The following is a 72089-nucleotide window of genomic DNA, read 5'->3' on the forward strand; positions in this document are numbered from 1 at the left end:
TAGGCGACTAAACCCTAGACTACTAGTACAAGCAGGAATGGGCTTGGGCCTATTACATTGGGCTAATATGTCTAATATATATCTCTAACACCCTCCCTCAAACTCAAGGCGGAAGCTCGATGAAGGTTTGAGGTTGGATAAGCATGAGAAGATCACTTGGAGATGCCTTGAAGAATGCCTTTGAAGAAACCACAATGAAGAATGTGCCAATTGACTAATTTCGGAGTCTCAAATGCAGAAATGGAGCCCAAAATCGGAATCTACGCGAAAAACTGAGCAAGATAGGCCTTTTTAGAAATTTTGACTTTTGGTCAAAGGTCAACGCAAAAAGTCAAAGTCAAATGGTCAGAGTCAAAGTCAACAGTCAAAGTGCTCACGGGTCAGATCCGGGTGGTCCGGGTCGGGTCGGTCCGGATCAACGACGTGGTGCTGACGAGACAACACTGCTGACGTGGCTGATGACGTGGACCAGGGCGTGCGTGGCATGCTGACGTGGATAGGTGACGTCATCCGGTGACGTCACACGTCATTAGCAGCAGCTCTTCGGCGCGTGTTCTATTCCACCGGCGCGTGTCTGGAACTTCCGAAGGCGCGTGGAGGCGCGTGCAAGGGAGATTGATGCTCGGACTTCGGTGGTTTGGCAAATCGGCGAGCTACGAGGCCGTCATGGCGGCGCGTGTAACCATAGGAGAATCTGACCCTGTGAAATCGGCGGCGGCACGTGGAGAAGTCACTAGAAACTGCGCTAGCGCGTGGTGGCGCGTGCAGCGTCGTATGACCACCAGATTCTCAGGCCAAGTAGATCGGTGGACGAGAAGGCCGTCTTGGCGGCGCGTGTGACTGAGATCTAGCCTGGGAGTCGAGAATCTGCGGCGGCGCTCGTGAGAGTTTCAGGAGCCATTGTCGCGCGTGCGGCTGCCGTTGGAGGTCGGGTTTCTGGGTTTTGGTCGCGATATGCCGTGGAGCACGTATGTCTTGTTGGTTTCATCAGGCGAAGGCTTGATGTGCACAGATCTGATAGGGAGAGACACTGATAGCTTGGGTTTAAGATCTGGACACAGCAGTGAGAGCCATAGCGGCTGCGAGATGCCGTGGAGTCTAGATCCAACTGACAAGCATATGATTTTTGATGGTGGTGTGCACGTGAGAATCTTCTTTGCTTGTTAGAGATGTTTGTTTGATGCCAAGAACGGAGTTTTGCTCTGATACCATGTTAAATATTAGCAACGTGATGTGTTATATCATGTTGTGTATGCTAGAGTAGATGCGGAAGAGGAAGCATAGAGGAGGAACACTGAGAACACGAGGGTTACGTGGTTCAGCCTTACGGCCTACATCCACGGAGGAATCCCTTAAGGGCTACATCTTTATTGTATGAGAGTGTAGTACAATAACCTGTATTACAATGAACCCTAACATGAGTATATATAGGCGACTAAACCCTAGACTACTAGTACAAGCAGGAATGGGCTTGGGCCTATTACATTGGGCTAATATGTCTAATATATATCTCTAACAGTTGCAACCAAATATCTGTGGGCAGACTTTCATGGCTTCACGCACATAATTTTTTTCTATTATGCGATAGATTTTTAAAGCCAAATTATCAAACTACAAAAGCACTCTGTGACAACATATTGATTCATATTTGTTTGTGCATTTAGGGTAAAAGCCACAAGTAGTGTCAAGATAAATTAGCAATTATTTTTGGTAGGACATAATAGAAAAATGTAGTAGTAGTAGTAGTAGCACGATGGGCTTGCTTGAGCCTATATAAAACCTTATGCAACTGACAGACATGGTAAGGAGGCATAGGGTCAATAAATCCCCTTGACTGTTTCATATATACTTCTTCAAGGAGAGAGCCATGCAAGAAGGCATTTGAGTCTTGAGAAATCTAATTGGCAAATGAACCAATCAAATTGCACGACCAGTGCTAGCGTCAACAACGTATTTTGTCCACCTGTGAATTACAAGCAAAATCCCAAAAATTCCAAAAATGCATATCTTACCTTTGAGACAATGGGAATATAAAAATAACTTAATTTTCCCATTGGGATGTCGGTTCACTCAATTTTCTGGTCCAAGAGGCAGAATTACTAAAATGCCCGTAGTGGCCTAAGCTTCAATCAAGTTGACTGGTGGTCAAATGAGCTCAAAGATGCACTTTCATCAAAAATTGACCAAACTTGACCATGATTAACCCAGGCTCGACCAAAAATTGACAAAGATCCCACCGTGCGATCGGAAGAAATTTGAGCTCATATAAAAGAAAACTAAACTCCCTTAAAATGACTGCTCATGGACTTAAATCGGAGTTAAAACGAGTAAGATATTGCGAAAACATCAAGAATGTACAACACTAGTAATTTTTACTAAATGTTTAATGTGGATTTTACATTGTCTAAGTGTGCATTTGGAAAGCGTTCCGTGTTTGCGTTTGTACATTTTGCTAAACAATGTGGGTTCCACGGCACTGTTCACGGACCCACAAAAGTCATCCAAACATAAATTTCAATATAAATTTGAGTCCCACAGCACTATTTACACATTTAAAAATTATTTTACTACAGTGTTTTCAGTAATAAATTTTCAATTTTCAGCAAATAAGCAATATCCAAATACACTCTAAATTGTTGTATTTCCATGGCTGCGTTTTTTTGAGATAGGAGTGTTCAACATAAAATATGGTACTTTCTTGAAGTAAATACCATAGGCTTTCCAACAGTACCTCATTTGAGGAAATTTGAGGTCGATGGACCAAGATCCAAGCTCGGGAAGTTGCTGGGAAAATATGACAAAATCCCTCTTTATGTATGAAATCAGTCAAGAGTGCCTACTTTACGGGCAAATGGGCTACGCATTGTGAAAATTGGATCCAAAAAGCCCAAACTTTCTTGAAGCAGAAAAATTTCTCTACATCCCAGAACAAACAGAACATCCAAAGCATCCCCAGATTAACGGGAATCAATCTAACAAAATAAGAAAAAAATCATATTTAAGTGCAGAAATTTTAGACTAGCCAACTTTCAATGCAAGTAACTTTGTCATTTGGGGTCCAAATTATGCAAAGCTGGAAGCTTTGGAAAATAGAATCCAAGATATTTCCAACGGCTTTGAAATCAACGAATTTGGAGGTTCAGAAGTCCTCCAAACAAATGCTTAAAGATCTAGATTGACAAGTGGCAAAACTGTAAATAAGTAAAACTTGAAGTGTCAAGCTCAGCTAGGCTATGTGCCCGGTGCTAGGGAGATAACACCTTGGGAGCTTTCAACCAAATAGTTAATATAACATATAATGATATCACTTAACCTAAAAGACTTAAGCCTATGGGTTCTAGGTTAAGTAATTTTTCTATGTGTTATATTAACTACTCATTTGAAGGCTCTCAAAGGTATTATCTCTCTAACAAATGGTATCAGAGCTTAGGTAGTGTGCAACAAAAGTGGCGAGGTGTTCAGAGTCCCTACCCAACAGTGATAGAGCAAGCCTAAAGGGCCCACACAAAAGATTTGGAGAAAGTCCCAACAAAAGAGCATTTGACAATGATGTTAGATCACAGTAAAGCACGCAGCTCCAATGGTTAGGAATTTGCAGGTCGGTTCCCATATATGAGTGTTCGAGGTTGACACTTGGTTCCCACGAATGGCACATGAAGGGCTCATGAATTACGTGTTAGTGATGGAAAAGCCTATAGGGAAGGAGAAGCTAGTAGGATTTGGTCAAAGTCCACAAAAAGGCAGAAACTCAGACGTGAAGGGGAGATTATTAGATATACATGTGTGAGTGAAGTCTCACATTAAATAAGAATAACAAGAGTGAGTAGTTAATATATCACAGTCAAACCCAAGCTCATAAGCTGAAGTTTTTCAGGTTAAATGGTGTCCTTATATGAACTACTCCATTGAAGGGTTCCTTAGGTGTTATCTCCCCAACACCCAAGCCCAAGTGCAACCCTAGTATGTGCCTGGCCATAGGAGTAATTGTTTTGGCATTCTATAAATTGCTACCCCCTCCATTTGCTCTAGGAACCGGATTTGAGCCACTTTCAGCAGATTTTAGCCTTCCAAACATTCTGAAAACCCTAAAAAATCTATCAAATCCCTCTAAAATCCCCTAAAAATAATTATCAAATCCAAAATCCTTTTCAATCCTCTCAATCTCTAGTGTTTTTGGTCTTTCTCTTGCTCTAATTCCTCTTTAATTCTTGCAATTCCATATTCATTCATTGATTGAAGCTGTGATTCCATGATTAATGATTGAAATTGCTTATTGGATTACTTCTTGATTGTAATTGTGGGTAGGATTTCTCATGATGATTCCATAATCTCCATGAAAATCAAAGAAAACCAACAACAAATGGGATTGGAGTGTTAATCCCTTTGATTACTTACATGGATTCTTTGACATTGAATGTTACATGATGGATTTTTATGAGTTTTGCCATGGTTCACATGTTGGATGTTGTAATTTCTTGTTAAATACCCAATTTCCCCTTTATGTGATTTTGAGATTATATGCTTTATTGGTAAAAATCCCATGTTATTTTTATTTTTATTTTACATGTTTTGGTTGAGATTTAGGATGATTACACTTGCTTGTTTGGTTAATATGTACAAATATTCATTACTTCTTTTGTACGTAAATCCATATGCTTAGATTGATGAAATGACATACTTAAAGTGATTTTCCTCTGATTATGTCACCCGTTTGGTTGGATTTTTCATTTTAGTTGATCATTTCCTGGCTAGGTGTATACACACACACACAAGACTACCAAATGGGTAGCAAGAGCAGCAATGGAAGCCTCAAGCTTCAGAACTTCCCAATCCGGTTTCCTTCACTCAAAAGTTGAACTTTTTAAATACAATTGAACAACTGTTTGGGAAAACAAACTATTCAGAATACCAGGAAAATCAGTTTATTCAAACAATATAGACCACCAATACATGTAAACTTGTAATTGTCCACCAATCTTACAAAGACGGTACTGGACGGTGAAGGTAAACACAGCAGCCATGAATGGGACCATTTCTCCTTTGGACAGTACTTATAATAGTAGACAGTTTTTGTATCATCAGATCTGTTCACATTACTTAAGAGCTGGAAAGAACAAAACTAAATGAATCATTTCATTTTTCTCACTTTTTAAAAAATATCATCTCATTTTTCTCAAATGCTTGCTCTATATTTCTTCATTAATAGCAACACAAAGTATTTGTTAAGGTTTTTAGATCCTCTTGGTTAATTTTACAGCAAAATTAATCAGCTTCAAATAATTAACCAGTTATGAATCCAGATTAATTTTGAAGTTAATTGTCACAAATTAAATATATCACCAATAAAGCATTAAAACAGTAAATCTAGTGCAAATAACAGAAGACAGCAATATGGTGACCCAAGAAAACTTGTGAAACTCTGGTTTCACAGTAAAAACTTTGGAGAAGATTTAACTTAAACAATCCTCAAGGTAACTCATTAATAGAATTGAAATTTGTATAATAGATTTAACCCTAATTCTATAATCTATTTATTTTGAGAGAATTAAAGGCTGAAACAATTTCTTATAAGAGCCATTCAATAAAAAATAAGTAAACTATTATCTTTTACAATTTATTGGAGAGGCAAAGGAAAAATTTTGCTATTAACGTTTTTGTCAATCTGAAATTTCACATTCACGGATAACATGAATATCAATTTAATAAACAAATTGACAACCCTTTTTCCTTCAACCATGTGATGATGTAACATGTAGTTCTTTAGCTATAGTCAACATTTGTAGAAAATGTTAGAGAAAATGAGGAATACCAAATTAGAATGTGAAATAAAAATATTTTCATCAGATTTTATAAAGGTGCTATTTATCTTGCATACAGACTCACTTACAAATTTTAGGAGTTGCATATAACAGCATGTATAAAAGAAAGTGAGTTGAACCACAATAGTTCCACCAGAGCAAGGGTAGCAAAAATAGAAACAAAGACAAACTTTGATCAAATTATAGATTGAAATAGTATACAAGTTACAGTCGCAATCATGCATATATTGAAAGGGTAATTAAGCCCATACAATTAATTGGTTCTTAAGTAAATAAAACTTTATAGACATTTGGCACGGCAATCAAACTTTAGTAAAAAAATGTTCAAAAGTAGCACAATTATAAGCCAAAATAGAGTAATATGAAACTAAATTGGCAGCCATGAAGCTACTAAGAGAGAGATGTTTGCCATAAAGGGGACTAATTAATAGGTTTAAGAATTCACAAGGTTGACATTGGATATTCTTCCCATGTGATAAATATTGTTTTCAGTAAAATCTACAAAAGGTAGAGGAGGAAGCCTACTATTCAAAGGATGTCACACCAAATAGGTTGAAAGCCATCTTCGTGCAAGATTGATATCTACAAGAGAAGTCAATCATCACGCAAGGACCAAAGGATTTCAAAAAATGTCAATATTGATTCAACGTAGGCGCATACACAGTACACACAAACCCATCACTATATCAATTAGGGGAATCAAAACTAAATGGAAAAATTACACAGAAAGATGAACCTTGGTGAGGATGTTTATCCAAAAGATGCATCCATGCTTTTGAATCTTCAATCTCTAATGGTGATTGAAATTTTCCTAGCTTAAAAAATTTTAAATTAAAAAAAAAAAAAAAAAAAAAAACCCTCAAAGTTGTAGTTTTATGATGGGTCATTTTGTAGCATGATGGGCATTTGTGTGAAGAAAAAACCTCTGAAGTTGCATGGCTGGTAAAAAAAATTCTCTCCAATCTCTTTTTTTAGATTACGTATTAAGGGTAATGAATGAGAGAGAGAGAGAGAGAGATGGGTTTGTGCATGTTTTTATACATGCTTCATAGTTGTATTGTCACGAAGCAAGTCCAATGGATTTAGATTGGTACTACCGATTCCCAAAGCATGAGTGTTTAATGTGTTATTAATTTCATCTCATAGGCTTCTGCACTTGACATCAAAATTAAAAATAATTAGATTGTACACATGTATAGTAAAATTGGACTCCAATTTTAGATTCTAACTGAACAATTGGAACGATAATTATGATGTGGTACCTACATAAATCTAGACACATGACACAAAATTGAAACTCTAATTTGGAATTCTAATTTGAGTTTCTCTCTACTTCACCTATTATTATAGATATAGATGATATAAATCACATTCATTATCACACCATTTTTCGAGTAAAATTGTTACTAGCTTTAACATTTTTCTTTGTTGTTTATTTGAGCTAAAAGTCCCTGGCTCACAGATAGACTCTAAGATGGGTGGCAAAATGTCCTTATTGAAACAAAAAGACAGAAGGGAACAGAAACGGAAATTTGCAGCTACATGCGGTGGTACTCTATTTACTCTATCTATCTCACACAAATTAACTTGATGACTTGTAGCTACGTGTGGAGGTACTTGAATGGTTGATTTTGAATATATATCCTTGAAGAAAGATAATAATTAATTTTTTATATTTTTTTTTTTTTTTGGATTTTGGCTTTGCTAAAAAATTATGAGCCCCCTTTCTCTTAAAAAATAAAAAAGTGTTATGTAAAATTATCGATTGTTCCAAAAGATTAATCTATTAGGAAATGACGAATAAATCACTTAACCATAATTTAACACTCGGGATCGAACTCAGGATTTCCTGTTATAATATTATGTTAAATTATCGATTATCTCAAAAGTTTAATTTATTAAAAAATAATGAATTTAATCATTTAACCATAAGTCTAACATGTTAGATCTTTTAAATTCTAAAATTTAAAATATTCGAACTTTTAAGAAAACAAAAATTATCTAATGTTAATAAGTGCCTAATTTATGAAATCTATTTAGTACAAAAATTAAGTTTTTGAATTTCTTGATTTTGTATCACAATTTCATTTTGAGCTTTATACAACTTTATATGAAAGAATTATATCTAATTAAAACTCATCATGCAAGTTCCTTGCCAAAAAAAATGTAAAACTAGGAAGTTTAAAAGCCATTGAATGAAGTGTTAATTTACTCCTTTCTCATAAAGCATAATACAATTTTTACTAACACTTTTAAAGCAAAAACGTATATAAACATCTATACATACATGTATATACATATATATATATATATATATATATATATATATAAATAAATGTGTGTGTGTGTATGGTTATATTTTGATATTAAAATCTGGCTCCCAAAATAAATTTTTTGACTCTGCCCTTGTGCAAAGCCACATTTCTATTTTTCTGTTTTGAAATCCATACCATATTAATTGTAAGGCAACAAAATTCGTGGCTATGATGTGACAATTTATTCCACTTAGTATATATCTTAATAGTATTATTATTATTATTATTAGTCTTTCATTTGTACTGAACTAATGCTTTTACAAAGTTTTCTCCAAACTGTTTAGAAGAATCTCTTGCTTCCTATGATATAGCATTTTTCTTTTTTCTTTTTCTTTTTTTTTTCTTTTTTTTTTTTGAGATGGTTAGATATAGTTACATACTAAATATGTTGTTTCTGTAGCTCGAGTCCATGTCCTTTCCCCACTCCCCCAAACACTTAGTGCCTGGGGAGGTACCAACTCACCCAGATGTTACAGTAGTTGATATAACTGTTTAAATGATCAACAATTCATCCACATTTATTAAATCATTATTAAATTGGTTAAATAAGTAACATGATCATTAAACAATTTATATCATTTTTTTGAGAAACAACAAGTTATATAATTAACAACCCACATCGATGGTCATTTTTATTGACACGTGGTAAGTAGGAAGGATTATCCTCCAAATTGTTTTAGATGAAAATTCTATCCATTTTAGAATTATAATATGACTTTCACCTAAACCTTGTGATATGTACAAAAAAACAAAAACAAAAAAAACAAACAAACTTTGTTACATGTAAGAAATCTCTTAGTTTTGGTTGACCATTGCAAGAAGTCTCATGGTGCATATTGACACCATGGTGAATCTTGGTCCCCACAAAGAGTTAATCAATTTGGTAGGATTCATTCATTGCCTGAGCATGAGGCAGAAGCTTTTCCTGGAAACAAAAGTTCAGAAGTCAAACTAATCGCTTATTCTTATACACAACATGCATGGCTATCAAATCAAAAACTATTAACATATACTTTATTTGCTTTTGAAATGGAGTAAGACCATTGAATGAAATGGTGCAATGGTAGCAAAGAACATGGTTTTAATGTTTTTAGGTTTAGCAAAACATTTTTGATTTCTAATATGATGCATTCATTGAACTGGAGCAATATTCGAGTGAAGATAAATTCATTATTCATCCATATGATAGTCTATGTAATCCAATACCCTCTTCTTGGAGTAAGTTTCATGTAGAGTTTAACTTTGTAAAATTACACCCAAAAAAAACGAAGACAAAAAAGTCTCCACCAAAACTATAACTTCTCATCCATATCCTTAAAAAAAGACCCAAAACAAAACATAAATAAATGTCCTCTTCCTTCCCTCTCTTTTTCATTGAGACATATATAGAGGTAATTTTTTTCTCGCATATTTGTATTTGTGTCTTTAATACTTGAACACTCTTCTATACTATAACTGGTGTGTGTATATATATATATATAGGAATTGATGTACATGGTCATTTTGTATTTATATAAATACAAAAAAAGAACAACAAATACAATATAGAAACACAAATTGATTTTTTAATTAAAAACCAAAAGAGCCTTTGAACACGCGTGTAGTGCATGTTTAAAGGCTAGTTTATTTCTATGATTGGACTTCATTTAATGTTCCTGTTTTATGCTATAGTGTGATAAGAAATTTTGTTCCAATGCAGTTTTATACTATTTGATCAAGGAAATAAAATTTTGAAAGGAGGAACGCTATTGCTTAGTTAAAGTGTCAAATAATTGGGACATATTCTGATATTGCATCGTCGTCATCGTCATCCGTTATCATTATTACATCCTTGTCACTGTTACCTACCCTTTGCAGAACAAAGAAGATGAAGTTTGTTAGTTTGTAGCATCCCTTGAAGTGATGGAGTTACAAGCCCTAGTGCTATTTAAGATGCTTAGAGTGGGAGATCAAATTCTTGTATAATTTTTTTTTTCGTTAAATTGGGATTACTTGCCTTTTGCTTCTTCTTTGTTATCTTTTCTCTTTCCACTTTGTTTGGTAAGCAAAATATTTGTAGATATTGTTCTATAACTGTTTGTTAGACACCTGCTGTGTTTGTACATGTTCTTCCATTTGGAAGATGCAACCTTTAGTTTTGCACTTCTTATATTGTTTAAAATAAGATTCTTTTGTTCTTCCAAAAAAGAATTGAAGCAAATGAATTAATAAATTTTGCTTGAAATTTTAAAATCTGGACAAAAGTGCGGTTTAAATTTCAAGGTCATAGCATAGTTGTATGGGACTGTTTGGTAGTGTATTTTGAAATCTGGACAAAAGTGCGGTTTAAATTTCAAGGTCATAGCGTAGTTGTACGGGACTGTTTGGTAGTGTATTTTGAACAACAGTTTTCAATGTTTAAACAACATTATACATATTTTCACACACTTTTTCACTCACACGTATTCCAAAAAATACAAAGAATGTTATTAGAACAACATCACCAAACTGGTTGTCTCTGTCTCTCTCTAGTAAATCACCTTATGTATTTTTCTTCATTTCCAAAACTGCTTTTAAAGTTTAGTTTAAATTTAATTTCTCAAAAACACAAAATAAGGACAAAAATACATCTTGAATAACGGTTAAAAGATGAATTAAAATAAAATATAAAGATAAGAGGTAAAATATTCATTGAAACAACTCTTAAATATAGTTAACTTCATAGCCCATGTTTTATTTATAATTATAACTTATAAATATCGAAACATTCAATACTCTCACATTCAAACAAATACTTATTTTATTTATTAAAAAAAGAATTACTAGTTGATAACTTGTGCAATGCACAAGAAAGTTTAACATGATATGATTTTTTTTTTTTTTGTCTAAATATGAAATTCAATAATTATGATAATTATTAATAAATATTTATTATGATTGTATTTGCATATGGAATTATATATTCTAACATTAGACATTTACATGATTGTGTTGCAGTACACTGTCAAAAGAGAACTCTAGCCCGTGGCCATGACCTAATAAAATCAAGAAAAAGACATTTTCCCCAAGACTTCATCAGTTGGGCTGTGATGCTAAAATTTCATCCGCCCACTCTGGGCCCTTAAACTAAGCCTAAAAGATTTGGTTCTACAGCAAAACCAACCCAAGCCATTCTACACTGGAAATACTTGGGCGGCATGGTTTAGCAACTATTGGATTGCATGCTATTTATGCTCTTAACACACGTCAAAATTTGTGTCAATCAGATGTTATTTACCATATGATCTATAAAATTATTTTTTATACATAATGTTAAACTACAAAAACTTGTAATATCTATAAATTTATTTTTTATACATAATGTTAAACTACAAAAACTTGTAATATAAACAATTGATTGATGACATAATTATTGATCTTTTGGAAATTTTGCAAGCATAGAGAATAAAAAAAAATGTAATTTAATGGTGGATTTGTCAAAATTCACATCCAATAAAAAAATATTGAATAAAGTTGTAGTATTAGATTACAACCAAGTATGTAATCAAACTTTGTCCTATCCTTTTCAAGTGAAATTCTTTAATTTATATTTGATTTTTAAATAACTATACATTATACAAGGACAAATCTTCCTCTAAATTGGTTTGGAGGAAAATTCATTGAACCTACACTTATTTTAATGATACAAGTGAATGGTTTTCTAAATCACCATTAGAGCATCCACATTAGTGGATGTAAAACTTTGCAAAATACAAAAAGCAATAGCTTTTACACATTTTGCCCCACAAATCTTCCATATCAATCAAGCCAAAGTTGTCAAAATATTCATAGTTGCTACAGTGATCGTGTATATTTACACGTTTACTGTGGCTTTCTATTTTATTTTTTCTCTCTCATCCGATCTCTCTCTTCCTCTGCCCTCTTTCTCCTTTTATCTTCTCTTAAATCCAACAACAAATCATAAAATTCTTCAAATTTAATCTAAATCAAAATCCCAAATTCATCAAACCCTCTCCTCAAAAAAAAAAAAAAAAAAAAAATCATCAAACCCAAATTGCAAAAGAAGAAGAAGAAAATGCAAAAATAGTAGAAGAACAAGCATAACTAATGGCGGCTTCAATGTTCCTTAGCAGCAACTCAAAGCCTTTGAGTACTTCATCACAGCCTCTTCAATGTACCTAGACCAAAACATTAAATTTCTGTTCTTTTTAAACTTACCTACCATCTTCTCAAAAAATAAAAATAAAATAAAAATATAAGCTTACCCACCAAGAGTTTTCTCTCTTTAACTTCTTGTTTCAGCATTAGTAGAAGAAGAAGAAGAAAGAAGAAGATGCTGAAGAAGTAAAAATGCGGAAGAAGAAAGCAGGAGAAGGAAAAGAAAAAAGAAGAAAGAAGAAAGAGATCAAACATATTATCGGAGTTGGCGTGTGTGTTAAAGTTGGTGGGGCCATGGGTAGCTATGAAATAATAATAAAATGCGAGAAAAATATTATTTAAATAAAATAGGATATAGAATAGACAAACTCGTGTTTCGTAAAAAAAAAAAAAAAAAAAAAAAAAAAAAAAAAAAAAAAAAAAAAAAAAAAAAAAAAAAAAAAAAAAAAAAAAAAAAAAAAAAAAAAAAAAAAAAAAAGTAAGATCCTTTTGCAAAATAGACAAAAATTTTACATCTACTTCCACGGATGCTCTTAGAAAATCCCTACCTCCAAACTAGATAAGGCACAGTAAAAATGTTTCTAAATTAGTGGTTTTCTCCTCTTTTGCTCGCCATATATCTAACGACTTGTAAAAACAGCAAACTTCCTCTTGTTCGATCTCATACGCCAAAAAAAAAAAAAAAAAAAGCAACATATTATTCATGAATAAAACATTTAAATGTGATGTTGACACAATTGCCCCATTGTGATTGGCACTGAAAATGGAATTTAGGACCATGATTCTGCATTCCACTCTGTTCGTAGACATAGTAGCATCCTCTCATGGTTTAGGATGCAAATCTGGCTTGTGTTGCAGAGACGTTAAATAACTATATTGACGTCGACCAGATGAAAAAAAAAAAGGAGGGCGAGACATTATATTGTTCAAAGCAGTGAACGGAGCTAAGAACATAAAATTTATGTTGAAAATCTATTTGCTTTTCATTCATGCTGAAGGGCCATGGCTGCTTTGGATATTTCAGACAACCACCCTTTTGGCCTTCTGTTTAGAAGGAGATACATGCTGATGCAATAGAGTAGTATTTGTGTCAAGGTAGTGGAGGACTATCACCATAAGGATGGAACAAACAAACATGGGTATTGGCCCAAAAAACCACAGGAGCAAATTAAGAGCAAAATAAAGTGCTCTTAGTCCAAGTGACCAAAAATCACTACCCCTTATTACTGCCACTTCCGCATATCTCACAGGTATGTCACTATCTGGGGTGCTTATTATATAGTTTGCGTGGACAAAGTTCCTTGCTGACTGAACGAAGCACGAGAAAGCGAGGAGGAAGCAAATTAGGAGGCTTATGTACTTGATAGACATGGTAGATGACCTTGTGTCTCCATAGATTAACTCACTCTTCAGGAAGCTAGTGGAAGAATTTGCGATCCAAGCTCCAATGAGAGAACAGAGCGTTAAAGAGACTGATGCCAAGAATGTTGCTGCTGATGTGTTGGTTGATAGCACTGATAAAGCTGTGCCAACATCCCTTTTATCAATCTGCAATGACCAAATTAATAAGTATTAGAAAAACTGGGTGAGTTTTGGTTAAACTTTAATAGAAAGGATGGAAGAAGTAGGAGTTATATACTAATACTGGCCTGCATAATTCTTTCAACCCATGCTATTTTGTCATTGTTCTCAAAGCCCATTACTGTGGTGTGAGGAAGATTAAGATATCTGTGAAGAAGGAAGAGATGATATGCAAACATGATGAACAACCCACTTGGGACCAAAAATAGATCAAGGTACTCCTTTTGGAAAGTCATAATTTTCCTTCTTTGAAATACAGATTGATGGAAATGGAGTACTTAAATGGATTTCAGGACCTGAATCAGAATCAGTATCAGAATCCTAACATCAAACCAAATCTGTTAAAGATATGATTAAAGAACCCCTCTTACTAACTTTTATGCATAGTATTATCAAACAATTCTAATACTTATATATGACACAAACTCTCAACATTGTTAAGAGAGAAAGAGAGAGAGAGCAGAATACTATTTTCAAGATAGACACAACTGCATGTGTGTTCTTACACGTTCCTGTTTGGAATTTGAATAAGGCCACTTTGACTTCTTCCAAGTGGCTGCAATGACAACTAGCTTATTTCTAATGCATGGAAGTAATGAACATTAATTATTTTGAAAATAGAAAATAAAGAAAGAAATAGCTACCACTACCACCAGACAAGTATAATGTTATAATAAACCCACTTGAAACTTATGCTAAGTGTTTCTCAAAAAAAAAAGAAACTTATGCTAAGAAAAGGTATCCTCAAATGGTAAGCATGAGTTCCTCTAAGATTATTAACTGAGGCATGGTCCAATTCTTTTGGGAACTTTTAGATGGCCATTAAGGGAAAAACCCATCTTCAATGACAAAATTGGTTAAGATATGATATCTACCATATGACTTTGACTTGCCAAAGCAAACATATCAAAGTTAAAATCTGAAATTTTGTACATAAGGCCCACATTTGAGCCTTTACACAAAGGTTTGGGCATGAGCCTTGACAAAGCTCCATTATTGAATGTGAACCAGAGAAAATTTTCCTTATTTAATGTTTCACGCCGCCCTCTAGAATCTAGATAACTTGTGTCCATATATCTATATTAATATTAAGATAAGCTAGTACTAGCATGACCAACTGTGAACGACTTTTCAATTACATTGACTATATATAAATGTTGTTAATCAATTAGGTAGCAATTTGAAATTAGAAATAATACTACCTACCGGGATAAATAAGAACTTATTTTCTAATTACCCTATTTCACATTCAGTATTTTTGTTGTGAAGGCATTCATAAGACAGACTTATCTATACTGTCGCCTATAGAAATTGAGAATCTGACCGCAGAACTTCTTCCACAGAATTTGGAGAGACTGTGTGGATCTAAGTGTTAAAAAAAATGGCTTATTACAGTAACTATGCTATCCTCTGACCATGACAAGCAGGGTCCGATTTGGTTTGGAACCATGTTTTCTCATAATTTCTCAGAAAATCGGATCACATGTTTTTAGATTCCTACAACTAAAACTGGTGATAATATAAATATTTATCTTTAAATTTATTAAACTCAAAGTTTTCATCAGCAAATGTGCGCACAGAACAGATTATTTTGGTTAGGCATAGAATCTATGGACTTCGATTAAAAAATGAAGATTATAGAACTCAAAAAATTTGCTCACTGAGAAGAGATAGACTATAGACAAAAAAAAATCACAAATGAAAACCAGTAAAAGCTTATCAATTCAAATCTTGTAAATTTTTTTTATGCCTAAAGCATTTCTAGACAGAAATTCGAATGTTTAATGCACGTAAGAAAACAGCAGACCACGTGGGATCCAAGACAAACCACGTCAACTAAATAGAATGCAATACAATACACAATATAAGAATTGACTACAGCACTCTTTTCTTGACACAAATTTCATAGGTTTAAATATTAAAGAAAGATTTAAGAATACGCAATTTCAAGACTGACAACACCTTAATTCCCTGGCTTACAATATATGATTTATCCAACGATCATGAAAATCTTAGTACATCACGTAATTGCTGCTAAGGATAAACCTCAATAAGGGACCTTAAACCAAATAAGGGTTTTATCTTGTAGTGACTGAAACCAGCCTCCAAGAAGAGCTTTTCCCATTCCTTCTCGTGTCTCTCTCTTCCAGTAACCACAACCATCATCAACATGTCAAAAAAGAGTTTTGCGCTGGTAATTTCATGCTCATCTTTCTTCTCGTCAATCACTATGTCTATGATGATCACCTTTCCCTCCTTTCCTTTGTTTGAAATAGCTTCTCGGCATTTTTTCAGTACCTTCACGCATTCTTCATCGCTCAAAGCGTGTAAAACCAACTGCAATTAGTTATTTTCACCATCAAGACAATGAAAACATGATGTAATTTATTTAGGCTAACCATAAATAACACAACCAAGAGTATAATCATTCTTTAAAATTGTGCCCTTCTTCATTGTATCATCACTTCACCCAAAGTTTGAAATTGACTATCAATTTGTGCATAACATGAGAGCTGTTGGAATTTGAGGTTGCGGAAGCACATGTCCATGAACAAGAAAAAAAAGTCCACACAAGACAATATTACTTAATATCGTTTGACCAATTACGTGTGTATATCCATGAATCAAACTCGTAGACTCTTAAAATAACACTTATACTAACCTCATAAACATAAACTAACGAAGAACGGAAATGCAGTAAGGCTAGATATAGTTCTAGTTTAACAAAACATTTGAGAATTTAAGGAATGGAGCTTGGAACATCTACCAAATATTTGAGAAATTTTCATTGAAGTATTTTATTTCAGTATGATGAAACCGGTCTAGAATAGTACATATTTAATTATTAGAGCCTTTTAGGGGAAAACAAGCTTCTCTAAAAATGAAAATTACAAAAATACACAGCAGTTTTCAACAATTTTACTAAAAACCCAAAGAACCCAAATAAATACATTAAAATGAAATAACTAAATTTAGCTTAGATGGTCAATAATCTTTATATATTAAGAGAATTTAGAAAGTTAGTTATAACTTCAAAAAATGTCAAAAACACCCCTAATTTAATTAGATAATCCTTATTCTTAAAAAATAAAAAATAGGGTTAAAATTGTAATTCAACAAAATTAAAAAATTAAAAACACTATATATCCGATAAATTTTTTTTCTAAAAATTAGCATACTCTCTATTTTAATATATCTCAAACACTTTTAATACATTTTTTTCCTAAAAATTAGCATACACCAAACCTAGTCATTTACTTATTTTCAAATCCTAAATTTTAGTTTCTTAAAAATTCATTTATGTGTAACCTCACTAAAGGTTTGTTTGGGATCCGATTATTTTGCTGAAACTGAAAACTTTTTACTGAAAGTACTATATATAAATGTAAAAGTTAGCTAAAATAGTACAGTGAGACTCATGAATAGTACCAAAAAGTGCAGTGAGACCTATGAATAGTAGCAAAAATAAACTGAATAGTATAAGCTGGCAAAATTAAGCTATGCCAACCGAACACTAATAATAGATAAATTCAAATTAAAAATTTATATTAAACTAAAAATAATAATAAAAAAAGAGTTTCGTCACACGTGCGGAGCACATGTGATGAGTCTAATACGTATCAATGTACAAAATTATAGAATTACACCACTTTGACATAATTTTTGATTGTCCAGTTAATCAAGAAATTCCAGAGACATTTGTTCTACATCATAAACATAAACCAAAGCCCAAACAAACATAAACTAACACACGAATATAACAAACACCGCTCCTAAAACCCAAATACACCCAATACCTCCATCGCTCCCACATAATAAACGAACTCACTATCTCACACATGCGGGTATTTTTCAACTTCAAAAACACTATCACATCACTCCTCACACGAGAGTACTATTTTGCGAGAACCCCACCTAGGATTATTCCACAAAACTTGTTTATGAATCTCGTATTTTATTCCTTGATAATTAAGGAATATTCGTTTTTTCCAGTAAAGATAAGATTTTCTTCCCAAAAAAGGGAAATCATTTTTTTTCAGAAAAAAAAATAGAAAAAAAAAAATTGTTTCCTTCTACACTAAGAAAAATTAGAAATCTAATTAAAACAATTTCTAACAAGATGAACATATATGATGAAACCAGTGTATAGTAGTTACCCTTGAAAGACATATGTTGATCAAGCTCCAGAAAGAAACCAGTCAAATTTTGAGACAGAAAGAATGGTAGTGGAAGGATTAAATGATGCAAACCTTAAGTAGAATGGCATCTGCCGAAGGGATAGACTGAAACATATCACCTCCAACAAAGTTCAAGTTCGAATTATCTGGCAAATTAGCTACGACATGTGGAAGCTCCAAAACTGTGCACTTCAAGTGAGGGAAAGCCTCACAAATGATCCTAGCACATGTTCCAGTGCCACCCCCAACATCAACCAGTGTATCCAACCCCTCAAAAACTGGCTTGCAGTCTTTTACAACCAAGTTCATCATTCCAGAATCACTGGCCATTGCCTTATTGAAACTGTCATTAAAGTCAGGGTTTTGGTCAGCATAGTCCCAAAAGCCCACCCCATGTGCACTCTCAAATGGTGTGACTTTGTCCCCTCGAAACCAACTCTCCAAGAAGTGCCATGGAGAAACAAAAACTGGGTCAAGCATTGCCAGAAGAAATGGCGACAAGTTGGTGACATTATCTTTGAGGAGGATCCTAGATGAAGGTGTCAGATCATATGCTTCTTCTTCTTCTTCTTCTTGATTCATATGAACTCTTGTTGTAACAAAGAAACCAGAGTGCACAAGTAAGCGCATGAGCCGGTGCACAAAACCAGCTTTTGTGGGATGAATTTGAAGCGCTGAAACCAACTCAGGTAGAGTAATAGGTTTCCCATGATTGTGGATTATTTCTGGTATGCCGAGCTGAAGGGCACATTTAAGTGACATGGAACCTATGAAGTTAAATATATGTTTATACAAATGAGATTGAGCTTGAAACAACTCACTTGTACCGGGACCATGAACTAGATCCATAATTTTGCAGCTGCCTTAGCTCCGATGAACTCGTCCGAGTAATACAAGTCAAAGCAGGAACTAAAAAATAACATTAAATATTGAAGAAAGAAATATGTGATTGCACATAAATTTTCAGAAACCAAGAAAAGTATATTTTCCCATGAGTTCCGGTAGGTGAATAATAGTCCACACCTAACGGTCACAGTAAGGTGTCCAACTTTTTTGACTTTTTTTTTTAATTTTAATTTACAGTTTTTTTTGGGGTCTTTTTTTTTTAGAAACCCAAACCGACCGTGGAGGGTTGAGATAGAAAGGGAGGAGAAAGAGCAAGAGTCAAAGGAGACAGAGAGAAGAGAGAGCATATGAGAAAAGAAGAGATAGGAGAGAATATATTTTATAATAAATAATTTACAACAACTTGCTATAATTCCTATAAGTAAGAATTCACATATAGCTTGGTTGTAAAAAATTTTGGGCTTACATGCACACCAAGATAAAAAATAAAAAATAAAAAAAAGAATTTTAACGTTTTGAGGTTGTAAAATAGCAATTTAAGAGTTTTACAACTCCCAATACTAATGCTCTTATAACACCTATGGATGCATATATTTTACCAATTTTTTTGTAATTGTTAATATGATTTATTGTCTTACATCAAGCATGCCTAACTAATTTGCAAATTTAGCTAAAGATATGTTTATACAAATGACACTGAACCTTCTCTTTTGGAATAAAAAATGACACTAAATCTAAAACAACTCACCCATCCATCCCCTCATCATAAATCGATCCATTTTTAATGCAGATCTATTTCAAAGCTTCTTGTGCATCTCGGTCAAGCTACTTGGTCTTATATATATTTTTGACATGGAGAGGTGGCCCATTACTGTTGCATAATTAGATAGGACAAATCGGTCAAGCCCGAATGTCTTGTCCAACACATAAGAATTGACTACAGCACTCTTTTTTTTTTTACACAAATTTCATAGGTTTAATTATTGAAGAAAGTTTTAAGACTACGCAATTTCAAGATTGACACAACTTCAATTCCCTGGCTAACACTAATCCACATGGCATTCAGGCTTACAGTACATGATTTATTCAATGATCATAAAATCTTATTACAGCACATCATTGCTGCTAAGGATAAACCTCAATAAGGGACCTTAAACCAAATAAGGGTTTTATCTTGTAGTGACTGAAACCAGCCTCCACGAAGAGCTTTTCCCATTCCTTCTCGTGTCTCTCTCTTCCAGTAACCACAACCATCATCAACATGTCAAAAAAGAGTTTTGCGCTGGTAATTTCATGCTCATCTTTCTTCTCGTCAATCACTATGTCTATGATGATCACCTTTCCCTCCTTTCCTTTGTTTGAAATAGCTTCTCGGCATTTTTTCAGTACCTTCACGCATTCTTCATCGCTCAAAGCGTGTAAAACCAACTGCAATTAGTTATTTTCACCATCAAGACAATGAAAACATGATGTAATTTATTTAGGCTAACCATAAATAACACAACCAAGAGTATAATCATTCTCAAAAATTGTGCCCTTCCTCATTGTATCATCACTTCACCCAAAGTTTGAAATTGACTATCAATTTGTGCACAACATGAGAGCTGTTGGAATTTGAGGTTGCGGAAGCACATGTCCATGAACAAGAAAAAAAAGTCCACACAAGACAATATTACTTAACATAGTTTGACCAATTACGTGTGTATATCCATGAATCAAACTCATAGACTCTTAAAATAACACTTATACAAACCTCATAAACATAAACTAACGAAGAACGGAAATGCAGTAAGGCTAGATATAGTTCTAGTTTAACAAAACATTTGAGAATATAAGGAATAGAGCTTGGAATATCTACCAAAAATTTGAGAAATTTTCTTTATAAAGTATTTTATTCCAGTATGATGAAACCGGTCTAGAATAGTACATATTTATTAGAGCCTTTTAGGCTTTCTAACAAGCTTCTCTAGAAATAAAAATTACAAAAATACAAGGCAGTTTTCTACGACTTTGCTAAAAAACCAAATTACCCAAATAAAATACGTCAAAATGAAATAACTAAATTAGCTTAGGTGGTCAATAATAAGTATTAATACAAAATTATTGAATTACACCCCTTCGACATGGTTTTTGATTGTCCAGTTAATCAAGAAATTCCAAGGACATTTGTTCTGCATCATAAACATAAACCAAAGCCCAAACACAAAGGGGTGTAAAAGTGGAGGGATGGAAAACTTTTTTATTTGATTGAAAATAAAGTTTGTATAAATTTATTATTATGTCCCTATTAAATAAATAAAAAAGTAACAAATTATACTTAAAAAAAATTGTGTATACATGGACACTACATTAAAGTAAAAAAAAAAAAAAAATATATATATATATATATATATAGCATAAGAAATTGACCCATAATTGTTTTCTAAAAAAAGAACAAAAACAAAAACCAACCAAAATTAATGAGAAAATAAACATATGAGCACCAAAAAAAAAAAAAAAAAAGAAGAAGAAGAAGAAAAAGAAGAAAACTAACACATCCAGAAAAAATCAAAGAAAAAAAAAAAAAAGCCAATATGTCCAAACAAAATCAGAGGAAAAAAAAAAAAAACCAACACATTAGAAGTGAAGTCCAACGTGAGGGGTATTTTTGGAAGCTCATTTCATTAGTTTTCCCCTCTTAGTTTTCTCCCTATTTTGGAGAGAACTTTTTGGTAGATCCGAAGAGAAAACACTTGAATTCCACTATTTATTTTTCTTATTTTTCTTCCTCTCTACCCAACTAAACATACTCTAAAAAAGTTTTTATTCTCATTTTCTCTTCAAAGTTTTCTGTCTACCCTATTTTACCTCCAAACAAACACAGCCTAAAACCCAAATACATCCAATACCTCCCTCGCTCTCACATGATAAATGAACTCACTACCTCACACATGGGGGTATTTTCAACTTCAAAAACACTATCACATCACTCCTCACGCAAGATTACTATTTTGGGAGAGCCCCAGGATTATTCCACCAAATCCTTTGTAGCAAAACTTATTTACAAATCACATACTTTATTCCTTGATAATTAAGGAATATTCGTTTTTCCAATAAAGACAAGATTTTCTTCCCAAAAAAGGGAATCATTATTTTTAGGAAAAATATATATATATATATATATATATATATATTTTTTTTTTTTTTTTGGTTTCCTTCTACACTAAAAAAAATTAGAAATCTAAAACAATTTCTAATAAGATGAACATATATGATGAAACCAGTGTATAGTAGTTACTAGGACTGTCCATCAGACCTGGGGACCCACTCAACCCGGCCACCCACCCGCGTCCGACCCGCTGCCACCCGATCAGACAACTCCAACGGTCGGACACAAGTTTCGACGAAGCAAACCCGACCCCACACGGGTCGTTTGTCGGTATTTGGTTTCCAAACCCGTGACACCCGACCTAAACCAAATCCTTTATCTTTCCAGCGAAGTATTACGATTTTCCGACCAGATCCGACGAGATCTCGCCGTTATCCGACGAAATCTAGGCCAAATCTCGATTGATCTGGCAAGATTTCGGCCAGATCCTGCCGGATCCGGCCAGATTTCATCCCCGGTGATAAATCCAATACCGACCCGACGAGACTCGAAATCAACAAGACTCGAACCGAAAAATCCGACCACCTCTCTAGGTCGGTTTTGGGCCACATTTTCCTCCACCCGAATAATTCGGGTCAAGTCTGGGTTGGGCACAAACCCGACCCGTGGACACCCCTAGTAGTTACCCATGAAAGACATATGTTGATCAAGCTCCAGAAAGAAACCAGTCAAATTTTGAGACAGAAAGAATGGTAGTGGAAGGATTAAATGATGCAAACCTTAAGTAGAATGGCATCTGCCGAAGGGATAGACTGAAACATATCACCTCCAACAAAGTTCAAGTTCGAATTATCTGGCAAATTAGCTACGACGTGTGGAAGCTCCAAAACTGTGCACTTCAAGTGAGTGAAAGCCTCAGAAATGATCCTAGCACATGTTCCAGTGCCACCCCCAACATCAACCAGTGTATCCAACCCCTCAAAAACTGGCTTGCAGTCTTTTACAACCAAGTTCATCATTCCAGAATCACTGGCCATTGCCTTATTGAAACTGTCATTAAAGTCAGGGTTTTGGTCAGCATAGTCCCAAAAGCCCACCCCATGTGCACTCTCAAATGGTGTGACTTTGTCCCCTCGAAACCAACTCTCCAAGAAGTGCCATGGAGAAACTAAAACTGGGTCAAAAATTGCCAGAAGAAATGGTGACAAGTTGGTGACATTATCTTTGAGGAGGATCCTAGATGAAGGTGTGAGATCATATGCATCTTCTTCTTCTTCTTCTTGATTCATATGAACTCTTGTTGTAACAAAGAAACCAGAGTGCACAAGTAAGCGCATGAGCCGGTGCACAAAACCAGCTTTTGTGGGATGAATTTGAAGCGCTGAAATCAACTCAGGTAGAGTAATAGGTTTCCCATGATTGTGGATTATTTCTGGTATGCCGAGCTGAAGGGCACATTTAAGTGACATGGAACCTATGAAGTTAAATATATGTTTATACAAATGAGATTGAGCTTGAAACAACTCACTTGTACCGGAACCATGAACTAGATCCATAATTTTGCAGCTGCCTTAGCTCCTGATGAACTCGACCTAGTAATACAATTCAAAGCAGGAACTAATAAATAATTTTTTTTTTATTTGAATAAATAATATTTAATATTGAAGAAAGAAATATGTGATTGCACATAATTTTCAGAAACAAAGAAACGTAGATTTTCCCATGATTTCCGATAAGGTGGTCCACACCTTAACGGTCACAGTAAGGTGTCCAACTTTTTTTTGACTTTTTTTCTTCTTTTTTTAATTTAGGAACAGCTTCCTAGGAAGAAAAAAAAAATTAAATAAACTGTGAGGCTATTTTATCTCTTTTCCTTCTATTTATCCAATTTTTTTTTTTTTTATTTAGTGCACATTAGTTCAACCTTAACAAACACCACATTATGCTTATTAACATTCCTTTTTTAGTTTTCTGAATAGTTAAAATGTTTTGGGAGTGACTTTGGTGAGGATTTTTCCTTGGGCCACCATTTGGGGGTTTCATTATGAAAAGAAAGTAAGCTCAAATGAAAAATTACCCATATATTAAGTTGGTTTTTTACTTTTAATACTAAATGTTTAGTTTTTTTTTCCTTATAAACTATATAAAAAAATTATGTCTTAAGTGCATGAAAGTAAATTTATACAAACATAATTTTTTATCTTCTCATTTTTCTTCTCTACCAAATAAAAAGTTTTTCCTATCTAAGACTTGAGAAACCCAAACTGATCGTAAAGGAATGAGATAGAAAGGGACAGTGGTGGCTTCAAGAATTTTTCTTAAGGTGTTCCTTAAGAAGCATAATTTTTCTCAATGGGGGCTCTAGGAATTTTTCCCAAATGTATTGTTGTTTAGTTGTTTCACTAATTTGTTTGTCCTTTTTTTTTTTTTGGATAAGTGATTAATTTGTTTGTCTTTTATAAACCATAATTTGTTATATTGTTGTTTCATTAATTATAAAATTATTAATTGTTGTTTAGCCTAACATAATTTAATTTGTTTGTCTTTTATAATGTATTAGTTAATTAAATTATTAATTATTGTTTATTAGTTGCTTTCCCCAATTAATTATTGGTTAATTAATATCCCAAACAAACAAAATTAATTAGTTCAACTAATTACTATGGTTGTTTGATACTTGGAATATCACACTATTACTTAACAAAAAAAAAAAGTCAATAAATTGTGTAGCACAAAAATATATAGGCCGTATAGCTTAAGTCCAAGTCTAAAAAAGAGTGATTCATTACATATTTTATGACCATTAGTTGAACTAATCAACTAGCACACAACCATATTTATTAATTATTAAATGCACACCTGCACTAGCACTAGCACACAGCACACTTGCACTACATGGCCCCATGCCCCCATCCACCCCCCAATTCAATAGACAAGACCCAATGCCTCATGGCCCCCCAATTACAAGACTAGAGCCAATCAATAAAGCCAATTTATTGTATCTCACCAAAAGACACCAACACTAAAAGACAATTAATAATCTCACCAACACCAACACCGGATAAAGCCAAAAACAAGGTAAATATTAATAAAGAGAAACTAAGATGAAGAAAGAGAGAGATTGAGATAAAGAGAGAGAGACTAAGAGACTGAGAAGTCTGAGATGAAGAGAGAGAGACTGAGACAGAGATTAAATACCTTGAGGTTAAGGGAGCAAGGAGGCCTGAGGCTGAGGGGCGATGCCGTCGGGACTCGGGCAGCACATCGAGGTGAGGAAAACCAATCTGATCTCCAATCCGGCAATCCGTTGGTTCTGCCGTTCTGGAGCTCAGTATATTGGGTTTATGGGTTAGGTGTTTTTCTTTAGACATTAGGTTAGGTTTCTTTCTTTCTTTCAAGTGTCGTCCGTTGGTTTCTGGGAATCTGATTTCAGTATATTGGGTTTTGGTTTTTTTTTTTTTTTTTTTTTTTTTGAGAATCCATGGGTTTGGTACTGTAATCTGTTGGGTTTGCTTTACCTTGTTTTTTTCTTTAGATTGGGTTTGCTTTACCGATTGATGTTGGGCTTTTTTCTTGGTGGGCTTGCTCTGTTACAATTTTATTTTATTTTTCATATTTTAGTTCAAAAAAATTTTTTTGGGGTTTTTTTTTTTTTTTTTTCCTGCTTGAAAGTAAAACAAATAATTTTTTTTTTTTTTTTGTTTATTTGAAGGTGTTCCTAATTTTGATTGAGGGTGTTCCTATTTTTTTTAAAGGGTAAACAAATAAAAAAAATTTAATTATTGTATATAAATATTTTTTTTTTTCAATTCAGGGTGTTCTTGGGAACTAGTGGCAGCTTCAGGAATTTTTCCCAGGGTATAATTTTTCTCAATGGGGGCTCCAGGAATTTTTCCCAAATGTATTGTTGTTTAGTTGTCTCATTAATTTGTTTGTCTTTTTTTTTTTTTTTTTGGATAAGTGATTAATATTTGTTTGTCTTTTATAAACCATAATTTGTTATATTGTTGTTTCATTAATTATAAAATTATTAATTGTTGTTTAGCCTAACATAATTTAATTTTTTTGTCTTTTATAATGTATTAGTTAATTAAATTATTAATTATTGTTTATTAGTTGTTTTCCCCAATTAATTATTGGTTAATTAATATCCCAAACAAACAAAATTAATTAGTTCAACTAATTACTATGGTTGTTTGATACTTGAAATATCACACTATTACTTAACAAAAAAAAGAAAAAAAAAAAGTCAATAAATCGTGCAGCACAAAAATATATAGGCCATATAGCTTAAGTCCAAGTCTAAAAAAGAGTGATTCATTACATATTTTATGACCATTAGTTGAACTAATCAACTAGCACACAGCACACAACCATATTTATTAATTATTGGTTGCACACTTGCACTACCCGGCCCCATGCCCCCGTCCACCCCCCAATTCAACAGACAAGCCCCAATGCCCCATGGCCCCCAATCACAAGACTAGAGCCAATCAATAAAGTCAATTTATTATATCTCACCAAAAGACACCAACACCAACACTAAAAGACAATTAATAATCTCACCAACACCAACACCTTACACCAACACCAACACCAAATAATTCAACCAAAAAAACAAAAACAAAAACACCAACACCAACACCAAATAAAGCAAAAAACAAGGTAAATATTAATAAAGAGAAACTGAGATGAAGAGAGAGAGATTGAGACTGAGAGAGAGAAAGACTGAGAGACTGAGAAATCTGAGATGAAGAGAGAGAGACTGAGACAAAGATGAAATACCTTGAGGTTGAGGGAGCAAGGAGGCCTGAGGCTGAGGGGCGGCACCGTCGAGACTCGGGCAGCACGTCGAGGTGAGGAAGACCGATCCGATCTTCAATCTCCTTCTTTGATCTAGCGATCTCCTTCTCCGATCCGACGATTTGTTGGTTCTGGCATTCTGCCATTCTGGAGCTCAGTATATTGGGTTTATGGGTTAGGTTTTTTTCTTTAGACTTTAGGTTAGGTTTCTTTCTTTCTTTCAAGCGCCGTTCGTTGGTTTCTAAGAATCTGATTTCAGTTTTTTTTTTTTTTTTTTTTTTTTTTTTTTTTTGAGAATTCGTGGGTTTGGTATTGTAATCTGTTGGGTTTGCTTTACCTTGTTTTTTTCTTTATATTAGGTTTGCTTTACCGATTGATGTTGGGCTTTTTTCTTGGTGGGCTTACTCTATTACAATTTTATTTTATTTTTCATATTTTAGTTCAAATTTTTTTTTTGGGCTTTTTTTTTTCTTTTTTTTTTTGCTGCTTGAAAGTAGAACAAATAAATTTTTTTTTTTTTGCTTATTTAAGGGTGTTCCTAATTTTGATTGAGGGTGTTCCTATTTTATTTAAAGGGTAAACAAATAAAAAAATTAATTATTATATATAATTTTTTTTTTTCAATTCAGGGTGTTCCTGGGAACACCCTGTGACCAACGTGATGCCACCACTGCTGGGAACACCCTGGGACCAACTTGACGCCGCCACTAGAAAGGGAGGAGAAAGAGCAAGAGTAAGAGGAGACAGAGAGAAGAGAAAGCCTATAAGAAAAGAAGAGATAAGAGAGAGACAATATTTTATAATAAATAATTTATAACAACTTACTATAATTCCTATAAGAATTCACTATAGTATGGTTGTAAAAAATTTTGGGCTTACACACCAAGATAAAAAAAGGATTTTAACATTTTGAGGTTGTAAAGTAGCAATTTGAGAGTTTTATAACCCCCAATACTAATGCCCTTATAACACTTATGGATAAATATATTTTACCAATTTTTTTGTAATTTTTTTTTTGGTATTTATTTTTTTGTAATTGTTAATATGACTTATTGTCTTACATCAAGCATGCCTAACTAATTTGCAAATTTAGCTAAAGCTGTTTATACAAATGACAGTGAACCTTCCTTTTTTTGGGGCTAAAAAATGACACTAAATCTAAAACAACTCACTCATCCATCCCCTCGCCATAAATAGATCCTTTTTTAATGAAGGTCTATTTCAAAGCTTCTTGTACATCTCGGTCAAGCTGCTTGGTCTTATATAGATTTTTGTCATGGAGAGGTGGCCCATTACTGTTGCCATAATTTTTGTCATGGGCATGGGTAGGGTTGTCCAACACATAAGAATTGACTACAGCACTCTTTTCTTGACACAAATTTCATAAGTTTAATTATTGAAGAAAGTTTTACCACCGCATATCCTTGATGCGATGGTTACTTTAAGTATAAATGCTTGTGAGGTGTGAGGGGTAAGGGTCAAGATTCAAATCTCCATAAAAAAGTTTCACACACATATACACTTAGATTATATTATAATCAAATTTCTATCTTAAAAAAATAATAATAATAAAATAAAATAAAATAAAATAAAATAAAATTTATTGAAGAAAGTTTTAAGACTACGCAATTTCAAGATTGACACAACTTCAATTCCCCGGCTGACACTAATCCACATGGCATTCAGGCTTACAGTACATGATTTATTCAATGATCATAAAATCTTATTACAGCACATCATTGCTGCTAAGGATAAACCTCAATAAGGGACCTTAAACCAAATAAGGGTTTTATCTTGTAGTGACTGAAACCAGCCTCCAAGAAGAGCTTTTCCCATTCCTTCTCGCCTCTCTCTCTTCCAGTAACCACAACCATCATCAACATGTCAAAAAAGAGTTTTGTGCTCGTAATTTCATGCTCATCTTTTTTCTCGTCAATCACTATGTCTATGATGATCACCTTTCCCTCCTTTCCTTTGTTTGAAATAGCTTCTCGGCATTTTCTCAGTACCTTCACGCATTCTTCATTACTCAAAGCGTGTAAAACCAACTGCAATTAGTTATTTTCACCATCAGGACAATGAAAACATGATGTAATTTATTTAGGCTAACCATAAATAACACAACCAAGAGTATAATCATTCTCTAAAATTGTGCCCTTCCTCATTGTATTGAAATAGCATATCATCACTTCACCTAAAGTTTGAAATTGACTATCAATTTGTGCATAACCTGAGAGCACATTTATATGAATAAGAAAAGAAATCCACACAAGACAATATTATTTAACATCAATGGCAGTTCCAGGATTTTTTTCCTAAGGGATCAGCAGTGGCGAAGCTAAAAATTTGTCATCGGAGAGCTAGAAAAAATAAAATAATAATTTGTTTTTCTTGTATATATAACTTTCATATTATATACAATAATATAAAATAGTATACAATACTATATTTTACAATAGTCTAAAAAAGTTATTAATAGTTTAAAGATCGATAAGATAACCACGGTTGAATGCATAAACAAATATAATTAAATAAATAATCATACATTTTTTTGTCAAATTAATAATAACTTATTATATTTATACTAGTCGCTAAGCACACACATTGCACGTGCTCAGATGCTCTTCTATTTTTTTGGGTAAAGGTTAATAATTTGTATTTATTATAATTTGGAGATATTTTTTTTTTTAAACAAATAAATAGGATAAACTTAGAGATAAGGAAAAATAAGATGAACCTGAGGGAAAAGAAAACTAAATTTTAGGAGTTCTCTTAGTTTTTATTTTTAAAATTAGGGTGTTTTACTATAAAAATGCTAAATTTTAGGGAATAAAAAGATGAGCATGAGGGGGAAAAATCCTAAATTTTAAGAGTTTCATTTTTGAATTCAAAATAAAATTTGTTATTAAACATTTATGACCTTATTTCTAAGAGAAGTTACCCTTCATTAATGAAAATATTTTTGAACTACATAAAAATCTAGTTCAAAGAAGGGAATCCTCTTATATAGAATATAGATGTAAATAAAAAATAAATAAATATATATATATATATATATATGTAAGGACACGATTTGTAATGACCCGCAACAATGTTGGGTTCGCACGTAAAAAGGCCCAAACAATATCATTTATAGAGCGTGGGTTTGAAAGGCTAGGCCTTGATTACCAGACGGTGGGTTTTTCATGGTGTTCATACGTAATTAAATCGTGTTCGCCCTAGGAGTCTTTCTCCTGGAGGCGGGCTGGAAGGCTCTGGTTTTTGGCCATTTTTCCCAGCCCCTTAGCTGGATTGCTTGCTTTTTCTTTTATATTAGCCTGTGTTCCTTATCCTTCGTCCACGTGTAGGGTCGACCTTTCCAAGACTGATACTTGTCCCATCAGCCCATACCCAAAGTCGTTGGGGGTGGTTGTAAAAGTCGGAAAGCATAGCTCTGTCAGGTGCAGAGTATTGAATGGCAGTAAGGGCGGTTTTCCCTATGTCCTTGGTCGTTATATTATCCAGCGTACCCTCCTTTATTGACCTAGATATTTTAGATGTTTTTCAAACTGTTCCTATACCGCTTTTGACCTTCCCCCTAGGGAGATCCCGGATATGCCGAGGACAGAATCATCCTCGGCTGGCCCCAAGACTATTTGGGCTTTTATTACCTATCCTCGGCTCTAACCTTCCTTGGCCCGAGCCTTGGGCCCTAATGAATAAATGGGCCAGGGTCACAAATTATTGGGCCCCACAATAGCCCCTCAAAATCGTGCTGTCCGACCTTTTGGTTGGAGAGGAGGGTTTTGGTAATGCCAAGCCTTTATTACGGTTCGTTTAACTCGATCCTTCATTAATGTTGGTGTCTCTTCATCTATCCAGGAAACATACTGGGCTACGAGACATTCTTTTAAATTCATTCACAATGAGTTCCTGCTGTTTGCTTATCCAAAACGCGCCTTTAATGATTTCCCTTTACGAGACCATTCAAATTCGACGGTTATTGACGGTGTGGGGAAGTGGAACGGGTATATTCTCGTTTTACAGATTTTCTTGGAAATCTGGACAGATTAAATACCTTCCGTTTTGCCCTTCATATAAGAAGAAAAGCAAGAGGTTATTTTTCTTGTACAGAGACCATTTTTAATCCTTCTGAAATCTGAAACACTTAGCCTCCTCCAGAGTTTACTCTATCCGCTACTTACACCCTAAATTGTGTTACGTTCGAGATAGGAGTAAGTAATGCAGGAACCACACCCTCCCTAGAAATACCATGTCCTTATGAAGCTCAAAATGGCTCGATCAGGGCAAGGATGGCAGAGGCTCAAGATCCTTCTTAACCTCCTTTCAGCCAAAATCCGAAGCAGGGGCTCGTCGTGTCAAACTTTTGGCGCGGATGAGCCGGGGTCACCCATTATCAGTACCAGCCACTCTCTTACGAGCATATCTAACATGGCACCAGCGTGTTAGGAGTCAGGACTGACGCAGGGACAAAGTATCCCTGCTTCTTCCTCTCTTCCTTCACTGGTGCCTCCTTTTGCCTCTCTTTCTTCTTCTTTCCACCACCAGATCATCCTGGTACTTTTCCTTCTTCCTCTTCTTCTCCTCCCCCACCAAGGAAGGTCCTCCTCTCAATATGGACGTCAACGGGGCAGAGTTTGGAAAGACTTGGGAGCAGAGCCTGAAAGGATTTCTGGCTGTTCGTTTGTTGTTGTTTTTTTTTATTATTATTGTTTTTGTAACTCATTTTCTGTATAGGCTTGTTTAAGCCCTTCTTTGTACACTATAATATCCCTTGATATTAATAAAAATTATCATTGCTTTATTTCGTATGTTCTATCTCTTCTTTTTTGGAATGGATGTGTCGTAAATAGACGCGCTACTTTGCGACTTCTCTTTGATATCTATACTTTGAACGATGCTTAAGGCAAAAATCCCAGTTACTAAAAAGATCTTGCTCTGTGCTTATTGAAACTATCCGACTTAATAATATTGAATCGAACAAATGATACTTAAGGCTGAAATGCTTACTAAGAAGAAAAGGAAAAGATATTATGATGAACTTATCAGAGTTGTTTAGCACAATAATGCCGACCTGAGAAAACAACACTTACCCCAAAATAGCCGGGATGAGAACTGAATGCTCGGTGCAGTGCAGGAGGTGATCATCCGAAGACATATAACCCAAGAATGAATCAACCCCTACAGGTTGCTGAGTAATAAGGTGTTTCGCCATCTTCCTAATAACTTTCATAGCTTTAACCTCTTCTGGTATTTGACATGAGGGTTGAGCAACTTAGAATTTTTATTAAGTAGCCGACCTTTCCACAGGTTTGAGTCCGAGGACCATGCAATACCTTGGTTCTGTCCAAAACTTGATTTTGATAAGTAGTTGGTTTCCCCATAGGTTTGAGTCCAAGAACCATACAATACCTTGGTTCTGTCCAAAACTTGATTTTGATAAGTAGTTGGTTTCCCCATAGGTTTGAGTCCGAGGACCATGCAATACCTTGGTTCTGTCCAAAACTTGATTTTGATAAGTAGTTGGTTTCCCCATAGGTTTGAGTCCGAGGACCATACAATACATTGGTTCTGTCCAAAACTTGATTTTGATAAGTAGTTGGTTTCCCCATAGGTTGAGTCTGAGGACCATGCAATACCTTGGTTCTGTCTAAAACTTGATTTTGATAAGTAGTTGGTTTCCCCATAGGTTTGAGTCCGAGGACCATGCAATACCTTAGTTCTGTCCAAAACTTGATTTTGATAAGTAGTTGGTTTCCCCATAGGTTTGAGTCCGAGGACCATGCAATACCTTGGTTCTGTCCAAAACTTGATTTTGATAAGTAGTTGGTTTCCCCATAGGTTTGAGTCCGAGGACCATGCAATACCTTGGTTCTGTCCAAAACTTGATTTTGATAAGTAGTTGGGGGAATTAACCCCTCGGCTATGGTATGAGACCTTGGTTTTAGGGGAATTAGCTCCTCGGCCAAGCCCCTAGAATCATCCGTGCGGCTGACGTTACGAAGCGTAGCCCCTAGTAAAGAAACATGGCCCCTAGTGGAACTTTACACTAGAACACTACAACCGGCTGTTAGAAATGACAAGGGAACTGTCTCGACCTACCGCCTATGCCAACACACAAGTCTTTCCCACAGACGGCGCCAATTGTAAGGACACGATTTGTAACGACCCACAACAGTGTTGGGTTCACACGTAAAAAGACCCAAACAATATCATTTATAGAGCGTGGGTTTGAAAGGCTAGGCCTTGATCACCAGACGATGGGTTTTTCATGGTGTTCATACGTAATTAAATTGTGTTCGCCCTAGGAGTCTTTCTCCTGGAGGCGGGCTGGGAGGTTTTGGTTTTTGGCCATTTTTCCCAGCCCCTTAGCTGAATTGCTTGCTTTTCCTTTTATATTAGCCTGTGTTCCTTATCCTTCGTCCACGTGTAGGGTCGACCTTTCCAAGACTGATACTTGTCCCATCAGCCCATACCCAAAGTCGTTGGGGGTGGTTGTAAAAGTCGGAAAGCATAGCTCTGTCAGATGCAGAGTGTTGAATGGCAGTAAGGGCGGTTTTCCCTATGTCCTTGGTCGTTATATTATCCAGCGTACCCTCCTTTATTAACCTAGATATTTTAGATGTTTTCCAAACTGTTCCTATACCGCTTTTGACCTTCCCCCTAGGGAGATCCCGGATATGCCGAGGACAGAATCATCCTCGGCTGGCCCCAAGACTATTTGGGCTTTTATTACCTATCCTCGGCTCTAACCTTCCTCGGCCCGAGCCTTGGGCCCTAATGAATAAATGGGCCAGGGTCACAAATTATTGGGCCCCACAATATATATATATATATATATATATATATATATATATTTATAAAGAAGAATAGTAACATGGCTAGTAGTAGGATTAAGAGTCTGAGACTAATTGCGAAACTAAGAAAAAATAATAATAATCGATGTAAGGTTATGCTTTTGAAGTGTATGACTTTTTAATTATACACATGGTCACTTTCTTAGAATTGGAGCAAGTACTAAAAGACTTCTTAGACTTGGAAATCTATAGAGTATTTATCAAACAGAGAGAAAAAGTAAGAAAACATAGAAGGGAGAAAGAGAAATCAAGATCGAGAATGAGAAAAGAATCACATATACAAATTTGTAGGTTGTAATGGTAGTGTAATTTTTTGCTGATAAAGAGAAAAAGTGCAGGGAAAAACAACTTCATTTCGTTGTCAATGGCAAAGTATGCCAGAGTCCAAGAGAGAATTTTTTTTTTTTTTTTAAATGAAGAAGCAAAAATTTAAAACATATTTTTCTTTCTTATAAAATTAAATATTTTAAAAATAGTGCTAGTGACACAATACTTTCACAAAAATTTTACAACAAAATCTACATGGCAAGTTGTTAAAGGTAGGTAAAAAAGTGATGTATAAGCCAAAAAAAAAAAAAAAAAAGTGATGTCAGTTGTGGGTCTAGATAAAACAAGTTATAACTTGCCACTTAACTTTATAGCAGAATTATTATTAAAGTAGCATTAAGATAATCATATTCAAGCTTATTTTACCTAGGTATAAACAAAATATAGGGTCAAAGTGTTTAAATTTTTAATTTGGGGGGTTAAAATAAAAAATTTATATAAATATATATATATATATATATATATATATATATATATAATTTGGCCAAGTCAGGGGTTCATTTGAACCCCATTGCTTGCATGTAACGCCACCCTACTTAACATGGTTTGACCAATTACACGTGTATACACATGAGAAAGACAACTGTTAGGACATATGTTATTTGATGTTAGAAATATATGTCAATTTAGAATTGCCTAATCTTTTGATAAAACGCACTTTACTTGTAATTGGGTAGATCTAGGATGTGTTTAATATTTCAAGGAACAAGATTTCAAGTTCAAGTATTAAAGCCATGCAAGTCTGTCCAAAAAACAAGTGAAGAAGTGCTGGATTTTAAAGTTCGACAGCTAGCATCTATCGAGGTTTAAAAAGCTATTGAAGCCCGAAACTCGACAGCTAGCTTGATAGATTCTTGTTGAGGTCTAAAAAGTTATAACACTGTACCAAGGCCCAGAATGGCACAGTAAGCTAAACTTCATGGAAAAAACAATAAAAGGCTTGAGCTCATAACAAGGAAAAAAGGGATGGTAGGCCCAAATCCATTCAAAAAGATTTAAGCCCAAGACCCACGAAGGGAGGGGTCTTCGAAACGAAGGGAAGAAAGGAAGAAGCCCAACTCACCAAAATTAGAAAATCAAAAGGGAGTCCAGTAATAAGAACTGGGCCAGGATACCCAGGGACTGCCAGCAGCTCAGAGTCCTCGGGACATGCAGCAAAACTAGGATGAGATTAAGATAGCTCAAAAGAAGTATCCAGAAATACAAGGAACGAAGAACATATACATCCTTATTTGTCACCCAATGATGCAGAAAGGAATCAGAGAGCTTGGGGACTAACAATTCATGAACAAAGGGCCGGTACCTCAAGGAACCCAAAAAGAAGAACCACGAAGGGAAGTAGTAGAGAAAATTTTCAACCTGGCAGAGATGGAATCAGCTCACTCAGGAAAAATGACAAAAGGAAAGGTAGCCAAAAAGTTGAATTTGAAAAGGTGGGGTGTAGAAGCCTTGAAGGAAGAAAGATTAGAGGTCAGTTCTCTAGGAACACCCCATAACGGAAAGTCAGCAAGAGGCTTTTGGGGAAAAAGTACCAAAAGAAGAAAACTACAAGAAACAAGTAAGGGACCAGCCACCAAAGTTGCTGGCACAACATGGGCTCTAGTACCCAGGGAAGCAAATTAGGGGAATCAGTGGTACTTCGAAACCCTAGGCTGATACTATAAAAGGGGAAGCATCCAACAGTGAAGGGGCATTCAGTAACAGTGAATCAGAATAGAATCGTTGAGAAAACTCTGTCAAAAACTCAAAGAAAGTAGTAAAAAAAAGAGAAATATCGCCCGATATTCTAAAAACAGCCACTATAGAACATATTTGGATTCAAAGGAATTCAAACTTTGCAAGTCTTAGAGGCTTGGAAAGCCATCTAAGTTTATAATTTTTGAATTTATTTGGACCTTGTAACACGTCTTAGTGAGCACATTGTAATTCACAATTAAGAAAAGTAATGAAATATCTCACATAATTTTAAGGATCCCTAGCATTTATTTTGCGTCTTTCTTCATTACATTTTTCCTTTACTGTTTCTTGCTATTCCATACATATATATTTCTTGTTTGCTAGTATGTATGTATTGTAAGATTCTTGCTTTGTACACCACTTGGTTTGTAATCAGCTCATTTAGCTACGGTGAACCAAGCCCAGTCCCTTGAAACAACAACTAAAAGGCCCAAGGTCCTTACTTCTACTTGGGCCTGGACATTGTCCGAAAAAAGAGCCTCACAATACCTTATCTGTCGAGATTTATGAAATTCAGTTTTTCAGAACTGATTTTACTCCAATCCGTGAGTATATGTTTAGAATTTCTTTTCTCACAACCCTAAACATATATAAGGATTATTTTAAGGGCCGTCAAAGGTTGTGCAAGTGTAAAGCAAAGTTGTGTTCATGCAAATTGTGACTAGAGACAAAATTTGCCCCAGTTCATCTTTCTCTTGAAAAAGCTACTGTGTTTGTACACCTTAGGGTTTTTTGATCAAGGAGCTTCGTGATCTTCATCATGTGATGAACTGAAGAACTTTGCAGCCAACATTTTTCTCAAGTTAGTGATTAAGTCGCATACTAGGATCCGCGCATCTATTGGTTAGTCACGTACTAGGAGTCGTGCATTAAAAATGAGAGATTGTCACTGCAGAACAAGTCCAATTGGGTATTGGGTAAGGGTTCAACTGTAGGTTGGTATAAGGTACTGTGATTCATTTACTCGTAACTGCTTGTTTTGATAATAGTGAATTCTCGGGAGTGGTGACCTTAAAATCACCCGGTGAGGTTTTTGCCGTGTAGGTTTTCCCCATTCATAGACAAATCACTGTGTCAATTTAATTTCCGCTGCACTTTAGTTAATTGGTGATTTTTTTGTGCTACCACGTATTTTACATGTTAATTAAATTAATTAATTAACTTGGCTAAATCAATTGGATAATTTATCACAATGAGTCAATACATTCTTGGCCTATCAACAACTAAAGTTGTGAATCAAACTCATAAACTCTTATAAATAACACTTACACAAACCTCATAAACATAAACTAAGAAAGAAGGGAAACTCAGTAAGGCTAGATATCATTCAAGTTTAACAAAGCCCTTGAGAATTAAGGAATTGAGCTTGGAATTCACCAGAAATTTGAGAAATTTTCATACAAGTATTTTATTTCAGTATGATGAAACCAATCTAGAATAGTACATATTTATTAAAGCCTTTTTGGGTTTCTAACATACTTCTTTAAAAATGAAAATTATAAAAATACACTGCAATTTTCTATGATTTAGCTTAAAATCCAAATTACCCATATAAAATACATTAAAATGAAATAACTAAATTTAGCTTAGGGTCAATAATAAGTGTGTGTTTAGCATTGACTTAAAAAGTCAGTTTTTTTTACTATTCAACTTATTTGTACTACTATTTATAGATCTCATTGCACTTTTTGATACTATTCATGGGTCACACTATATATTTTAACTACATTTTAGTTTTATCTACAGTACTTTCAGCAAAAAGTTTTTAGTTTCAATTAAATAAGTTATTCTCAAACTTAAAATATTATTGAATTATACGCCCCTTTGACATGACTTTTGATTGTACAGTTTATCTAGAAATTCCGGGGACATTTGCTCTACATCATAAACATAAATCAAAGCCCAAACAAACATAAACTAAGCATGTGTTTGGATAAGAATGAAAAATTAAAATTATTTTACTATTAAACTTATTTTTGCTACAATATGGATCTCATTGCATTTTTTGGTACTATTTATGGGCCTCACTATACTATTTCAACTAAATTTTACATTTATCTACAACACTTTCAGCAATAAATTTTCAATTTCAGCAAAATAAGCGATATCCAAACAGACTCACTCACAAATCTAACAAACACAACTACTCCTAAAACCCAAATACACCCAACACCTCCCTTGCACTCACATAATAAGCTAACTCACTATCTCGCACATGCGGCTATCCTTTAACTCCAAAAACACTATCACATTGATTCACACCTCTCCTCACACAAGAGGACTATTTTGGGAGATCTCCCACCTAGGATTATTCCACCAAATCCTTTGCAAGAAAACTTATTTATGAAGCTCTTATTTTATTCCTTCATGGATAAGGAATATTCGCTTTTTCAATAAAGATAAGAATTTCTTCCAAACAACGGGAAATTATTTTCTTTCATCTGGAAAAAAAAAATAACAACAACAACAAGTAAAATAAATTGTTTCCTTCTACACTAAGAAAAATTAGAAATCTAAAACAATTTCCAACAGATGACCGCCTTATATGATAAAACCAGTGTATAGTAGTAAATTTTGTTGGAATCTTTTTATAAAAACTAGCCTCTGAGCACGCGCTCACGCGCGTGCTCAGAGACTCTTCTATTTTTTGGGTAAGGGTTAATTTGGAGCATTTATTATAATTTGATATTACTACATTTTCTAATCACAAAAAAAACCTAGGGGTGTGATGAGTGTCATGTATGGAGAAATAATTTTCCAATCACAATAATTTTTCATCACAAAAAAATCTAAGGGTGTGATTGGAAAATTACGTGCGTGCTTAGAGGCTAGTATTTTTTGTGTTGTTGATCTTTTAAAAAAAAAAGTTAAAAAGAGTTTAAATTTCAAATATATCAACAACATCAATGACCTTTAAAACTGAGAAAAGAATACGTAACATTTTTTTATGGAGTAGTAAATTAATACTTATGGAAAAAAATTTAAATTGAATTTGACTTAGAATTATACAAATGATAAATATAGTTTCTGTTACAAATGAAATTTTTTTACAACAATTTCTTAGATAACAACCCCTTTCTGTGAGGTTTAAATCATATAATAACCCTTGTAAAGTCTCTCATCCGAACTTATCTAATATTCCATTCCAATGACTCCTCAATGCAATCAAAAAAACGTATGCGTACGTGAACCTGAGAGAGATAAAAGAATTAGGGTTAAAGCAAGTATTTTTTTTTTAAAAAAAAAAATTTTAAAAAAAAAAAAAAAAAAAAAAAAAAAAAAAAAAAGGGAGTTAACTCCCCACTAAATAGTCAACATTTACAAAAAAAATTTAAAAAAAAAAAAAAAAAAAAAACCTTCAAACTACCCACGATTGAATGAAAATAATTACCCCTCCCATAAAATAAGGAAAAACTATCCCATGTTAAAAAAAAAAAAAAAAAAAAAAAAAAATTTGTCCGATACTATCCCACGTTTCTTTTTTAAACTATTACATTATCATTTTTTTTTTAATTTATAACTATTATATTATCAATTGGATTTGGATAAACACGCAAAAGCTTCTAATTGAAAAAGGAATCCTATTCTCTTCAAAAAAAAAAAAATCCTATCTATTTTTTCAAATTGTGATGAAAGAAAAATTATGATAATAAATCTATAATTTTTTTTTTTTTAAAAAAAGCCTCATTGTACACGCAAAGCGCATGTGATGAGGCTAGTATTATTAAAGATAATAGCATAAGTTTGTTAGAGTTTGTGTTTGATTTAAATTTTGATGAGAATATTTTTCCTGAAAATCCTATTAAAATTGTTCAGAATAAAGATAAAGATTCTTTAGAATATAACTCTATCATGGACTCTTTAAAATCTTATCACCACATCATCAACTATTTAAATAAATAACTAATGGAGATCTAAAAAGAAAAAAAAAAAAAAAAAAAAAAAAGAGTTAACGTGATACATAAAAAAAGAAAAAAAAAGTAGAACTCAAGGTTGCTACATACCTAAATAAAAAAATTTAATGCCAAAAACATATACAATGATGGTAAAAAAAAAAAAAAAAAAAAAACTTAAAAAGAAACAAAATACGAAGAAGGAATGGAAATTTGTGAAACATAAAAAAGAAAGGAGAGAGTTAAACAAAAAAAAAAAAAAAAAAAAAAAGTAACCCAGAACGTACCAGAATATATGGTTGCTTTTTATTTTCTTTTTCCTTGTTTTCAAAGTTGGGTACTTTTGAAGTTTGAATGTTGAAACTTGAAACCAACTGCTGGGATTATGGTAACTATTTTTATTTCAATTCAAAATATTTAAATAAAATGTAAACAAAGGCTACTAAAGGAATTAAGGGAAGCCATATTGTTTAACTGTTCACAAATGATTTTGAATGCTTCTTTTGTTGCATAAAGCAGTCCTGTATTTAGATCACAATACCTATAACATAAAATTACAATTCATTAAAAAGTACAGTGGTAGAGTATGTGAAGGAATCATTCATTTCAAAATTACATTTAAAAAAAAGAAAAAAAAAAGAATTAACATGATACACATAACAAAGAAAAAAAAAGAGTAGAACTCAAAGAAAGTCAATCATAAACAAAAGAAAACAAAACAAAAAAGAACTTGCAAAAAATTGAACCTGAAAATTTGTTGGAGCCTTTGACAATAAATGTCTTTAATCTAAAGAAAAAGAAAGGAGGATGTAGAGCTAAATTAAATATCTTCAATATAAAGAAGAATGAGAGATAGAAAGTGAGATAGAAACTGCAAAACGTACGTGAGTTTGTGGTTTTAAAGTGTAGAAGTTTTAGTTTACATATATATCCCCGGTAGTTGAAAACTTGTAAGTGGGTATGATGAGGGTATCCTAGGCATGAAAAATGTGGAATCCAAACAGGGAAAGCCCCTTAAATAGTAGTATAGATTACAATGTTTTTATTAAATGTTGATTTAAGTGATTTAATAGAAATCAATTTTTTTCTCAAATGCTATAAATTATATGTTGATCTTTCCTTATTAAACAACTTGAAATTCTGATATTGTGAAGGAAAAGATTATGGTTGAAAACACAACCAGCATATATAAAGGTATATAGTCGTTGATTTCATTTCAATGAGGCCTTATATGTATGTTACTAGCAGAGTTGTGCAAAAAAAAACCACTTGATCCACCAACTGACCCAACCCAATTTATGTGAGTCTATTACTAAGTGCCCGTTTGTTTCAGCTTTTAGGGGCTGAAACACGCGTTTGTTTAAAAGCTTGATAGAAATTACCGTTTGGTGAAGCAGGAACGCAACTTTTATATAAAAGTTGCGTTTTGGACAAAGACATAAACACGCAAGACAATTATGGACCTCTGGAGGTCCATAAACAAAAAGTCGAATGCGCGTTTGAATGGTATCCGCTGGGCTCTGCCAAAAAATACCAAATTACCCTTGATAAATGGCTTCAGTTCTCACGTGGTCCTCATTCCTCTCATCTCATCTCTCTGCTCTGCCCTCTCAATAACAAATTTCCAAATCCAAACACAAAAAAATCTATAACAAATTCCTAAATCAGCTAAGAAAAAAAAAAAATCAATCCCTTGCATGGGTGTTACAGACGATATGCTAAGAGATAAAGGAAAAAAAAAATAGAGGAAGAATGACTGAAGGAGAGCTCTGTGAGTCTATGGAATGTTCTGGGAAAAACAAAGAGCAGAAAAGAGTAAAGGAAAAAAAAAGAAAAGAGTAAGGGTATATTTTTAGTAAAGGGAGAAAGGAAGTGTTAAAAAAAAAAAAAAAAAAAAAAAAAAAAGGAAGAGAGGAAGAAGGAGAGCTGGAATGTTCTAAGTTTGGAGGAAGTGGTAGGTTGCAAAAGAGGAAAGAAGTAAAAAAAGAAAAGTGTAAGGGTACATGTGTGTGGAGGAGAAAAAAAAAGGGAAAAAAAGGAAAAAAGAAAAAGAAAAACAAATGCGGTACGTGTGTGAAGGATAAAAAAAGAGGGAAAAAAAAGGAAAAAGAAAAAGAAAAAAGGGAAATGGTATCACAATATTTTCACAATAAATTTTAAGTGGTAGGTTATTATTAGCTAATATTGGTGAGAAAAAAATAATTTTAATAATACGTTCAAATTAAAATCAGTATAAATTTTTATCACAATATTTTCACAATACTTTTACAATAAATCTTAGGTGGTAGGTTATTATTAGTTAATATTGGTGAGAAAAAAATAATTTTTTTAGAAAGAAAAAAAAATAATTTTAATAGCACGTTAAAATTAAAATCAGTATCAATTTTTATCACAATATTTTCACAATACTTTCACAATAAATCTTAAGTGGTAGGTTATAATTAGCTAAAATTGGTGAGAAAAAAATAATTTTTTTAGAAAGACAAAAATTGATTTAAGTATGAACCAAACTCACATCCAAAAAAAAAAAAGTATGAAATAAACTCCCTTATATATACATTGTCCTTTTTGGGAATTTATCCCTCAAACTGTCACTTTTATAAATACTAGTCAAACACTCAGCTTTTTTAAAAGGAAATTTTTAACGGCTTTTACCAAACACTCAATTTTTTGAAAATGCACTTTTTCATTATGCACTTTTTGAAAACTCCACTTTTTCATTATGCACTTTTACAAAAAACTAAACCAAACTCACCCTAAGACAAGTCGGGTTGGGTAGGTTAAATAAATAATTTAGCAAATTGGATTGAATAACGGGCTGAAACATTTCTAACCCACCACAACCCAACCCGCTAACCTATTCTTACTCAACTTTTTTATAATATATACACAACGTTTTTATATTATAAAATTCTACCTCATGTACACACCTATTTTGTTTCTCTCATCTCTTTCTCTCTCATTTTATGTTTTTCATATTCACATTTCTCTTCCCTAATAAACTGCAACTGTTCTCTCTAAGATTTTATTACTATTCTTACTCTATGTACATGTCTAATTTAAGATTTTGATATGCTTTTATTTTTAGTGTAATAAAATCTCAGTCATTCTAAAAATAATGAATTATTTGTGATTATTTTTAATAAAAATTACAATTTTTTCTGTCATTTTTTTTTATTTAAATTTGATGGGGAAAATATTATCCAATTTAATTGAAATAATTTCATTTTGCTAATTGCATTTTTCAACCCACCGAGTTGAAATTGTTAAGACTTTCAACCGATCCATCGGGTTTGTAGATTAGTGGGTCGGTGGCAGGTTGAAATTTTCTCAACCCGCTATTGATGGGTTGGTTAAAAATATTGCCCTCCACCTACCCAATCCAACCCACGCACACCCCTAGTTACTAGTATGGTTTTAATAATTGATTTGCAATAATAAGCAACATAAATTAGTTGTTTATGGTAATAGTTAATTATCATCAAAATAATTTAAAGGCTCTTTTGACCATAAGCTTCCATACATACAGACCACCATGAATGGCTAAAATAAGGATGTACAAAAACAAAGAATGAACAGAGGAAAAATGACGTAGTTTTATCTTGTCACCTTTACAAGCATCAACAAATTTCTTTAACGTTTGCATGGTTCTTTCTTCTTCATGTTTAAAAAAAAAAAAAAAAATATATATATATATATATATATATATATATCCCCTTTAAACTATTTCTGAGTAAAAAAAAGGTACTATTAAGAACTTCCTATCTTAAAAACAGTTTAGGCTTGTAAGGATAATCAATAAGGTGGCTAGGGATAATGTGTAGAAATTATTTGTTTACTACATCAGATAAATCTGTAGACAACACTTATCATCTCAAAAGAGCGACTTAGTCTGTGCATCAACTCAACCACCTAAAAAATTCTTAGAATTGACAGTAAATTGTTTATCATGTTATGAGATGCACTTTAATCACCAACAAGGTAATATCTCCTAATTTATTTTTGTTTTGTGGTGAAATCTAATTTCCATAAAATATTATTTAAATGATAAGTTTGAAAATTATGAAATTTAATTAATTTGTGCTCTTAGGAACAAAAAATTTTATATAGCCCATGAAAGGCATATGTAGATCAAGCTCCATAAAGACACCAGCCAAATTTTGAGATAGAAAGAATGGTGGTGGAAGGATTAAATAATGCATACCTTAAGTAGAATGGCGTCTGCCGAAGGGATAGACTGAAACATATCACCTCCAACAAAGTTCAAGTTCAAACTATCTTGCAAATTAGCAACGACATGTGGAAGCTCTAAAACAGTGCATTTCAAGTGAGGGAAAGCCTCAGAAATGATTCTAGCGCATGTTCCAGTGCCACCCCCAACATCAACCAGTGTATCCAACCCCTCAAAAACTGGCTTGCAGTCTTTTACAACCAAGTTCATCATTCCAGAATCACTGGCCATTGCCTTATTGAAAAGATCATTAAAGTCGGGGTTTTGATCAGCATAGTCCCATAAGCTCATCCCATGTGCACTCTCAAATGGTGTGACTTTGTCCCCTCGAAACCAACTCTCCAAGAAGTGCCATGGAGAAACAAAAACTGGGTCAAGCATTGCCAGAAGAAATGGCGACAAGTTGGTGACATTATCTTTGAGGAGGATCCTAGATGAAGGTGTGAGATCATATGCTTCTTCTTCTTCTTCTTCTTGATTCATATGAACTCTTGTTGTAACAAAGAAACCAGAGTGCACAAGTAAGCGCATGAGCCGGTGCACAAAACCAGCTTTTGTGGGATGAATTTGAAGCGCTGAAACCAACTCAGGTAGAGTAATAGGTTTCCCATGATTGTGGATTATGTCTGGTATGCCAAGCTGAAGGGCACATTTAAGTGACATGGAACCTATGAAGTTAAATATATGTTTATACAGATGAGATTGAGCTTGAAACAACTCACTTGTACCGGAACCATGAACTAGATCCATAATTTTGCAGCTGCCTTAGCTCCTGATGAACTTGTCCTAGTAATACAATTCAAAGCAAGAACTAATAAATAACATTAACATTAAAGAAAGAAAAAAAATGCGATTGCACATAAACTCTCAGACACCAAGGAAAGTAGATTTTCCCATGAGTTTAGAAAAGGCGAGTAATAATCCACACTTATTAAAATTCTACCACTGGGATAGACTTTTAACTTGTATTTTTCGAATGGGCCAATTTAATGAAAGTTCACTCATTTCTGACTTTCAGTAAGTACAGGCTTTTCTAGTGTGGTGTTCATTTTTTCGTGGCTTGACTGGGGGCGGCGTTACTAATACTTCGTTCAAACCAGACTTGATAAAAAATATAAATATTTTATGTATAAAATATTATTTTATTAGTTTAACTTACTTTTAAATATTTTTTTGCACAACTTGCATCCCCTGACTTTAGATTAGTTCAGTCTAATTAAAACTTAACAACACAAATCAGCCAATTCCAAAACCAATTAATAACATAAATCTTAGATATCTCTCTCATGAATCTCTTTTCTCTATCTGACTATTGGTATCTCTAATTTTGAAAGTAAATAATGAGTGTTTGTGAGCTATAAGTGTATTTCTTTTTATTATAAATTTATATATTATTTGTTTGAATGCGAGTCTAATATTGATTGTATGCTTTATTTATTTATTTTTGTTCTTTGTGTGAATGTGTGGGTATATAGTATAAATATAGGCATTGCTACAATCAAGCCAATCGGTGTGCGGATGTGCTAGTTAGGATGAGCACTAATCAAGAGTTTGAATTTATTTCTTTTGATTGTCCGCATGTGGACATTAGGAATATTTTAGATGAGGACTCTGCTAGGCTGTATGTAAACAAAGTATGCTCTGTAACTGATGGTTTTATTTAGCTTTGGATGAATTTCGTATTTTAACCCAAAAAAAAAGTATAAATATAATATAACTTTATGTAATTTAATAATTGAGAAATGATATGTCTATAACATTTTTACAACAAATTCTAAGTAGTAGGTTGTTACTGGTTGTTATTGTTAGGGCAAAAAAGTAATCTTAGTTTTAGTTTCAAATTTGAACCAATAACAACTAACCACATGAGATTTGTTGCAAAAATGTTGTAGACGTAGCATCTCTCTTAATAATTAGGAAATATAGAAGGTTTGTTACATGTGTGGGTGTATTTTTATCATTTTATAATAAAATTTTGTTATAAATAAAGTTAGTGATTAAAAAAGTAGGAAAGTTAGTGTATTATTTATATATGTATGGATGAGTGTGGCTCTTTGAGTCTATAATTAATACAGTGCACATGTGTTGAGTTTTGTCATTCAATTTAAAATATTTTTATAAAAACATTGACAAATAGATAATGACAAATGCATAAAAATCAAAATGGTATACAAACTTTACAAAATAAAATGGTTACACCTACCCACATTGACAATTGATAAAGAGTATTTTGGCCAAGAATTTTTCTAACTCATTTTACCCTTTGGGTTTGAATTGCCTGTCGATCTCCTATGGATCAACAAGTACTAGATCCCCTTCGGGATCATGACAATGCGACATTGGCCCCAAGCCATCACTCACGGTCATCGTCTGGTAGGAAAGTACTAATCGGGTAGGCACAATATCGACGATCAATTACACTTAGTCTTACACTATTTGTGTGTTCTGCATTCATGCATTCTTGTAAGGGAAGAACTTGCACACCATGTCCAAAGATCTTTCTACATATTCATGTTCTCCAAATATGGGAAGTAAAGCCCTAAGATCTCGAAACATTAACTTTGTATCTTCCTTACAAAGGAAGATTCTACGTTTATGGAATCTTGGTCTGCCTTGTACCACCATATAAGCACCAAACCTTTTTTTTTTTCCAAAGTACGTGCAATTTCCTAACTCTTACACTTTTGAGTTACTAGAGAATGATCTTTGACTAACTTAACCTTCAAAGGGTTTTTGGCCACCGGTACTCTTTGCAGGTTCTTTGTCTTTTGTTCTTCATGTACCCTAAATCACCGCAAGTGTGGACAATCAACTCATTGATGATTTTGTGCATTATCAACAATAGATAATGGAAACTTATATTAATATCAAAATATGAAAACTTGTAGAAGGAAATAATAAAATATCGTATATTTGTGTGAATTTTTTTTTTTTTTTTTTTTTGTCTGTAGCTCGATATTCAAGTTCTTTTCTTATTAAATTTTGTTTAATTTAAGTTTTTTAATGATCCCATGAAAAGAAATCCTGAAGCCACTACTCTTCCATAGTAGTTTTTCACAATGGGCACTCAAAAAAGAGGTGCTCCCAAACACAACTAGTATTAACAATTTTAAATTTAATTTTATTAGCTCATACTTTCAATTGTATTTGCAAGACTTATGTGGAGCCAAGCTATCTGTAGACTTAGGATCTCATTAAGGGTTCATTTGTGTTTGGTTGGGGATGGAAAAGTAGGAGGATATAAAATATTTTAATTTTTCTCGTTTGGGTTTAGTTGGGAGATAGAAAAGTGGAAAGATGGAAATTTTAATTAATATAAATTTACTCTCTTGCCCCTATTAGATTAAAAAAAAAAAATTACTCCAATAATAAATTATATTTTTATTAAAAAATTGTGCATGAATGGGCACTTTATTAAAAAAATAGAAATAAAAAAGAGTCTAAGTACCCAAAACAGATGAAGGAAAAAAAAAAAAAAAAAACCATTGAAAAAAATGAGGGAAACAGGAAAAAAAAAATTAAGGAATTAAAAAGAAAATCAAACAAGAAAAAGGACAAAAACACGGACGAAAAGAATATATAAATATAAGAATTCAACTATTCAAATGAAGTTAGCGAACATTGCACGCTGGAAAAAAAATAAAAGAGAGAGAGAGAGAGAGAAGAACCATTGCACAATATAAGACATTTTGGTCCAAATCACGCACCAGTTTTCTATGCAGTTTTCTCTTCATTTTTGGGAGATTATGGGTGTGTTTGAATGTCGTTTATTTTGCTGAAAACTGAAAACAATAAAATAATAATAATAAAAAATTACTGTTCACGCGTGGGTTACTGTTCATTTGCTTTAATATACTGTTCATGTCCCATGAACAATGCAAGAGGTGTTGGTAAAAAAAAACAAAAACAAAAACAAAAACGCAGAAACGCAAGACGCATCAGCCCAATCCAAATGTATACTACATTTTGGTGGGCTAGAAAAAAAACATTTAAACTCCACCAGTTTTCCTCCCAATTTTCTTTTCTAACCAAAAACTCAAAAATACCAATTTTACTCTCTCTCTCTCTCTCTCTCTCTCTCTCTCTCTCTCTCTCTCTCTCTCTCTTCAACAAAACAGCCTTAACATCAGGGAGCACGCAATTGAATTATTTCTATTTGAATCTTATTTGTACAACTATGTAGAAAACTACTTCCAAAAGTTCCATGTTTAGCAGCTAGGCATATTCGACATGATCAACAGCCATGGGCCCATGGGCCATGCGCAGCAAATCATCCTCCCAGAGTCATTATAAATAGCCCACAAAAACAAAAAGCTCCTTAGCCACGTCATCGATCCGCATTAAAGCCCTCTAAATAAGCAACAACCGTCGATAATACAAAAAATCAACGGCCAAGATCCTTTTCTTCTCCGCCGCACACACTTTCTCAAAAACCAAAAACCCCGCCTTATATAAATAAAAATCTGAAATTTCATTCTCTCCCTTTGCCACGTCATCGATCCGAACAGCACTTAACCTAATAACAAACCACAGCCGTCGATAACCCTAAACAAATCAACGGTCCACGATCGCCCTCCTCTCCCTCCCAAAATTTCAGTCTCTTCGTATAAATCCTCTACCTCTAAACCCATTTCTCTCACAAACTCACAGAATTTGAAATCCAAATCCAATTCCTAGTTCTAATCTCTGAAACCCTAACCCTAGTTTTTCAATTGCAATGGCTCGTACAAAGCAAACCGCTCGCAAATCCACTGGCGGCAAGGCGCCGAGGAAGCAATTGGCCACCAAGGCAGCTCGGAAGTCTGCTCCGGCTACCGGAGGAGTGAAGAAACCCCACAGGTTCAGGCCAGGAACCGTTGCTCTCCGTGAGATCAGGAAGTATCAGAAGAGCACGGAGCTCCTGATCCGAAAGCTCCCATTCCAGCGGTTGGTTCGTGAAATCGCTCAGGATTTCAAGACTGATCTCCGATTCCAGAGCTCCGCCGTGGCCGCTCTACAAGAGGCCGCTGAGGCTTACCTTGTGGGACTCTTTGAGGACACCAATCTCTGCGCCATTCACGCTAAGAGAGTCACTATCATGCCCAAGGATATTCAGCTCGCCAGAAGGATCAGGGGTGAGCGTGCTTAGAGAGAGATTTGTATATGACAACAAGTGGGTTGTGCTTAGTGATTACATGGTTGTTTTGGTATGTTTTAGTTTAGAAAAATTTGTAGCTTGAAGCTTTATGGTGTATCCTAGTTTTTAAATATTTTTGCTAATGGGAAAATATTATGTCTCTCTTTCAATGCCTTCGTCTAAGTCTAATTTGGTTGATTCTATTCGGATGTTTATGTTGATTCCCCTTAATGTGAGGCCATTGAGCCATTAACTATCTTTTACAAAGTGGGGTAGATTTAAATTTTTGAGTAGTGACCTTTGTTTTGGTGATATGTGTAACTGAAGTTGAGTGTAGACAAATTAAAGATGTTTATTTGTGTTTGATATGGGTATGTGTTAGATTTTTTTTTTTTGAAGTAGAGGGCTTTGATTTGTTTTTGGGCTGATTCTAACAACAGTGTTTGACAAATTATGGTTGCCTTCATAATTTTGGAAATAGGATTTCGTTGTAAAAAGTTAAGGAGGTTAAAATTTAGATATAGGTGTGGACAAGACACCATTTGCTGGTTACAAACATCTTAGAAGTAAATCCGGAAGTAAAATAGTATTAGGCAAGTTTCTTGCTCCAATACAACTATAGGCAAACTTTCAAGTGGTAGGTGTACAAAATCCATTGCAAAAGACCATAAATTGGAAATATAGCGGTTCTTATGTTCAAGAATTTCCAATCCATTATGATGGGAAAATACCAATCAATTTTAAAGAATTATTCATCTGCATGGAACCAAGAAAACCAACCCTCAATCTCTTTTGATTAGATCACTAAACTAGAGAATGTAGACTTATTTTCTTAGACTATTATTTGTTTAACACTTTGCAACTCATTTCATGAATAATATTTTAGGGAAGTAACTGTATATTCTAATAACTTAGAGGGGCGAGTGTAAAAGAAGTCACAGATTAGTAGGGTAAAGTGTAAAAATATTCATAGTTTAGAGTAATAAACTAGATAAAGTGTGCATTTTCATAGTTTAAGGTAGATAACTGGATAAGTCTTGAATGGGGTATAATTTAAGGCAGTAAAATATGCATTCTCATAGTTTAGGGGTAGGTCTAAAAACAGTCATAGTTTAGGGCCTAAAATGTAATTTTCCAAAATATTAGCTCTAAGTGCATCTTTTACATTGTGGGGGCTCTAGAAATTGTTTTTTAAAATGGTCACTAAAAAACTTAAATTATCCAAAATCTAATAAAGAAATAACCTAAATATATCAATGTCACCACAAAAAAAAAAAAAAAAAAACCCTAAATGTATGATGTATTACAAATTTTTTTCTACTTACAATTAGAAAGAAAAAAAAAATGGATTGATAAAAAATAAAATGAGAACTGAGAATGTTGAAATAAGAATAATAAAGTGAAAGAGTTTGAAATGATAATAGAGAAGAAAAAATGGGGGAGAGAGAGAGATAAACAAATGATATTTGCTACAATTATCAATTATGAACTAAGTTGCTAAGGTGAGAAAAATTATTGTGATTGTTAAGCTAAAGAGAGCATAACTGCCGATACTGCCAAAGAGCTTACCTCCACAATATTTATCTTAGTACCCTTTTTTAAGGAAAAATGAAATTAGAATATTTATTTATGTAATGAGTTGAACAAACTACAAATTTGAATAATTAGTTTTTTTTATTAGGCTTTTTGTTGAAAAATTTGATCACTTGTTGTTCGGTCTAGTCTTATTTTTGTTTTGGTTATTTTGTTATTATTTCGGCTAATTTTAATAGTTGATATTTAAAACTTTTAAAATATATATATATATATATATATATATATATTTTTTTTTTTTTTAAGGGGTTAAGGATTAATTGGGGGGCAGGGGGGGGAATTGTTTTTGGAGTAATGCTACGTCCACACATTTTCACAACAAATCTTATGCGACAAGTAAATATTGGTGGGTAAAAAAGGGATGTCAACATTAGGCCCAAATCTATAGATATCTAGAAGTTAAAGCGTAGTTTAATTATTGCTATGCTCCTGTAGCATCACCTCATTCGCCATGTCATTGACCACATAATCTTTATTTATTTATTTATTCTAATTTCTGTTACAAAAAATATATAAATAGATTATTGACATTACATATTCATCTTTGGCGGTTTTAACATTATATATAACTTTGCGTTTACATATTATCTAAATTGGTTAAATTGCAAAGTACACCCCTAACGTTTGGGGGTGATTGGATTTTACACCCCAACGTTTCAGAACTTCGATTTTACACCCCAACGTTTGGTTCCATTAGCAAATCACACCCTCAGTTAGATTTTGCTGTTAACTACCAAGTCATCTTACACAAACCAGCCCTCCCTTCCTAACCCTTATCAACCAAAAAACCAAAAAAATAAAAATAACTATACATATCTACCCTATATAAATAATATAAGTTTTGCAATAAATTTTGCAAAACTATTTTTGCACCACATCTTTAGCATCCTTTATTTATTTTTATTTTTATTTTTATTTTTATTGCAATTTTTTACTTTGTTCAACTTTTCATCTTCTTCAACTATTGTCTTCTTAAGTCAATCTTTCATCTACTCAAATCATTGTTTTATAAAATTTCCATTTGATTTCCTCTATAGATTTTTAAATTTATATCTTCTTAAATTTCACAGTTTCACTTTGTTCAACCTTTCATCAACTTCCACTGTTCCTCTTCCATCTTAATTTTTATATAAATTTATTATTATTTCATTTCCACTCCTCTCCTCTATTCCTTCCAAGTTGTCCAGGACAAAAGAGGTCAATACTCTCTCTCTCTCTCTCTCTCTCTCTCTCTCTCTCCCCAATTTTGTTTCTCTTTTGGTGGATTTTTTTGTTGTTTCAACCACTTATTTTTTTCCTCTAATAGTTCCTTTTATTATTGTTGATTTAATTGTCACATCACATTTGTTTCTCTTTTTGATAAATTTGTATGGAATTTTATGCATATTTTTGGTATTTTGGTATTCCAATTCTTCATCACATGTTTTTTTCCTTTATCCAAGTGGGTTGATTTGATTTGGGTTAATAATTAGTTGTTTTGCAAATTAGAATTTGATTTTTATAATGTAGGGTGATTTTTATCAAATATTAAAAAATGATAAATTATATAACAATAGACTGCAAACATATGTAAAAGAAGCAAGTGATGACTAAAAATACAGCAAGAAGGTCAGAAATTGCATCTTTAAGCAAATGCTTTTCTTCCAATTTAAGATTGTGGCCTTTATCATGAGCAATTGTATTTTTCTGCATCAGTACATAAATAAACTTATAAGAAAACCATCGGCAAAGAAAATAAAATTTCTACTATAAAGCAAGGTCAACCTCTTATACCTCGAACTCTAATGGAATAACCTCCCTTACAAAAACATCATGGGTGGGGAGTAAGAACTGAGGCAAATTCTGCCAAAGAAAAACAATAGATTAGCACAAAAATGCTTTAGGATAATTAAACCAAATAAAAAATAATTATTATTTACAGACCGCAATAGGCTATGCCCTCCATAAGAAAACACAAATGCAGAATTGTGAAAGCCCATATGCAGTCGCTGCCATCATCCACATACGGACTTGATTGTACATGCCAAAGAGACAACCCAATGCATAACGTCCAAGAAAGCCATTTGCAAATTTACAAAGGTCAACCACATTTAGCATTAAAAGATATCTTGGCTTCAAATGTTGCACCAAGTTCATACAAACAATTAGTTATTTATTTTTGTTATCATCTAATTGATTTTCATTATTCTTAAACCGATTGACAAGGAGGTCCACCACATATCACATCAATATCACCCTTATGGAACTCTTTGAGGACACCAATCTTTGTGACATTCGCACCAATTTAAATGTTTATAACTAGACAATTAAATCAATGAAGAACGAAAAACCAAAAAGATCAACAACAAAAAACCCAAAAAAAAAAAAAAAAATCTATACATATCTATACTAAATAAATAATGGAAGTTTTGCAATAAATTTTCCAAAACTATTTTTGCAGCACATCTTGAGCATCCTTTATTATTTTTTGTTTTTTTGCAGTTTTTTACTTTGTTCAACTTTTCATCTTCTTCAACTATTTTCTTCTTAATTCAATCTTTCATCTCCTCAAACCATTCTTTTTTTAAATTTTCATTTGATTCCCTCTATAGATTTTTAAATTTATATCTTCTTAAATTATATAGTTTCACTTTGTTCAACCTTTCATCTACTTCCACTATTCATCTTCCATCTTAGTTTTTATATAAATGTCTTATTATTTCATTTCCACCCCTCTCCTCTATTCCTTCCAAGTTGCCTGCGACAAAAGATGTCAATACTCTCTCTCTCTCTCTCTCTCTCTCTCTCTCTCTCTCTCTCTCCAATTTTGTCTCTCTTTTGGTCGATTTTTTATTGTTTCAACCACTTATTTTTTCCACTAATAGTTCTTTTTGTTATTGTTGATATAATTGTCATATCACATTTTTTTCTCTTTTTGTTTAATTTATATAAAATTTTATGCATATTTAGGTATTTAGGTATTCGAATTCTTCATCACAAGTTCTTTTTCTATATCCTAGTGGTTTGATTTGATTTGGGTTAATAATTAGTTGTTTCGCACGTTAGAATTTGATTTTTATAATGTAGGGTGATTTTAACAAAACATGAAAAGAGAAATTATATAACAATAGATTGAAAACATATATAAAAAGAAGCAAGTAATGATAAAACATACAGCAAGAAGGTTCAAAATTGCATCTTTAAGCAAAAGCTCATCTTCTAATTTAAGAATGTGGCCTTCATCATGAGCAACTATAAATAAACTTCTAAGAAAACAATCTTCAAAGAAAATAAAATTTCTACTATAGAGCAAGGTAACCCTCTTATACCTTGAACTCTAATGGAATAACCCCACTTACAAAAACATCATGGATGGGGAGTGGGAACTAAGGCAAATTCTACCAAAGGAAAACAACCAATTAGCACTGTAGACACCGCATTTTGTACCCCTTATAACTCGAACTCCCGTTCTCCAATGATGTTGAAATTCCAAAGCCTAAAGTTGGAATAGGGTCCAATCAAATTGAAATTGAATTAAGGAAAGTATTTTTGGAAAATATAACTCTTTCTATGAATAAAGTAAGCTATTTTTGGAAAATATATTCCACAGAAACCCTAGGTTATGCGTACGCTTACACATGTATGCACTCACATGCTTAAGCTCTATGTACGCATGTTAGAATTCCAGAAACTATGAAAAGCAAGTTTTGTGCATCAAAGTTTGGGTTTTTAAACGAATCCCACAAGTTTGGGAGCAGTTCCAAACCCCCATTTTCAAACTATAAAAAGCCATACATAGTAGCTTTTCAAAAACATATAGAAAATCCCAAGATAAAACATAAATTCACTAGAAATAGTGAGTCAAAGAGGGAGTTTTTCACAAAACATCCTTAAGTCAATATTGGAGTTTTAGGATTACTAATCACTTCCTTATTTGATTGTGAATAGATTGACTAGAGGAACAATCAAAATCAAGCTAAGGAGCTTTGCATTTTTGAGGTATAATGTTCTAGTCCCTTTCCTTTCTTTTCTTCACTTTGATTATTGTTTTTCTTTTTTCTTTTTATATGTTATAACATGATTGCTTAGTTTAGATTTTCTTCATTTCTTTGTTTTAAGCATGCTAGGTTGCTAGGTTTAGTTTTTGTGCTGTTTTGTTCTTGTTTTCTCGATTAGGGTTAGGGCGTGTATGTGTACGCATGCTTTCTGCATGGGCCCGCATACTCAAAGTATGCATATGCATACAACTGGGTTGCATACGCAGGCTCTATGTATTTGCATGCATACTCATGCCTAGAAACCCTAATCCAAAACTTTTTGCATCTATTTCTTTATTTTTTTTATACCATATGCTTCTGCATTTTCTCGTTTCATGCTCTTGAGTCTCTACCTCCATGTTTTGTTTGATGTTTGTTCTTCACATGCTAGATTAGGGTTTCTTTTCAATGTTTTTCTTTGATGTGCCATGAGCATGCATATAACATGATCATGCATTAATGCATAGATGCTGTGATGCAAAAAGGTAAGTGAGGTAAGTCTTGCATTCACATGGACATGCATTTGGGTTTACCTTGATAATAAGTTTGAACATGCTTGGTTGGATGTTTAGATACCTATTACATGCTTGTTTAATACCAAGCCTATGTTCCTATCTTGATGATATATGCTCTTTTGTTTGCTGCCTTGGATATGGTTTGATATGATATGCATGATAGATGTATGCTAGGTTAGAGATGTGATATGCATGTAAGATGTATATTAGGGTCTAGGGATGAAAATGCCATGTTGATTGCTAGATGTATGCTAGTTTGTTTGTGAGTCAAGAATGACAATATTGAATGTGCCTTTAATGAGACTAAGATGTAAAATGCAATGAGTGGAAGCCGACTCACAGGTCGTGTCGGGTTGGGTACCTAACACTTTCCTATCCCTATACCTAAACTCTGGACACATGCACTAGTAGTAGATCAATCCTTCCACGAAAGGCGTTCTATATATGGTTCCTAGACCAAATCTAGGTGGCAACTCCATTTCTTTTCTCTGCCATGGTCCACTCGACCGAGGCGTACTCCCCTCCCATTACGCCCACAATGGCGACTCCACTAGGGATAGAGAATTTGATTCCAATGTGTCTTATTTCTTAATCTTAATAAAGGTTTGTTCAATATTTGTTTGCACACACTTCACTTGGTTCTTTTGTCCCTTTTACCCCAATTAGTGATGAGTGGGAAGATGAGTACGCTCCATTCAAGCTAAAGTCTTCTGGAGTTCATCCCACTAACTCATAATCTATGTCATTGCCTATAATGGGATTTGAGTACATTAACGATTTGCCACCAATTCACTACAGTCTAGTTAGACCCAAGGTTGGAATCATGGCCCACCTAGTTGTGAGTGACTTACTAATCTATCCCTTTAGCTCTAGGGAGCCTACCCACACTTAGAGAGATCCTAAATCCTATCAATAAAAGGGTATCATTTTATATCTCTTGTTTGTTCAACCATATATCTTGTATTCACCTAATTCTAAATGACAAAGAAAAGATGTAAAAATTTGAGGATGACCCAAAGTTATGGCATGCCCTAAGATGTTGGGATAAAAGAAAAGAAGTTCTCACATGTAAAAGACTCGTCCCAAAATCCAAAAGCATATCTTAACATGAAAGGTTCATAAGACCATAGCTTAGTTGCTATCATAAGCCCAAATCAAAAGGCCTCTTGAAAAGGAGAACCTTGGGCTTGAGGTAACAATTATGCTATGGACTTAGCATCCAACATCCTACAAAGCCAATATGAAATTCCCTAATCTTGGGCCTCCTTGTTGCATGCCTAGACCCAAAATAATGAGAAATTCATGGATTTTGAAAGGAAGGCTACAATATATTCTAACTAGAGGGCTACTTCAAAAATAATGATGAAAATAGATGGAAAAAGAAGAACCCAAAGGTGATGAATACATTGTTAGCCCATATTTGAGACAATTGATTGAAAATATCCATGTACATTCCAATGAAAGCCCACGACAGTAAGATGAGATCTTTATTGTAAATAGACTAAAGCCCAATGAAACAAGGGGCAAGGTTCATGAGAGGAAGGGTAGTGATTTTGTAATTGGACCTTTATTAAAGTGGACTTTTATATCTTCTTAAATTTTACAATGTCACTTTGTTCAAACTTTCATCTACTTCCCCTATTCCTCTTCCATCTTAATTTTAAAATAAACTTCTTATTATTTCATTTCCACCGCTCTCCTCTATTCCTTCCAACTTGTTCACGACAATCTCCCTCTCTCTCTCTCTCTCTCTCCAATTTTGTTTCTCTTTTGGTCAATTTTTTATTGTTTCAACCACTAATTTTTTCCACAAATAGTTTTTTTTTTGTTATTGTTCATTTAACTGTCACATCACATTTGTTTCTCTTTTTGATAAATTTGTATTGAAGTTTATGCATATATACGTATTTTGGTATTCCAATTTTTCATCACACGTTTTATTTCTTTATCCCAGTGGTTTGATTTGATTTGTGTTAATAATTAGTTGTTTTGCAAGTTAGAATTTGATTTTTATAATGTAGGGTGATTTTTATTAAACATGAAAAGAGAAATTATATAACAATAGATTGCAAACATATGTAAAAAGAAGCATGTAATGAAAAAAGATACAATAGGAAGGTCAGAAATTGCATCTTTAAGCAAAAGCTTATCTTCTAATTTAAGATTGTGGACATCATCATGAGCAACTGTATTTTTCTACAAATGTACATAAATAAACTTATAAGAAAACAATTGGCATAGAAAATAGAATTTATAATATAGAGAAAGGTAACCCTCTTATACCTCAAACTCTAATGGAATAACACCACTTACAACAACATCATGGGTAGGGAATGGGAACTAAGGCAAATTCTACCAAAGGAAACAAAACGATTAGCACAAAAATGCTTCATGATATACAAAATAAAAAATATATAATTATTTATAGACCACAGTAGGTTGTGCCCCCCAAAAGAAAAATTGTAAACAGAAATGTGGAAGCCCATATGCACCTGTGGCCATCATCCCTATCTGGACTTGATAGTTCATGCCAATGAGACGACTTAATGCATAACGTCCAAAAAAGCCATTTGCAAATTTAACAAGGTCGACCACATTTTCCATTAAAACATATCTTGGCTTTAAATGTTGCACCAAGTTCATATAAACAATTAGTTTTCTATTTTTGTTATTATCCAATGGATTTTCTTTATTCCCAAACCAATTAAAACCACTTATGCCGTGACAAGGAGGCCCACCACATATCACATCAACATCACCCTTGTGGGACTCTTTATGGACACCAATCTCTGTGCCATTCATACCAATTTAAATGCTTATAACTAAATAATTAAATCAATGAAGAATCAAAATTCTATACATATCTATTCTATATAAATAATTGAAATTTTGCAATAAATTTTACAAAACAATTTTTGCACAACATCTTTAGCATCCTTTATTAATTTTTGTTTTTTGAAATTTTTTACTTTGTTCAACTTTTCATCTTCTTCAACTATTGTCTTCTTAATTCAATCTCCCATCTCCGCAAATCATTGTTTTTAAAATATTCATTTGATTCCCTCTATTAGATTTTTAAATTTATATCTTCTTAAATTTTACAGTGTCAAATTGTCTAACATTTCATCTACTTCCATTATTCCTCTTCCATCTTAATTTTTATATAAATTTCTTATTATTTCATTTCCACCCCTCTCCTCTATTCCTTCCAAATTGTCCACGACAATCTCTCTGTCTCTCTCTCTCTCTCTCTCTCTCTCTCTCTCTCTCTCTATATATATATATATATATATATATATCTCCAATTTTGTATCTCTTTTGGTTGATTTCTTATTGATTCAACCACTTATTTTTTTTCCACTAATAGTTCTGTTTGTTATTGTAGTTTTAATTGTCACATCATATTTGTTTCTCTTTTTGATAAATTTGTATTGAAGTTTATGCATATTTAGGTATTTTTGTATTCCAATTCTTCATTACAGGTTCTTTTTCTATATCCCAGTGGTTTGATTTGATTTGATTTGGGTTAATAATTAGTTGTTTTGCGAGTTAGAATTTGATTTTTATAATGAAGGTTGATTTTTATAAAACACAAAAAGATAAATTATATAACAATATACTGCAAACATATGTAAAAATAAGCAAGTAATGATAAACCTATAGCAGGAAGGTCAAATTTGCATCCTTAAGGAAAAGCTTTTCTTCCAATTTAAGATTGTGGCATTCATCATGAGCAACTGAATTTTTCTGCATCAGTACATAAATAAGCTTATAAGAAAACCATCGGCAAAGAAAATAGAATATCTACTATAGAGCAAGGTAGCCCTCTTATACCTTGAACTCTAATGGAATAACCCCATATACAGCAACATCATGGGTGGGGAGTGGGAACTAAGGCAAATTCTGCAAAAGGAAAACAACCAATTAGCACAATAATGCTTCATGATAGTTATACCAAATAAATATATATATAATTATTTACAGACCTCAATAGGTTGTGACCCCATAAGAAAACACACATGCGGAATTGTGAAAGCCCAGATGCACTTGCGGCTATCATCCCCATCCAAACTTGATAGTTCATGCCAATAAGACAACCCAATGCATAACGTCTGGGAAAGACATTTGCAAATTTAACAAGGTCAACCACATTTTCCATTAAAACATATCTTGGCTTTATATGTTTCACCAAGTTCATATAAACAATTAGTTGTTTATTTTTGTTATCATCTAATGAATTTTCTTTGTTCGGAAACTGATTAAAACCACTTATGCCTTGACAAGGAGGTCCACCACATATCACATCAACATCACCCTTGCTGGATTCTTTGAGGACACCAATCTCTTTGCCATTCACACCAATTTAAATGCTTATAACTAAACAATTAAATCAATGAAGAATCAAAAACCCAAAAAATCAACCAAAAAAAAATCTCTACATATCTGTGCTATATAAATAATGAAAATTTTGCAATAAATTTTACAAAACTATTTTGCACCACATCTTTAGCATCCTTTATTATTATTGTTTTTTTTTTTTTTGAAATTTTTTTACTTTGTTCAACTTTCATCTTTTTCAACTATTGTCATCTTAGTTCAATCTTTCATCTTCTCAAATCATTGATTTATAATTTTTATTTGATTCCCTCTATTGATTTTTAAATTTATATCTTCTTAAATTTTACATTGGTACTTTGTTCAACCTTTCATCCACTTCCACTATTCCTCTTCCATCTTAATTTTTTTCATAAATTTCTTATTATTTCATTTCCACCCCTCTCCTCTTTTCCGTCCAAGTTGTCCATGACAAAAGAGGTCAATAGTCTCTCTCTCTCTCTCTCTCTCTCTCTCTCTCCAATTTTGTTTCTCTTTTGGTTGATTTCTTACTATTTCAACCACTTGTTTTTCCACTAATAGTTCTTTTTGTTATTGTTAATTTAATTATCACATCACATTTGTTTCTCTTTTTGATAAATTTGTATAGAGTATTATTTATATTTTCGTATTTTTTTGTATTCCAATTCTTCATCACAAGTTCTTTTTCTATATCCCAGTGGTTTGATTTTATTTGGGTTAATAATTAGTTGTTTTGCAAGTTAGAATTTGATTTTTATAATGTATGGTGATTTTTATAAAACATGAAAAGAGAAATTATATAACAATTGATATCAAACATATATAAAAATAAGCATGTAATGATAAAACATATAGCAGGAAGGTCTGAAATTGCATCTTTAAGCAAAAGCTTATCTTCTAATTCAAGATTGTGGCATTCATCACGAGCAACTGTATTTTACTGCAACAGTACATAAATAAACTTATATGAAAACAATTGGCATAGAAAATAGAATTTATACTATAAAGCAAAGTAACCCTCTTATACCTCGAACACAAACAGAATGACCCCACTTACAAGAACATCATGGGTGGGGAGTGGGAACTGAGGCAAATTCTGCTAAAGGAAAACAATTGATTAGCACAAAAATGCTTTAGGATAGTTATACCAAATAAAAAATATATAATTATTTACAAACCTCAGTAGGCTATGCCCCCATAAGAAAAAAAGCACGCGGAATTGTGGAAGCCCATATGCACTTGCAGCCATCTTCCCCATCTGAACTTGATAGTTCATGCCAATGAGACAACCCAATGCATAACGTCCAAGAAAGCTATTTGTAAATTTAACAAGGTTAACCAAGTTTTCCATTAAAACATATCTTGGCTTCAAATGTTTCACCAAGTTCACATAAACAATTAGTTCTTTATTTTTGTTATCGTCCAATGGATTTTCTTTATTCTAAAACCAATTAAAACCACTTATGCCATCACAAGGAGGTCCACCACATATCACATCAACATCACCCTTGTGTGACTCTTTCAGGACACCAATCTCTTTGCCATTCACACCAATTTAAATGCTTATAACTAAACAATTAAATCAATGAAGAATCAATAACCAAAAAAACCAAAATCTATACATATCTATGCTATATAAATATTGGAAATTTTGTAATAAATTTTACAAAACTATTTTTGCACCACATATTTAGCATCCTTTGTTATTTTTTGTTTTTTGCAATTTTTTTACTTTCTTCAACTTTTCATCTTTTTCTACTACTGTCTTCTTAGTTCAATCTTTCGTCTTCTCAAATCATTGTTTTTAAAATTTTCATTTGATCCCCTCTATACATTTTGAAATTTATATCTTCTTAAATTTTACATTGTCACTTTGTTCAACCTTTAATCTACTTCCACTATTCCTCTTCCATCTTAATATTTACATAAATTTCTTATTATTTCATTTCCACCCCACTCCTCTATTCCTTCCAAGTTGTCCACGTCAAAAGAGGCCAATAATCTCTCTCTCTCTCTCTCTCTCTCTCTCCAATTTTGTTTCTCTTTTGGTCGATTTTTGATTGTTTCCACCCCTTATTTTTCCACTAATAGTTCTTTTTGTTATTGTTGATTTAATTGTCACATCACATTTGTTTCTCTTTTTGCTAAATTTGTATAGAATTTTATGCGTATTTAGGTATTTTGGTATTCCCAATTCCTCATCACAAGTTCTTTTTCTTTATCCCAGTGGTTTGATTTGATTTGGGTTAATAATTAGTTGTTTTGCAAGTTAGAATTTTATTTTTATACTTGTGAGCGCAACGCGAGAGGAGGAATATGCCTTGGCCGAGTGGACCTTGGCAGAGAAAAGATGTTGGAGTTGCCACCTAGTTTAGGTCTAGGAACCGTATATATAGAGCCCTTTTATGGAAGGACTGATCTTGCTACCAGAGTATGGGTTCGGGGTTTAGGTATAGCTTGGGAAGGTGTTAGACATCTAAGACTGCTTGACCCGTGGGTCAGCTTCCACTCAATATGTCTTACGTCTTACGTCTTAATCTCGTTAAAGGCAAGTTTAATATTGTATTCTGTTGGAAAAATACATGTTTGTACCGCATACAAAAACATACGCAGCAAAAAATTGACGGATCTACATTATTCGCAATTGATAACATGTACTATGTAAATTTCAAAATATAAGAACAAAAGAGTGTATCTTGGTGCGGTGAAATTCAAAACCAAAGATTAGAAGTACTTGGAAACACTTTTAATCTTCACTCCAATTCCACTTGTACCCAAGAACTGTGGTCTCTCAATCAGTTTATATGTGTGTGTTCAAGGGAGAATAAGAGAGTGTCCTACACTCACATACAAATCATTTCATTCTCTTACAAAATTATATATGTTTCTTTCCTCATAACTGATTATCTAATTAGGCTAGCCTTTTGGGCCATTCCAATTGGGTTTTAGTATATGGCTTAGAGTAGGACCAAAGGGAACAAATAAATCAATTATATCCCAAAACTTTATTGTGCATGCAACCCCTTCATAAAATATTCATAGTAATACAAAGTCATGAATGTAGACTGCCACTTTGAAGATTACTACAGTTTAATCCTTAAGTACTCGGTTTAATCCTTTAAGTTATTCATCATATATTTATAAAATCCAATTTCATAAATATATACTTTTAGTAACTCCTTACTAAAGTAGTTAGGCCTAACATTCTGAATAACCAAACTCATCAAACTTCTCTCAAGGGAATATTTTATATCTCCATTAAGAGATTATGAATTCCATCTTGAAAATATATGTTCCATCAACAATAAATGTGACTGCCCAACATATTGAGGTTTTGATTATAACTTTAAATCTCACTCCTGATATATCAAAATAACCTACACTTCATGATTAGGTCCATTATTCTCTCAGGATTATGAGTTCATGTAAAAAAAATTCGTGAGATTTATTATTCATTTGACAGTTATTAGGAGAATTATAAATCTCACAGCGGTCCAGTTCAATATGTGTTAACTCTTAAAACATATCAACTAGAAGTCTCCACTTCTATGATCAAGACAAATCATCTTAATTGATATGTTATAGTCTTTGCAGATGAAATGCCCAATTTCATCACCGACTACGAACTAAAATTCTGAGTTTTCAATTAACTTGTGACTTATATCTTCTGTGACAAAATCACATAAATCACATACTATGCATCTCATGGACTATATAATAATGTCCAAATATTCATGTTACTATTATTTTAGATAATAATAAAACAATTTTAGATAATAATAAAAAAAATTTATTAATCACAACATTAAGTCATACATAATGTCATACATAGCATCATACAATAGGATTTAAAGGCACCAATTCTAACATATTCTATACTCACAAACACGCTAGCATACATCTAAGCATATAACATGGCATTATCATCACAAACCCAAGCATACTTCTATCATGCATCTCATATCATATCCTAGCATGCATCTATCACACATAGCATCATATATCTCATCATATCATGATCAAGGCAAAACATAGACATGACAACAAGTAAACAAGCATATATCATATCCAAGATAGAAACATTGGCATGTTAAGATCAAAGAAACATGTTATCATATCCAATACATTCATGTTCGTCAATGCAAGGTTAAAATCAAATCTCCAAACAAATGCATGTTCATATGAATGCATGCCTTACCTTACCTTACTACACCATAGCACATATGCATCAATGCATGGTCATATCAAATGTTCATGGCATTTCAAAGAAAGAGAAAAGAAGAAATCCTAATCTAAGATGTAAAGGACAAACACACAAACAAATATGGAAGGCAAAGACTTGTAGGCATGAAACAAGACAAAATAAAAGAATATAAAATAAGAGAAACAAAAAAATGGGTGAATTATGGTTTTTGGGCACGAGTATGCGTGTGCATACACAGGGCCTGTGTACGGAGCCCAATTGTATGCGTACACATACACACGCTAAAAACCCTAACCCAGAAACAGCAAGAACAAAAAACAGAGTAGAGACAAAAACTATCAAATCTAACAACCTAACATACTTAAGGGTAGAAAAACAATGTAAACCTAATCTAAACAAACATATTATAACAAAAACAAACAAATGAAACAAGGAAAATATAAAGATTAAAGCAGGAAAAGGTTAAGAAAAGAAAAAAAAAAGTTTAGAACTTATACCTCAAAAACAAAAGCTCATTAGCTTGATTTTGACAGTTCCCCTCACTCACATCTATCACAAACAAATAAGAAAGTGATTAGTAATCTTAGAACTCCAAGATCAAGGCCAGAAAAGGCCTCAATCAAAAAACTATTGACTTGAAGATGTTTTGTGAAAAACTCCTTCTTTGATTCACTATTTCTAGTGAATCCTGTATTTTCCCTTAATATTTTCTGTGTGTTTTGAAAAGCTACTATATATGACTTTATATAGTTGAAAAATGGGGGGCTTGGAACGGTTCCCAAACAATATGGGATTCATTCCAAACCTCACATTTAATACTGAAAAACTTATTTTTCATAGTTTCTTTCATAGTTTCTGGAACCCTAGCATGCGTGCACAGTCCTTTGTATGCAACATGCACATGCAGCTTTGGGACATGCGTGCACAAATGCATGTATGCGTACATATGCCCTAGAATTTCCAAGCCTTAATTTTCCAAAAATAGATATATTTAGTTCATAAAAATGTTATATTTTTCCCAAAACACCTTCCTCAAGTCAATTTTAATCTAATCGAGCCCTAAACCGACCTTGGGCTTTAGAATTCCAACATCATTGAGGAACAGGGGCCTGAGTCTTATGGGGTACAAAATACGATGCCTACAATAATGTAGGGATAAAACATGAAAAATTAAATTATATAACAATATATTGCAAATATATGTAAAAAGAAGCATGTAATGATAAAACATACTATAGGAAGGTCATAAATTGCAACTTTAAGCGAAAGCTTTTCTTCCAATTTAAGATTGTGGCCTTCATCATGAGCAACTGTATATTTCTACATCAGTACATAAATAAACTTATAAGAAAATCATCGGCAAAGAAAACATAATTTCTACTATAGAGCAAGGTAAACCCTCTTATATCTCAAACTCTAATGGAATAACCCCCCTTACAAAAACATCATGGGTGAGGAGTAGGAACTGAGGCAAATTCTGCCAAAGGAAAACAACTGATTAGCATAAAAATGCTTTAGGATAGTTATACCAAATAAAAATATATATATTATTATTATTTACAGATCTCAATAAGCTATGCCCCCTATAAGAAAACAGGCATGCGAAATTATGGAAACCCATATGCACCTGTGGCCATTATCCCCATCCGGAATTGATAGTTCATGCCAATGAGACGACCCAATGCATAACATCCAAGAAAGCCATTTGCAAATTTAACAAGGCCAACCACATTTTCCATTAAAACATACATTGGCTTTAAATGTTGCACTTAGTTCATATAAACAATTAGTTGTTTATTTTTGTTATCATCCAATGGATATTATTTATTCCAAAACTAATTAAAAGCACTTATGCCTTGACAAGGAGGTCCACCATATATCACATCAACATCACCCTCGTGGGACTCTTTGAGGAGACCATTCTCTGTGTCATTCATACCAATTTAAATGTTTATAACTAAACAAATAGATCAATGAAGAATCAAAAACCAAAAAAATAAAAAATAAATCAACAAAAAAATAAAAAATAAATTTGTACATATCTATACTATATAAATAATGGAAGTTTTGCAATAAATTTAACAAAACTATTTTTGCAACACATTTTTAGCATCCTTTATTGTTTTTTGTTTTTTGCAATTTTTTACTTTGTTCAACATTTCATCTTCTTCAACTATTGGCTTCTTAATTCTATCTTTCATCTCCTCAAATCATTATTTTATAAAATTTTCATTTGATTCCCTCCATAGATTTTTAAATATATATCTTCTTAAATTTTACGGTTTCACTTTATTCAACCTTTCATCTACTTCCACAATTCCACTTCCATCTTAATTTTTATATAAATTTCTTATTATTTCACTTCCACCTCTCTCTCCTCTATTCCTTCCAAGTTATCCACGACAAAGGAGGTCAATACTCTCTCTCTCTCTCTCTCCAATTTTGTTTCTCAATTGGTCGATTTTTTATTTTTTCAACCACTTATTTTTTTTCTACTAATAGTTTTTTTTGTTATTGTTGATTCAATTGTCACATCACATTTGTTTCTCTTTTTGATATTTTTGTATAGAATTTTATGCATATTTAGATATTTTGGTATTCCCAATTCTTCATCACAAGTTCTTTTTCTTTATCCCAGTTGTTTGATTTGATTTGGGTTAATAATTAGTTGTTTTCTAAGATAGAATTTGATTTTTATAATGTAGGGTGATTTTTATAAAACATTAAAAGAGAAATTATATAACAATAGATTGCAAACATATGTAAAAAAGAAGCAAGTAATGATCAGACATACAGCAGGAATAACAGAAATTACATCTTTAAGCAAAAGCTTTTCTTACAATTTTTTATTGTGGCCTTCATCATGAGCAACCATATTTTTCTGCATCAGTACAAAAAAAACTTATAAGATAACCATCAGCAAAAAAATATTATTTCTACTATAGAGCAAGGTAAACCTTTTATACCTCAAACTCTAATGGAATAACCCCACTTACAACAACATCATGGGTGGGGAGTGGGAACTGAGGCCAATTTTTCCAAAGGAAAACAACTGATTAACACAAAAATGCTTCAGGATAGTTATACCAAATAAATATATATAATTATTTACAGACCTCAATATGTTATGCCTCCCCATAAGAAAACACACATGGGGAATTGTGGAAGCCGATATGCACCTGCGGCCATCATCCCCATCCAAACTTGATAGTTCATACCAATGAGACGACCCAATGCATAACATCCAAGAAAGTCATATGCAAATTTAACAAGGTCAACCACATTTTCCATTAAAACATATCTTGGCTTTAAATGTTGCACCAAGTTCATATAAACAATTAGTTGTCAAAAACCTCTCTCTCTCTCTCTCTCTCTCTCTCTCTCTCTCTCTCTCTCTCTCTCTCTAATTTTTTCCCTTTTGGTCGATTTTTCATTTTTTCAACCACTTATTTTTTTCCACAAATAGTTCTTTTTGTTATTGTTAATTTAATTGTCACATCACATTTGTTACTCTTTTTGATAAATTTGTATAGAATATTATGCATATTTTGGTATTTTGGCATTAAAATTCTTCATCACAAGTTCTTTTTCTTTATCCCAGTGGTTTGATTTGATTTGGGTTAATAATTAGTTGTTTTGCAAGTTAGAATTTGATTTTTATAATATATGGTGATTTTTATAAAACATGAAAAGAGAAATTAAATAACAATTGATGGCAAACATATGTAGAAATAAGCAAATAATGATAAAACATACAGTAGAAAGGTCAGAAATTGCAGCTTTAAGCAAAAACTTATCTTCTAATTTAAGATTGTGGCCTTCATCATGAGCAACTGTATTTTTCTGCAACAGTACATAAATAAACTTATAAGAAAACAATCGGCATAGAAAATAAAATTTATACTATAGAGCAAGGTAACCCTCTTATACCTCGAATTCTAATGGAATAACCCCACTTACAACAACATCATGGGTGGGGAGTGGGAACTAAGGCAAATTCTGCCAAAGAAAAACAATTGATTAGCACAAAAATGCTTCAGGATAGTTCTACCAAATAAAAAATATAATTATTTACTAGCCTTAGTAGGTTGTGCCTCCCATAAGAAAACAAGCACGCGGAATTGTGGAAGCCCATATGCACCTGCGGCCATCATCTCCATTCGGACATAGTCCATGCCAATGAGACAACCCAATGCATAATGTCCAAGAAAGCCATTTGCAAATTTAACAAGGTCAACCACATTTTTCATTAAAACATATCTTGGCTTCAAATGTTGCACCAAGCTTATATAAACAATTAGTTGTTTATTTTTGTTTTCGTCCAATGGATTTTCTTTATTTCGAAACCAATTGAAACCACCTATGCCTTGACAAGGCAGTCCACCACATATCACATCAACATCACCCTTGTGGGACTCTTTTAGGACACCGATCTCTATACCATTCACACCAATTTAAATGTTTATAACTAAAAAATTAAATCAATGAAGGATCAAAAAAAAAAAAAAAATCTATACATATCTATCCTATATAAATAATGGAAGTTTTGCAATAAATTTTACAAAACCATTTTTGCACCACATCTTTAGCATCCTTTATTATTTTTTGTTTTTTTAAACTTTTTACTTTGTTCAACTTTTGATCTTCTTCAACTATTGTCTTCTTAATTCAATCTTTCATCTGCTCAAATCATTGTTTTTAAAATTTTCATTAGATTCCCTCTATAGATTTATAAATTTATATCTTTTTATTCCTCTTCCATCTTAATTTTTACATAAATTTCTTATTATTTCATTTGCACCTCTCTCCCCTAGTCCTTCCAAGTTGTCCACGACAAAAGTGGTCAATACTCTCTCTCTCTCTCTCTCTCTCTCTCTCTCTCTCTCTCTCATTTTTTTTCTCATTTGGTCGATTTTTTATTATTTCAACCACTTATTTTTTCTGCTAATAGTTCTTTTTGTTATTGTTGATCTAATTGTCACATCACATTTTTTTTCTCTTTTTGATAAATTTGTATAGAATTTTATGCATATTTAGGTATTTTAGTATTCCAATTCTTCATCACAAGTTCTTTTTCTTTATCCCAGTGGTAAGATTTGATATGGGTTAGTAATTAGTTGTTTTGCAATTTAAATTTTTATTTTTATAATGTAGGGTGATTTTTATAAAACATGAAAAGTAAACTATATAACAAAATATTGCAAACATATGTAAAAAGGAGCAAGTAATAAAAAAAAATACAGCTGGAACGTCAAAAATTGCATCTTTAACCAAAAGCTTTTCTTCCAATTTAAGATTGTGGCCTTCATTATAAGCAACTGTATTTTCTGCATCAGTACATAAATAAACTTATAGGAAAACCATTGTCAAAGAAAATAGAATTTCTACTATAGAGCAAGGTAACCCTCTTATACCTTGAACTCTAATGGAATTCCCCCACTTACAACAACATCATGGGTGAGGAATGGGAACTGAGGGAATTTCTGCCAAAGGAAAACAACCGAGTAGCACAAAAATGTTTCAGGATAGTTATACCAAATAAAAAATATATAATTATTTACAGACATCAGTAGGTTGTGCCCCCATAAGAAAACACACATGCAGAATTGTGGAAGCCCATTTCGACCTGCAGCCATCATCCCCATCCGGACTTGATAGTTCATTCCAATGAGAGGACCCAATGCATAACTTCCAAGAAAGCCATTTGAAAATTTAACAAGGTCAACCACATTTTCGATTAAAACATATCTTGGCTTTAAATGTTGAACCATGTTCATGTAAACAATTAGTTGTCAGTACTCTCTCTCTCTCTCTCTCCCCAATGTTGTTTCTCTTTTATGTCAATTTTTTATTGTTTCGACCACTTATTTTTTCCATTAATTGTTCTTTTTGTTATTGTTGATTTAATTGTCACATCTTTTTGATAAATTTGTATTGAATTTTATGGATATTTAGGTATTTTGGTATTCCAATTCTTCATCACAAGTTCTTTTTGTTTATCCCAGTGGTTTGATTTGATTTGGGTAAATAATTAGTTGTTTTGCAAGTTAGAATTTAATTTTTATATTGTAGGTTGATTTATGCCAATAGCTTCTTTTTAACTGCCAATAATCAAAAATTAAGATTTTATCAAAACAAAAAGACTGTCTCTTAATAGGTGTTGTAGTTTGCCTAGCACCTTCCCCACACATAACCAAACTTCCAAATTCAAGAATCAAGATTTTTTACCATAAGTATTAGATTAGGAAAAACAACCAATTTTCTTAGCCTAAGACTGGTAATAAAATTAAATAGAGTCAGGTGACCAATCACACCTTAAAAAAAAAAACCCAATGATTGGTGGCGACTTCACCACCTTTGATAATAATAAATTAAAATTGACTCAATTCAGTCACGCACAATAGGTTACCCTTTTTTCACCCTCTTTCACAACAACCGAGCTTGTGCCTTCTTTCAAACAAGTGTTCGAGAGAGCCGCGAGCATCGTTGTGATAGGTGCTCAACCGCCACGAGGCATTGCCATTAACGTTAATAGTAAGCATCATTGTTAGTGTGCATGCAAGGAGAAAAGAGAAATTTAGATGAGAGAGAGTTATAGAGGAGAACGAGAAAAACATGGATGCACCGCCAGTGGTGATAGTAGCGGTAGTGGTGTGGGACTTGGCTTATGAATGTTTTTTTCGAAATTAGGATCAATGACATTGACATATGATGTGTCAAATTTTTTAGCATTAGATTATATCTATAGCTAAAATTGAAGCTATTGCATCTTAGGTGTTGCATAGGATCTCAATTCTAAGAGCATTCACATTAACCTCAGTGTAATTTTAGCCAAATTTGATCTAAAATGCTTTATCTTAACAAACGTCAATTCAAATACACCTACACATGGCTCAATATTTATTTCACTATCCTATTTAAATGTAATTTTTTTTCTCTCACTAAAAATAAATTTTGTTTATCTCTTCTCTATTCCCCCACCAAACCCAATATGTATGATTCAATCTTGGCCACCTCACAATGATCTAATGATGGGGGAGATTTCAACTAGTTTGTCGACAATCAAATTTTTGGGATTATGATTTACTTGTAAAAAGTAAAAGGTTAAAATTTAGATATAGAATTTAAGAGCATTCACATAAGTCTCATTGTAATTTTAGCCAAATTTGATTGAAAATGTTATTTTTACAAATTTCAATTCACACACACCTACATCAGGCTCAATTTTTATTTCACTTTATTTACTCACTTTATATATATATATATATATATATATATATAAGGTTGAGTTCAAGTTACAGGTGTAATTCTAAATAATATTACACCACTCAATATTTTTTAGTTAGATGCGAATTTTGACAAATCCACCATTAGATTACATTATCTTTGTATATTCTCCATGCTTGTAAAATTTCAAGGTTATCAAAGATTAATTGTGATGTCATCAATCAATTATTTAAATTCAAGTTTTTGTAGTTTAAAATAATGCATAAAATATGAGTTTATGGATCAAATGGTAAATAACACCCAATTGACATAAAAATTGGCATGAATGTTAAGAACATATAAAATGTGTAATTCAACTGTGGGATTTTCAAAATATAAATTCTATAACAAATTATCGGTTGGTATAACATTGCTTAGAGTTTCAAAAAAAAAAAATCTCAAGTTACACCTAGTGTAACTTTAGTAAAGTTACGCCTTCTTTATACTGTAGATTTTTAAGAGATCTATCTAACAGTTAAAAAAAATCATTAAATGTTATTACTTTCCACTTCATTCCTAATTAATACTAGCATTTTTTTTTCTCTCTCCTTATTTATTGTTTTTCACTTGATTAAAGGGCACACGCCATTTTCAACAACCTAGAAACCATACTAATCTACTAAAGAGCATCCTACCATGGCCAAACCTCACATTTCGTCGACAAGCAAGTGAAAGCTACACTAGAAATTTCTTAATTTCTATCTGGACTTGCTGCTTCATCGCAATCTAAAACTTTTTGTTTCCTCAGGTTTAATACTTATCTTTTCAAAAGAAAGATGGACCGTAGATTTCAAATGTATTGGAAAAATCTAAGCATGGAAACCATGTGAAAGATTTATGCAATAGTTGAAAACGGGCCGAAATTCACTAACTCGACCTGAACCCACCGGTTTTGAACCTAACCAAACCTGATTTTTTTCGCCCGAATTAAATATAGGCCAACCCGCAGCCCGCCCATTTTTTGTGGGCAAACCCGACCCGACCTGTGGCCCGCCTATTTTTTAAACTTTTTTTTCCCTAAAAAATATTTAAAACTACATGGCAGGGAGTGATAGACTTCTCCTAGGTACATAACATTATTATAAAAGACACAATGAACTTGTGTGTTCTACCCCTCATTTACAAGTAAATAAATAATTAAATAATTAAATAAAAGGGAAAAAAATTATACAAAAGGAATAGTAATATACTAATATCTATCTAAGTATCTA

At 33.0% G+C, this 72089-nt stretch overlaps 5 protein-coding genes across 6 annotated transcripts; 1 reads left to right on the forward strand and 4 right to left on the reverse strand.

The window, feature by feature from the left end:
- Window positions 1-12645: 12645 nt before the first annotated feature.
- LOC126726056 (uncharacterized) lies at window positions 12646-14528 on the reverse strand. 2 transcript variants are annotated; one of them, XM_050431167.1, is made up of 3 exons: window positions 14321-14528; window positions 13921-14148; window positions 12646-13819 (listed from the first exon to the last, which is right to left on the reverse strand). In XM_050431167.1, exons 2-3 carry the CDS (start codon window positions 14086-14088, stop codon window positions 13292-13294), a joined length of 696 nt encoding a protein of 231 aa, XP_050287124.1. In that variant the 5' UTR covers window positions 14089-14148; window positions 14321-14528; the 3' UTR covers window positions 12646-13291. The 2 variants fall into 2 exon arrangements, with proteins under 2 accessions (XP_050287124.1, XP_050287123.1); XM_050431166.1 differs by lacking the exon at window positions 14321-14528 and having other exon boundaries at window positions 13921-14301.
- Window positions 14529-15665: 1137 nt separating this feature from the next.
- LOC126726051 (trans-resveratrol di-O-methyltransferase-like) lies at window positions 15666-18980 on the reverse strand. The gene is made up of 2 exons (XM_050431162.1): window positions 18103-18980; window positions 15666-16189 (listed from the first exon to the last, which is right to left on the reverse strand). Exons 1-2 carry the CDS (start codon window positions 18877-18879, stop codon window positions 15887-15889), a joined length of 1080 nt encoding a protein of 359 aa, XP_050287119.1. The 5' UTR covers window positions 18880-18980; the 3' UTR covers window positions 15666-15886.
- A 905-nt stretch (window positions 18981-19885) lies between these two features.
- Window positions 19886-23610, reverse strand: LOC126726052 (trans-resveratrol di-O-methyltransferase-like). Its single transcript, XM_050431163.1, has 2 exons — window positions 22744-23610; window positions 19886-20304 (listed from the first exon to the last, which is right to left on the reverse strand). Exons 1-2 carry the CDS (start codon window positions 23518-23520, stop codon window positions 20002-20004), a joined length of 1080 nt encoding a protein of 359 aa, XP_050287120.1. The 5' UTR covers window positions 23521-23610; the 3' UTR covers window positions 19886-20001.
- A 4741-nt stretch (window positions 23611-28351) lies between these two features.
- Window positions 28352-44780, reverse strand: LOC126726053 (trans-resveratrol di-O-methyltransferase-like). The gene is made up of 2 exons (XM_050431164.1): window positions 43786-44780; window positions 28352-28815 (listed from the first exon to the last, which is right to left on the reverse strand). The coding sequence occupies exons 1-2, from the start codon at window positions 44560-44562 to the stop codon at window positions 28513-28515; spliced, it is 1080 nt and encodes a 359-aa protein (XP_050287121.1). The 5' UTR covers window positions 44563-44780; the 3' UTR covers window positions 28352-28512.
- Window positions 44781-48434: 3654 nt separating this feature from the next.
- Window positions 48435-49098, forward strand: LOC126726057 (histone H3.2). The gene has a single exon (XM_050431168.1). It carries the CDS (start codon window positions 48530-48532, stop codon window positions 48938-48940), a length of 411 nt encoding a protein of 136 aa, XP_050287125.1. The 5' UTR covers window positions 48435-48529; the 3' UTR covers window positions 48941-49098.
- The last annotated feature ends 22991 nt before the right edge of the window (window positions 49099-72089 follow it).

The sequence above is a fragment of the Quercus robur genome, chromosome 5 (assembly GCF_932294415.1).
Source record: "Quercus robur chromosome 5, dhQueRobu3.1, whole genome shotgun sequence".
NCBI classification, from domain to species: domain Eukaryota; kingdom Viridiplantae; phylum Streptophyta; class Magnoliopsida; order Fagales; family Fagaceae; genus Quercus; species Quercus robur.

Coding starts and splice junctions, on each gene's coding strand:
- LOC126726056 (XM_050431167.1), bottom strand. CDS start 14,088: ATGACTTTCCAAAAGGAGTACCTTGATCTATTTTTGGTCCCAAGTGGG. Junction 13,820..13,920: donor GGGTTGAAAGAATTATGCAG/GCCAGTATTAGT, acceptor TGGTCATTGCAG/ATTGATAAAAGGGATGTTGG.
- LOC126726051 (XM_050431162.1), bottom strand. CDS start 18,879: ATGGATCTAGTTCATGGTCCCGGTACAAGTGAGTTGTTTCAAGCTCAA. Junction 16,190..18,102: donor CAGATGCCATTCTACTTAAG/GTTTGCATCATT, acceptor AACTAATTGCAG/TTGGTTTTACACGCTTTGAG.
- LOC126726052 (XM_050431163.1), bottom strand. CDS start 23,520: ATGGATCTAGTTCATGGTTCCGGTACAAGTGAGTTGTTTCAAGCTCAA. Junction 20,305..22,743: donor CAGATGCCATTCTACTTAAG/GTTTGCATCATT, acceptor AACTAATTGCAG/TTGGTTTTACACGCTTTGAG.
- LOC126726053 (XM_050431164.1), bottom strand. CDS start 44,562: ATGGATCTAGTTCATGGTTCCGGTACAAGTGAGTTGTTTCAAGCTCAA. Junction 28,816..43,785: donor CAGACGCCATTCTACTTAAG/GTATGCATTATT, acceptor AACTAATTGCAG/TTGGTTTTACACGCTTTGAG.
- LOC126726057 (XM_050431168.1), top strand. CDS start 48,530: ATGGCTCGTACAAAGCAAACCGCTCGCAAATCCACTGGCGGCAAGGCG.